The 58,730-nt window shown below is 43.9% G+C and overlaps 2 protein-coding genes across 5 annotated transcripts; both read right to left on the bottom strand.

The window, feature by feature from the left end:
• Positions 1-18,104: 18,104 nt before the first annotated feature.
• Positions 18,105-28,866, bottom strand: LOC116989503 (GTP-binding protein Di-Ras2-like). Its single transcript, XM_033046958.1, has 2 exons — positions 28,772-28,866; positions 18,105-19,645 (listed from the first exon to the last, which is right to left on the bottom strand). The coding sequence occupies exon 2, from the start codon at positions 19,622-19,624 to the stop codon at positions 19,028-19,030; it is 597 nt and encodes a 198-aa protein (XP_032902849.1). The 5' UTR covers positions 19,625-19,645; positions 28,772-28,866; the 3' UTR covers positions 18,105-19,027.
• Positions 28,867-44,380: 15,514 nt separating this feature from the next.
• Positions 44,381-57,318, bottom strand: slc39a3 (solute carrier family 39 member 3). 4 transcript variants are annotated; one of them, XM_033046956.1, is made up of 4 exons: positions 55,955-56,049; positions 55,752-55,858; positions 54,487-54,892; positions 44,381-48,534 (listed from the first exon to the last, which is right to left on the bottom strand). In XM_033046956.1, exons 3-4 carry the CDS (start codon positions 54,691-54,693, stop codon positions 47,797-47,799), a joined length of 945 nt encoding a protein of 314 aa, XP_032902847.1. In that variant the 5' UTR covers positions 54,694-54,892; positions 55,752-55,858; positions 55,955-56,049; the 3' UTR covers positions 44,381-47,796. The 4 variants fall into 4 exon arrangements, with proteins under 4 accessions (XP_032902847.1, XP_032902846.1, XP_032902845.1 ...); XM_033046955.1 differs by lacking the exons at positions 55,752-55,858; positions 55,955-56,049 and adding an exon at positions 57,122-57,318; XM_033046954.1 differs by lacking the exons at positions 55,752-55,858; positions 55,955-56,049 and adding an exon at positions 56,728-56,828.
• Positions 57,319-58,730: the final 1,412 nt, after the last annotated feature.

The raw sequence follows: 58,730 nt of genomic DNA, 5'->3' as shown, positions 1-58,730 counted from the left end.
AGAGGTTAACCATAAAGAAAGTAACAAGAGTTAAAGCTAAAAATCAAAGTCCGTGGAAACTGGGAACTACGAAAATGTTAGATATAAACTTCAGGGAAATGAGAGGGGGAGGGGGAGGAAAAAAAAAAAAGGGGAAAACACAAACACAGGATGGGACAGTGGCGCAGCGGTAGAGCTGCTTCCCCACAGCGCCAAACACCCGGGTTTGATCCTGACCTAGGGTGGTGGCTGAGCAAAGTTTGTATGTTCTCCCTGCGACCACGTGGGTTTTCTCCAGGAGCTCCAGTTCTCCTCCCACATTCAAAAGGAGTCAAGTTTGGAGGCTCGACACGAAATGCTGGAGTAACTCAACGGGGCAGAAGAGAGAAGGAATAGGTGACATTTCGGGTCGAGACCTAGCATCCAGAGATGCTGCCTATCCTGCGGAGTTACTCCAGCATTTTGTGTCTACCTTCGATTGAAACCAGCATCTGCAGTTCTTTCCTACACAAGTTTGGTTAATAGGCTTCTCTAAATTGCCCCTAGAGCCCTTAATTTGGCAACATGATGTCAAGTTAAACTGATCCCAGCTGCCTATACATAATCCCTCTACATCCCTCTATTTCCTGCAATTCCAAGTGCCTATCTAAAAGCTTTTTAAATGCCACCATCACATCTGCCCCCAACCACCACCCCTGGCAATGCGTTCCAGGCCCCCACAGACAAATGAAAACAAGCCCATCAGTGTGAACTTTGGTTACGCTAAATGTGTGAAAATTAAATTGCTAAGCACATCCCTCAACTAACTTTAATGTTACAGTTTTGGATTAACGGTAAGACCCCAGGTAATCTATGTTCTTTAAAATAGGTAGATAAAATCTGCTCTTAAACTTTTTAACCAAAAAAAAATAAGCCCAGTTTATGCCACTAGTGTTCTTTAATGGATTTGGATGTCCAGTTAATTTAAGAAAGTCTATTGTCAATTTCATTCTGAAAATTTTCTCTGCTGATGCATTCTGATTTGCATCTCTGGCAGCCCGCACCGTCCCAAGCTCAAGCCACTTCCAGGATGTACCTTCTGCCGCAACTGCCAGCCCACACAGCTTCCTTGGACGCTTCTAAGCCGCACCTGGCCGACCGACCGCTTACCTGCACTCCGTCCCGTGGGCGGCAACCATTAACTCAGTCGATCCTCACCTCAGCAGGTCGTGCTGTCAAATCACCTGGCTTCCGGGTCCAGTTCTGGACCAAGAGTCATAACTCCGATCCATGTTCTCCAGAGATGCTGCCTAAACCTGCTGAGTTACTCCAGCACTTTGTGTCATTTTCTGTATCAACCAGAAACTGCAGTTGTTTGTTTCTACTACTTGTACAATGATAATACCTTACTCGGTTATAGCAGACTATTGGCAATAACAGACTCCATTCCCCCCCTTTGGTCCTTACTGTAAATGAAGGTTTACTATACTCTGTGTAAAAAAAAACCTGCTCCACACATCTCTTTAAACTTTGCTCCTCTGATCTTAAACTGTGCCCTCTCGTCTTTGACATTTCCACCTTGGGAAAAAGGTTCTGGCAGTCTATCCCATATATGCCTCTTGATTTTATATACATCTATTAGGTCTCCCCTCAGTTTCCAATGCTTCAGTGAAAACAATCCCAATTTATCCAATCTCTCTTTACAGCTAATACCTTCTAATCCAGACAGTATCCTGGTAAAAACCTCTTCTGCAATCTCTCCAAAGCCTCTATAGACTTGCTTCCTGTAATGTGGTGACCAGAAATGCACGCTATACCCCAAATCTGTTTAATGTCTAGGTTGCTTTGTTAATTGCATTGTCTTGACAGAGCCATGTATATAATTAGGGTAATTACAATGCCGTTTAATCATTCAGCCTAAACAATTACTGTTTTCATCTGTCATCTCATTGAGTTTTGCTCCCAACACTTTCTCAGAGCACAAACGCTGATGACAGCAATGTGAGACTTTATGTATTAACTTTGATGACTTTGACAAAAAAACACAGCTCAGGCACCATGGCACAAATTCTATTGTCAAAGACAAACAATGCTGTCAATGATACCTACGTGCAGTTATATCCTTGGGACTAAACGCGTGATACTAAGCCTCAGGAAGGTGACAAGTCGATCCATTTCAAAGTTGACCTCAGGCAGAGGTTCATTACATTTGGAGAGGGATGCTTGTCAATGCTCAGTGAAGGTCAAGACAACATTTGGCTGTGATCGCCACCTCACGTGAAGCGGCCGGGTTAGTTGAGCAAGCCCAAGGATTACATCCCCCCCTGCAAGTAATCTTCCATGTGCAGTCTTTCAGAGAAAAGGGAAGAGCCATAACTCATAAAGTCCTAAACAGTTATTCTAAAAGCAAGGATATTTAACATTTGTAAACATGTAATTACATTTTAAGATCTCATTAAAAGGAAGAGTTACGACATTGCGCTGCATTTTATGGCCAATCGTGTCCTTTCAGTGTTGACCTGAAGAATTAATTGTACGCCAATTTGATAGTAATAGGCTGTAAAATTCAAAAAGCCTGCATCGCTCTTAGTTGTACAAAATAAATCACAAACCCATACAATTAATTACTCAGGAAGTGTAGTCACTGTTGTGTGAATAAACAGAATAAACATGGCTTTCATCGGCAGAAAATTCTTAGTCAAGGCATTGGCAAACTCTTATTGGCAAAACTTGGCAAAGAGGAGAGTTATTGTCCTGATTTCTCATCCAATCCACTACATTGGTTGTGTTTGAGAGGCTTTTGGATAGGCACACGGATGTGCAGAGAATGGAGGTAAATTAAGGTAAATGAGATAAAAAGAGATAAGTTTATCTTGGCATCATGTTTGGCACAGATAGTATGGGCTGTTCCTGTGCTGTACTGTTCCATGTTCTATGTTATTTCCAATTTCTGTCCAGTTGTGTGGGTTCTGGGCTCACTGAGCCCGAGCCTGCATGGTGCCTCGGTGCAGAAGATGGTGGCCTGGGAGAGGCCACTCACCTTGGTTTTTATTTCCTGTGAATGGATTTGGAGAATATTGCAGAGGCAGTGTTGGCAATACTCCTCCTATACTTTGAGCTGGTTATTCATGTTTCTAAGGCATAGGCAGTAGGGCAGGGATAGCCAAGGTTGGAGGTCTTGGTCTTCTAAAACTCCTTTTCTCAGTTGGCCAAGGGGTTTTCTGGAATGGACGGGGAAACTTTACCCTTGATTCATGCTTTTGGTGAGAAGTGGCTTCTGAGATATGGCAAGTGATGAGTGGCGGGGGCTACGAAGCGAATCGCTGGCAACAATGCATCTCTCCCTGATGATCTCAATGCATTGTATGCTCCTTTTTCCTTGTGGTCACAGGGAAAACGTACGATCTCTCTACAGACAGCACCAATAGTCAGGATCGAACCCGGTGTTGTAAGGCAGCAACTCTGCCGCTGTGCCACTGTGCCACCCTAGAAGAAGGGTCGCAACCCAAAACTTCACCAATCTATGTTTTCCAGAGATGCTGCCTGACCAGCTGAGTTACTCCAGCATTTTGTGTACTGTTGTGTATTAACCAGCATCTGCAGTTCCTTGTTTCTACGGCCGGATGATGATAACTGGTCTGACATCCTTTAATTTAAAGATGCAGCATGGAGAGAGTCTTCGTCAGCTACAAGTATTCTGCGGGAAACTAACTAGGGAACTTTCAAACCCAGCTCCTTCAACCAGTCGTTTTTTCTCCAGGGACTTAAGCACCAAGTTCTCCCCATACACTGTACTGTGGGATGGTAGGATCGTTGTCAGTATCGTCTTTCAGATGAGATTGCTCATTGAAGGGTACATCATGGAAACAGGCCCTTCAGCCCACTGAGTCCACGCCGACTAGTTCTATCTTATCCCACTTTCTCATCTGCTCCCTACACATTAGGAGCATTTTATGAAAGCTAATTAACTATGGTTAACTCCGGTCTCCTCCCATGTCTTTGGGATGTGGGAGGAAACCGGAGCATGCAGTGGAATCTCATGCAGTCAACAAGAGCACATTCAAACTCCATGCAGGCAGCACCTGGGGTCAGGATTGATCCAGGATCTTCGGTGCTATAGAAACATAGAAACATAGAAAATAGGTGCAGGAGGAGGCCCTTCGGCCCTTCGAGCCAGCACCACCATTCATTGCGATCATGGCTGATCGTCCCCAATCAATAACCCATGCCTGCCTTTTCCCCATATCCCTTGATTCCACTGGTCCCTAGAGCTCTATCTAACTCTCTCTTAAATCCATCCAGTGATTTGGCCTCCACTGCCCTCTGTGCCAGGGAATTCCACAAATTCACAACTCTCTGCGTGAAAAAGTTTTTTCTCACCTCAGCCTTAAATGGTCTCCCCTTTATTCTAAGAGCATTTCCATATGAGGCAGCAGTTCTACCAACTGTGCCAGTGCGTCACCCAATTTCTGCCAGAAAGCTGCATTCTTCTGGTTTCTTACTCTTTATCCAGATCCAGTCTGGTGGTGAATGTTTCCAGTTCATTCATCCATGGCTCCGAAAAATCCCAATCGATGTTCATGCACTCTTCGTATCTGTTTAACTTGGCATTATGTTCGGCACAGACATTGTGGGCCAAAGGGTCTGTTCCTGTGTTGTACTGTTTTATGTTCTGTGTTTATGCCAAATCATTTAATGGCAGCTTTTAATATGTTGTGAGTTGATTGTCATTTGCATTGGCTGTGTGGGAAAAAATTAAAAAAATTGCTTTAAAGAGGCTCCTGGTGCCAACAACTTGTGGAAACATAAAATTGAATGAAGTCTGGATTCAGTAATTTACAAGGGCGCATGTGATAGTCATACTGCCCGGAAACAGGCCCTTCGGCGCAACTTGCCCATGCCGACCATGATCCACCATTTACACTAGTCCCTGCGTTTGGTCCAAATCCCTTCAAACCTTCCCTGTCCAAGTATCTGTCCAAATGTCTTTTAAATGTTGTTATAATATCTGCCTCAATTACCTGCTCTGGCAGCTCCTTCCATATATCCACCAGCCTCTGTGTGAAAATGTTGTCTCTCAGATTCCTCTTAAATTTTTCCTCTCTCACCTTAGAACATGTCCTCTGATTCCTGACACTCCACCTCTAGGTAAAAGATTCTGTGCAGAGTCTGAGCCTGTCTATTCCTCTCATGATCTTGTAGACCACTATAAGAGCACCACCCCTCATCCTCTTGTGCTCTAAGGAATATAGCCCTAACCTGCCCAACATCTCTTTATAGCTCAGGCCCTCAAGTCCTGGCAACATCCGCTTAAAGGGCCTGTCCCACTGTACGAGGTAATTCAAGAGTTCTCCCGAGTTTTCCCCTGATTCGAACTCGGAGAATGTCCGTAGCGGGTCCGTGGGAGTTTGTGGATGTCTCGTAGCGGCTCGTACGAGTAAAAAGTAACAATCATTTTCATCACGAGTATTTTGTTACTCGTGGACATTTTTCACGGTGTTGAAAAAAACGTCACGAGTTTACCGGATTTCCCGAGTGCCTCCCGTTACTCGTGCGAGCCGCTACGGGACATCCACGAACTCCTACGGACCCGCTACGGGCATTCTCCGCGTTCGAATCGGGGGAAAACTCAGGAGAACTCTTGCATTACCTTCTCCTTCGTCTTTCGTGTGGCGTGCACAGACTACAGTTGTTGGACAACTTGTACTACTTGATCTTCCGTTTGTGCACGTCGAGTTGATTGCATTAGTCGAAAGAGGGCGGACCACATGAAGGTTGCAATCTTCCACCCCTTGAATTACCTCGTACAGTGGGACAGGCCCTTAAATCTCTGCACTCTTTCGACCTTAATGACACCTCTCCCATAGCGGGGTGACCAAAATTGTTAATACAAAAGAGTTCTGAAACACATGACAGTGGGATGTACACTGTATGGAGAGGAGGCATTTGAAACGTACCAATATGACTACTTTAAAATTAATTCAAAATGAACTCACATTAATTATTAATATAGGCACGCGAGCTGTGGCCTTTAATAATGTGAGCCGGGAGGATTGTTATTTCCTTGTGTGAAAATTGAAATGATTGTTTGGTACACAGCTGATAGTCCTCCAACAGTCAGAGGGGGAGTGTGAAACTCACCCTACCACTGTGCTCCTAATGACTTCCGTGATGAGTTTACACTGTAGCAGATGCCATCTCCACCTCTGCAAGAGCTCCTTCATTGGTTAGTTTTTAAGAATCAGCTGCTATTAAAAGAAGTCAAGAAAGCAAGACGTGATTAAAAGTAAGACATTACGTTCAGGATGCCCGAAAGCTCTTTTGAACTAATTGGGTATATTTGAAGGGTTGGCAATGTTGTTTTGCAGATGGGCAATTTGGAGCGCAGGAAGATCCCATGGATAGCTTTGTGAACAAGATAATACGTTCATTTATTTGCCCCAGTGAAATGTGCTGCTGTTCAAGACATCACTCGTGAGAACTCACTGCCTCCCCCCCCCCAGTTGACATTTTGGAATCCTTTGTATCCATTCAGGGTTTAGATAAGACCTCCTCTGGCATATCTCTGCCTCAGGGGGCGGTGGAGGCCGGTGGAGGCCGGTTCTCTGGATGCTTTCAACAGAGAGTTAGATAGAGCTCTTAAAGATATCGGAGTCAAGGGATATGGGAATAAAGCAGGAACGGGGTACTGATTGTGGATGATCTGCCATGATCACATTGAATGGCGGTGCTGGCTCGAAGGGCCAAATGGCCTACTCCCGCACCTATTGTCTATTGTCTATTGTCAAACTCATAAGAACTTGTCCAGTCTATGTAATATCTGACCCACACACATGATGAAACAATACATTGTGTGGATTAGAGGGTATTAACTATAAGGAAAGGTTGGAATGAATCGGATAGTTTTCTATAGAATGCCAGAGGTTGAGGGGACACCGGATAAAAATATACAAACTTATGAGAGGCATAGATAGGGTTGAATGTCAGAATATTTTTTCCTAGGGTATAAATGTCATAGCTTTAAGGCGAGAGGGGCAAAGCTTAAAGGAGAGGTGCTGGGTAAGTTATTTTACACGGAGGGTGGTTGGTGCCGGGGACGTGTTTAAGAGGCTATTAGACAAACACATGGACATGGCGGAAATAGAGGTATATGAATTACGTACAGGCAAGTGAGAATAGTTTATCTTTCTGTATAGCACAGGCATTGTAGGCCGAAGGGCCTGTTCCTGTGCTGTTCCTATCCTCTATGTTCCCAACCCATACAATGATGGAACTATACATACATATGTTCATCGGTACAATGCACGCATTAGATTCCATTCAATATGAACAAGATTATTGACTCAGCAGCCCCGTTTTAAACTATGCTTAAACAGCATCTCAATCACCTCCAGTGATGAACGCACACTGCAGTAAATGTGAACAAAATCTCTCCTCCTACTTCTCTCTGCTGCCTTTTGATTTTGCATTGTTTCCCAACCACACATCTCCAATAGCTGTTATTCCCCTTTCCCTTATTTCAAATATTCTTTCTGACCCCACTTATCATTTTACTTTTATCCTGTTTTACACTTTCTTTCTTTCGCTACGTTTTCTTTTAGTCACATTCTTGTGTCCCTTTGGATTTCCTTGCATTTAGCTCGACCTTGGAATGTCCAAGGAAGGCACAGCACAGTGGCGATGAGGGAACTGAATGGTCACTCATTTGGCCAGGGAGCTGAAAGCAGAACCAGCCTCCCTTCCATTGACTCCATCTACATAGAAACATAGAAACATAGAAAATAGGTGCAGGAGTAGGCCATTCGGCCCTTCGAGCCTGCACCGCCATTCAATATGATCATGGCTGATCATCCAACTCAGTATCCTGTACCTGCCTTCTCTCCATACCCCCTGATCCCTTTAGCCACAAGGGCCACATCTAACTCCCTCTTAAATATAGCCAATGAACTGGCCTCAACTACCTTCTGTGGCAGAGAATATGGTCCTGACCTCTCATCCACCTCATTGGGGACATTTGAACTATCTTTAATTGGCATTTATCGGATTTCACTGTTGTATCCTTGCACTAAATGTACCTTTTATCCTTTATCTGTGCACAGTGTCTTTTCTTTGACTGGATAGCACACAAAGGTTTTCACTGTAGTTTGGTGCAGGTGACAATAATGAACTAAACTAAGAGATTGAACATAGATCCAAGGTTGCAATCCGTGGAATTTACAGATGATTAATTGCAAGTAATTGTGTTAGGAATAAAAAAGCTGGAATCAGTAATATCAATAACATTGAACTAATTAAATACTTGGAGACACAAGAAACTTCAGATGCTGGAATCGAGCAAACTATAAAGTGTTGGAGAAACTCAGCTGACCAGGCTGCATCTGTGGAGGGAATGGATAGACAATGTTTCAAGTCAGGATCCTTCTTCAGATTGATGAATGGAATAGATCCTCCCTACTCTGTTAATCTGAAGAAGGGTCATAAGCTGAAATATTGTGTGTCCATTTCCCTAAACAAATGCTGCCAGACCCGTTGAGTTCTTCAAGCATTTTGTGTTTTGCTTAATTTAAACCTAACTAGTTTAGTTTTGTCTTTCAATGTAGAAAAAACTGTAGCACTTGCTATGTTTAGTTTAGTTTAGAGATACAACGTGGAAACGGGCCCTTCTGCCCACCAAGTCCATGCCGGCCCATTATCACCCGTACACTATTTCTATCCTACGCACTAGGGAGAATTTACAGAAGCCAATTAACCTACAATCCTGCACATCTTTGGAATGTGGGAGGAAACCAGACCTCCTGAAGAAAACCCACATGGATCACAGGGAGAACATGCAAACTCTGTGCAGCTCCTGTGGTCAGGATCGAACCCAGGTCTCTGGTGCTGTAAGGCAGCAACTCTACTGCTACCCTAATGCCAGAACCAGAACCACAGGGATGTGACCGAATCATAATTGCCTACTGACCATTGATAGGGGTGGGCAGCAGTACTGGTGTAGCAATGTCTGCATCCTGCTACAACGGTCCTTTTAATGAAATTCCTTCAAGAACCACTTGAACAGCCATTGAAAAGTTTCGCTTTTTGATTTGTGAACCAAAAGATACGAAGAGAACTTAGCTTTAAAATGAAGGGGCTTTGATCTATCTTTTGACTGTGGGAGGATGACGGTGATTTAGTGAAAGGTTAAGGGGGGGGGGGGGGGGGGGGGCTACTGTTCAATGTGAGAAAGCATGTGATAAATTCAGTCAGCGCCAAGCTGAGAAGACCTCTAGTCCCATTGTGCATTCTAGTCCTGTCCTTCCCAACTCGCTCTCCTGAGGCAAGAGCAGAGAGCTTAAAATACCGAAGGTGCAGATGGTTGCCACGGCAACACACCAGTGACGCACTTACAAAGCTCCCAAACCCCCTGAAGGAGAATTCACAATTTATAGTTGTACACCACTGAGTATCTTTTGATCGCATTCCATTTGTTGGACTCCATCACAGCCACATCAGAATTAGCATACAGAGAGAACCATTCAAGCGAGGGGGAACATTTTTTTCCTACATCTGCACTTCTTAATCATTTCCATTCGATTAAAGCCAAGTAGGTTTTTTTCAGCAACATTTCAAACACGCAACATTGACAAACCATCGCAGAGAGTTAGCAAATACTTTTTTTCTCTCTGTCTAAACAATTTTAGTCTGCATTTTTGGACAAGATTTTTTTTTTTACTCCATTGATTTATTCATGACAGTGAGATCTCCCCAAAAAATGTACTCAGCAGCATAATTAATAGCTCCTTTGATAGTGTTCCTCGGCTTATTACAGATGCAGCAGAGCTGAGAGTTTCAACTCCACTTACTTCTGAATTGACAGAAATAAGAAACAACATGTACCGTGGCTACTCCTCCACATGCTGATAAATATTCAGCACTTTCTTTCCCATTTATAATGTTTAACACTTCCCAAACCGTTCTTGGATACGCTCCATATGCCTCAGTCATTTGTTCCTCCGTTCCTGCTATATTTACCCCAGTGGCTACTTTGTCAAGTAAATTGAAGGTTGGTGGGTCAATCAGTCCATCAGATGTCAACAAAGGAGTGTAGACTCCCCATCCCTCAATGGGCTGGAAATGGCATTAATTTGGTGGGAAATGGCGTTAATATTATCCCAAAGCTGCTGCAAAAATGGAGTCGAATCTTTTCTGATTCCACCCGTCCACCTTCTTCACTGCTTGCACGTTCATGTGGTTCTGCTTAGTTTACTAAGAGTGGTCAACTTTTCCATTTGCTGCTTCGTCTGGCCAGTAGGTGTTAATCACTCCTCAGCAGGCAGGTAGGGCTAGTGTAGAAGGGGCATGTTGGACTGCGTGGGCCGAAGGGCCTGTTTCCATGCTGTGTGACTACCGGGTGGCTCCGCGATGGCAGCCTCGCCAGCAGCCTGTGTGTCATTTTGACTTTTTTTTGTTATTTTTAGTGAGTCTAAAATGTATGTTTTAATGTTTCTCGGTATGTGGGGGGTGGGGGAATTGGGGGAAACCTTTTTCAGTCATTTACCTCGACGGAGATGTCATCTTTCTCCGTCCTCCCCTGCGGCTTAACGACTTGAATTGGTGCGACCTTTCCTGGAGACCAGCCCGGACCTTCAAGCCGCAAGCGCGGCGCGGACTTACCATCGCGGAGCGGGCAATCCTTTGCCGAGGATCGCTGTGGAAGTGCTCCGACCGTGGGGCCTGTGGACTTTAACACCGTAAAGCCGCGGTCTCCGGTAAGACGAGGCCGACTCGGGAGCTCCATCCATCGGGAGTTCCGATCCAGCCCGACTCCAGACTTTCCATCATCCCGACGAGAGGGCTTGAACAGCGGACCGTCGGCAGAGGCAGTGCTGAGGGTTCAAAAGCCCCGACCACCATGGGTGAACAAAGGAGGAAGATGACTGAACTTTACCACCTTCCATCACAATGAGGAATGTTGATTGTGGTGGATGTTTATGTTAAATTTATTGTGTATTGCGTTCTTTTTTACTTGTATGGCTGTGTGGTAACTCAAATATCACTGTCCCTTAACTGGTGCATGTGACAATAAATGTGAACTTGAACTTGAACTTGACGCTATGGCCATGACCTCAAGGTCATTCACCATTTCATGGAGGGGCAACATTTAAACGAGATGTGCGGGGTACGTTTTTACACAAAGGCACGTTCAGTGCCTAGAACGCACTGCCAGAGATTCTGGTGAAGGCAGATGTAATAATGATATTTAAGTGGTATTTAAGAGGCTTTTAAGTAGGTACATGGATATACAGGGGGTGGATGGATATAGACCACATACACTCAGTTAAGTTGAGTTCATCTTGGCATCATGTCAATTACACACATTGTGGCCGAAGAGCCTGTTCCTGTGTTGTACTGATTTTTGTTCTATTTTCCATGTTCCAAGAGGGAATTGGTTTAAGATGAGAGTTTTAAACGGGGTTTGAGGGCATATTTTTTACAGAGAGAATGGCTGATATCTGGAACTTACTGCAAGAGGAGGTTCTGGAGTCAGATACAATCACTAAGTTTAAGGAGAATTTAGACAAGTAATTAGGTAGTCAAGGCATAGGAGGATATGACTATAATGCAGGCAGATTGCATGAGTACAGGTGGGGAACATGTACTGGATGGGCTGATGGGCCTTTTTGTGTGCAGCACAACTTTATGGTGCTATGGCCATCTGGCAATAAAGCAAATTGCATTTGGCCCAGGATTAGATAGTTACCTTAACTTGCTGCTCACAGCATTTGGAGAAATCTTCCTCAGCACCACCTTTCAAATAAACCACTCCACTTCATGTCATTCTGTTGCAAACTCCAGCTCATGCTTTCAGATTCACTTGGCAATTTGTTCAAGGAGGGGAGACTGCCGAAGCTTTTCATTTCATGCTTCACTGGAGGTGGTGAACAAACCAGGACAGCGCGGTGGCTCAGCGGTAGAGTTGCTGCCTTACAGCGCTTGCAGCACCGGATACCCGGGTGCTGTCTGTACGGAGTTTGTACTTTCTCCCCGTGACCGCGTGGGTTTCCTCTGAGATTTTTGGTTTCCTCCCACACTCCAAAGACGTATAGGCCCGTAGGTCAATTGTCTTGGTGTATGTGTAAAATGGTAGGATAGTGTTAATGTGCGTGGATTGCTGGTCGGTGCGGACTCGTTGAGCCGAAAGACCTGTTTCCACATTGTATCTCTAGGCCGATTTTATACCCCTTGGAGCTGGGCCTATGAAGGTTTAGAGAGTTTAGAGATACAGCATGAAACAGACCCGTTGACCCATCGTTTCCACGCCGACCATCAATCACCCATGCACACTAGATCTATGTTAACCCACTTTTGCATCCACTCCTACACACTGGGGGCAATTTACAGAGGCCAATTAACCTACAAACTCGCTTGTCTTTGGTAGGAAGCCCACACAGTCACAGGGTGAACGTGCAAACTCCACACAGACAGCACCCGAGGTCGGACACAAACTGGGGTCTCCGGCATTGTGAGACTGCAGTTCTACGAGCTGCACCACTGTGCTGCACTGTTGGACTACGGCCTAGGCTGATCATCAACTCAGCACAGAAAAGGAATTATGGAAATATGAGACGATCTTGCAGCAGCTAATAAGAACATAGGAGAAGCAAAAAAAAAAGTGTCGGAAGGAACTACAGATGGTGATTTAAACCAAAGATAGACTCAAAATGCTGGAGTGACTCGGCGGGACAGGCAGCATCTTAGAGAGAAGGAATGGGTGACATTTTGGGTCGAGACCCTTCTTCAGAGTGAAAGTCACGGGACCTGTCCCACTGAGTTACTCCAGCATTTCGTATCTATCTTCAGATGCAAAAAACTGTAGCTGCTGAAATCTTGAGCAAAACAAAGTGCTGGAGGAGCTCAGTAGGTCAGGCAGCATCTGTGGAGGGAATGGGCATTCAACGTTTCACGGTCGGAACCCTTTCTTCAGACTGATGGATCACACGGAGTATTCCCCCCTACTCCATCATTGTCAAGAGTGGTCCTGACGAAAACCTTGTCCGCCCACTCCCTCCACAGATGATGCTTGACCCTCTGAATTCCTCCAGCCCATCATGTTTTGGATAAGAGCAGGAGTGGGCCACTCAGTCTCTAAGCCAGACACTGCTGACCTGGCCCAGGCCATATCTTCTTTTACCTGCCACTTCCCCATTGCCCTCAATTCCCTAATCTTTAAAAAACATAATATTGACACTTTAACTCTTTCCTCCGAGCAAAGGACTCCAAAGGCTCACCACCTTCTCCAAGAAGTCCCTGTGCACCTCAGTGTTAAATAACTGTCCATTATCCTTGCAACTATGTCCGCTCGTTCAAGGGTCTTCCACTAATAAAAAATATCTCAGCATTTACCTTCTCTTGCTTCCAAAGGATCTTATGTTTCAATAAGGTCTCCCATCATTCTTCCAATGGATGTAAATTGGACCATAGGGATTCACCATTCCATCTCTCCGGATATGTCTCTAATATCAGATGTTAAATGGGATAACACCCGCTTGCTCTGAGACAGAAAAATCACATCACCCCTCAGCATTGGGGCCAGGGGTAGGAAGTGATGAATTGACAGGGAGGTTATTTTGCAATACTACGCGATTTGTCCTTATCTAAAAAAAATAATTGGAACCGTTCTCTGATTAAATAACCCTACGATACCTGCAGAAATTTTCTGAAAATATTTTACATTTTAAGATGAATTGCGCAAGGTTAGAATTTGCTGTGTTATCTTGCAGTCTTGCAAATCCCTGGAGAGACTGCCCTGCTTACTCGAGCACTTTTTAACAGATGAAAACCTGAACTAACCGAGTGTGATTGCAAGGAGATTATATACTGTAAAACCTATGTATTTATATAACATCCTTTAAAATGACAGTAGGGAACTAAAATAAACCAAGTATCTTCGCTTCATGAAAAATACCCTGATTTAACCAAATTGAGTATGGAAACAGGCCCTTCAGCCCACCAAGTCCATGCCGACCATCAATCACCGGAGATTCTGTTATCCCACTTTTGCATCCACTCTTTATGCAGTATTTACAGAGACCAATTAACCCACAAACCCGCACCTCTTTGGGATGGAGAAAACCAGAGCACCTGGAGGAAACCTACATGGTCACAGGAAGGTACACGAAAATGCTGGAGAAACTCAGTGGGTGCAGCAGCATCTATGGTGTGAAGGAAATAGGCAAAGTTTCGGGCCGAAACCCTTCGTCAGACAGGTCACAGGAAGAATGTGCAAACTCCTCACAGTCAACACCTAAGGTTAGGATTGAACCTCCTATGTTTCTGGTGCTGTGAGGCGTCAGCTCTACCCACTGTACCACTTTGCCACAGCTAATATATTCATATTTTGCACCGTTAGTATATAAGTAATTGCAGATTCCATCCCCAAATTCCTGAACCAAGATACAATGGGCAGAAGCCGCCTTAAACTTCCTTTCCCGCCATCACAAGGTATTTTGAGCCAACAGTACTGCATAGAAAACAGGCCATTCAGCCTGAAATGTGCATGCTGACGCTTATTGCTCCACATGGAACATTTCCGTTTTCCTTCCCAACTCAAAGATGAAGGCTTTGATTCGTCCTTTTCTCACATATTTAACCTTGTTTATCCATTTCAAGGGAATTTTGTGTTGCTGATTTCTCATAGGATGTTCCCTGCGGTTCAGTTTGTACTAGTTTCACCTGGGCCACCATGTTCCAAGTTCAGGACTTCACACAAACACTTAAACTGGCATAGTCAACGTGCCAACTTCTAAGTGACATTAAATTGAGTCATATCTATTTTATTATGTAACCACAAAGATCCTATGACACTGCGCAAATCTCCACAGATGCTGCATGACCCACTGAGTTACTCCAGCCCTTTGTGTTTAGCTCAGGATTCCAGCATTCCATGGTGTTATCCCATTTAACATCTGATTTTAGAGACAAATCCGGAGAGGTGGAATGGTGAAGATCTTATAGAAACATATAAAATTATTAAGGGATTGGACATGCTAGATGCAGGAAACATGTTCCTGATGTTGGGGGAGTCCAGAACCTGGGGCCACAGTTTAACAATAAGGGGTAGGCCATTTAGAACTGAGGCGAGGAAAAACTTTTTCACTGAGAGAGTTGTGAATTTGTGGAATTCTCTGCCTCAGAAGGCAGAGGAGGGCGATTCACTGGATGCTTTCAAAAGAGAGTTAGATTGAGCTCTGAGGACGAGAGGAATCAAGGGTTATGGGGAGAAGGCAGGAACGGGGTACTGATTGTGGATGATCAGCCACGATCACATTGAATGATGGGGCTGGCTCAAAGGTGCCTCCACTGGCACTTATTTTCTATGTTTCTGTTTCTATGAAGAGAAGAGCTATCCTGAGGTCCTGGCCAATATATATCTCTCTGTCACCATTCTATTACCAGGTCATCTGGTCATTATCGCCTTTGCTTTCATTCAAAGATTATAGTGTACAAATAGGCTGGGAGCTCAGGCAATGCATTGCAAGATGGCGTCGGAGTCTGGCAACTCTTTACGTTCTTTTGCCAGAAGGCGGTCTATTGGCATCCGATAGTCTCTCTGAAATCTCGTTTCTACCTGTAAGTAGAGCATAATTTCAGTTTTGCCTTATCTATTGTACTTGAGTTTGACTTGATTGCACCTATGCCTAATCTATCTGATCTGCTTGGATAGCGTGCAAAACAAAGATTCATTAGAACTGGTGAAGTGAGAGAACAAGTATGTTTTAAGCCATATAAAAGAGGAGGGGTGGAGAGAACAATGAGGATGTATTTTGAATCAATCTGACCTAAAGCATCATCTGACCACTCTCTCCCCAGGTGTTGCCTGACCGATCGAGTTACTCCAGCATTTGGTGTTTTGCTTGCGATTCCCGCATCTGCAGCTTCTTGTGTCAGTAGCAGAGATTGACTTGGATGTTGTTACTGGCTAAAGGCTGGGACCGTCTTGGTCTGTGGTCAACTATTTCTATTCAAGTCTTCATGCGTTCCCAAGTCGCCCCTTATAAACGTTTAATAACTGTTCACAGGGGTAGAGTACAGAAATGTGTCATTGTGTCCTGTTTACACAACACAGAAACAGCCGTATTGTTCATCATTTTATTAGAAAATAAACACAATTAGCAAACATATTACATTGAGATATGGCAATAGTCATTTGTTAAAGGAAGACTATCTTCTACAATAAACTAAATTTCATAAAAATATTATCTAGTGTATTCTAGCCTGTTGGACCTATAGATTCAGTTTATGTTCATTCATGCATTGGAGTAGATAGATGGCATGATGCAAACATTTATTCAACCGTGTGAGCATTGATGTTGCCCTTAGACTAATCTCTATTGCACTGCATGTAATGCAGAAAACTGATCAGCCTGCAAGGTTTGGACTGGTTGGCACTCCAACTTGACATACCTACGCTTGTGTTCTCAACTGTGTGAAATCCCATTCCGTACTCTATGAGACCAAACTTTATCGTAACTCAGCTTCCAATGGGGCAAATCATTATATAACAGGAATCCATTCATCTATTTGTGGTAAGTAAATAATGGAAGTCTGTACTTAGAGTTGAGATCCTACCTGATAGAATCCGGTACTGAGATTAGGAAGTGGAAGTTCGCAATATAAGGAATAAATCATTAGACAAAGTGCTGGATTTATGCCCCTGTCCCACTTATGCCCCTGTCCCACTTAGGAAACCTGAACGGAAACGTCTGGAGACTTTGTGCCCCACCCAAGGTTTCTGTGCGGTTCCCGGAGGTTTTTGTCAGTCCCCCTACCTGCTTCCACTACCTGCAACTTCCGGCAACCACCTGCAACCTCCGGGAACCGCATGGAAACCTTGGGTGGGGCGCAAAGTCTGCAGAGGTTTCCGTTCAGGTTTCCTAAGTGGGACAGGGGCATAACTCTGCGAGTCAGGCAGCATCTCTGGAGAACATGGATCGGTGACGTTTCTCGTTGGGACCTTTCTTGAGATTGAGAATTCAGCCTCAAGAAGGGTCGCAACCCAAAACACACTTACCCATGTTCTCCAGAGATGCTGCCTGACCTGCTGAGTTAGCCCAGCACTCTGTTTTGTAAACCAGCATCCACAGTTCCTTGTTAAGGAATAAATCATGGTAGGTTCTAGTAACCCAAATTTGAATTCTCAGTGAGAATTTTGGAAACCTAGGGCACAACTAAACATGAGTTGTTTGCTCAATAAAGGGTGCTGGACCTTTGAGAATCTCAATAAAGTTCATCCATTGAACACAATATTGCCTTCAGTCCTATAGCTTCAAATCACCCTCATAACGTGTAGCTGAGTCCATGGAGTGGGGAGAGGTATCAGAATGTTACTATGTGTTTGTGTCTTGTCCGTGTACGATTCCCAGTGTGAGAACATCCAGTGACCCAAACACCACCATCTAGAAGCCAAATGATCAACTCTTCCATCCAGTGGAAGGAAATTTAGGATGAAACACATTATAATAATCCAGCACAAACACCAAGAAATTCAATTACATCAGCACTGTGCATGTGTATAAGTCAAGTACTTTGTGTAATACAAATATATACAGTGATAGTCATAGTCATCCAAGAACAGTACTGTTTAGGGTACTGGGAATTCAGCAAAAGTCAAACTTTCTATAATGGAGTAGATTATGCAGGGCAGGTAAGCTATCTGTAATTTGGTGATCTTGTTGTTAAATTAGCTCAGAAAAAAAGATGAGGGTTATCTTAAATATAGGACAGTAATTTGCGTCTTATCCAAGATAAATATATGATACATCTTTTTTTAATCTTTATCTCTTGCTCACTGTAACCATTTTATAAGCAAGCAAATAATGGTATCTTTCAAAAAGCTTTATTGTGCTCTGCAGGCTGGGGCAGGTCTGTTCTAACAACTCATAATACCCCTCAGGTACACAAAAATGCTGGAGAAATTCAGCGCGTGCAGCAGCATCTATGGAGCGAAGGAAATAGGCAACGTTTCGGGCCGAAACCCCGAAGGGTTTCGGCCCGAAACGTTGCCTATTTCCTTCGCTCCATAGATGCTGCTGCACCCACTGAGTTTCTCCAGCATTTTTGTGTACCTGGGATTTTCCAGCATTTGCAGTTCCTTCTTAAAAACTCATAATACACCCTCAACTATCAGGGGTGTAATTCTGCACTGTACAAAGTTTTAATGTTGAAACAAAGGAAATCTAAATTCAATCTGGGAGTCCAGTGCAAAATAGTGGTGGCTTAACTTGTTAACACTCTCTTAACTCCCCCACCTCTCTATAGGCACTTATACCATGTTTCGTATCTGTGTGAATATTTGACACACGCTTTGTATGTTGCTTGACTTGCTCCCATTTGTGCTTTTAAAATATCATTGTTTATCCTGGTATCTCCTAGTTACCACAACAATATTTGAAATGAAAAGTAACCAATAACAATTAAACGAGGCGGAATATAGTTAGAAAACTTCTAAAGCTGTGCAGCCCGACTATTCAAGAGTCATTGATTGAATGCTCATTTTGTGGCTATTTATGCCACGGGCCACAAAATCTACAGCGATTATAGAGAATGTGCTTTTGATATAATATAAGTTTAAAAAGTTAATACATTCAGTAAATTACATTATGATACAGGGGTGGATAAGACTAAAAGTAGATGAATTAATCAAACCTACAAGGATTATACAGGAAACCCCCATCTTACCTTTAATGCCATGAAGAATACCTGGGAGAAAGTCAAAGGACTTTAAGGGGGTGATTCCAGTGGCAGCTGGTTAAAGCACATTTTCTGCTTTAGTTATGAATTTTGCCTTGGATCAAATTATATTCTTTGTTGATTATGTTTTTAAGAGGTTTTATTGCCTAAACTCTCTAAATAATTAGCAAGTACAATGGGTGAAGGAAAGTAAATGTGATGTAGGGAGGTTATAATGCTTTAGTCAGCTTACAAAGGACAGGATGTTGAGTGAATATGCAACGGGGGATGGTGCCACATTTACTGACCTAATAGACTAATTGAAATAAGCAAAGCTGTCCGTTTGTCTACAGAATGCAGTCTACATGATGCTGCATTTCCCCTTTAATTTCTCTGTTCTCTTCTGCTGTTTGGACTTCTTCCCGTCAATATTCAGTCTCATGGATCTCCGCTTTTCCAAGTTAAGCAGTTCCTGGAAAAGCTCTTTGACGTTGTGGTTCATCTTGGCCGAGGTCTCCATGAAAGCACACTTCCACTCCGTGGCCAAGGCTTCCCCAACCTTGCTGTCCACTTCCTTGGCCGTCTCGTCGCACTTGTTCCCCACCAACATGACGGGGATGGTCTCGATGTTGCCTTTGATCTGCAGGATCTGCTGATAGATGGGTTTCAGCTCTTCCAGCGATTGGCGGCTGCAGATGGAGTAGACCAGGATGAAAGCGTGACCCCTGGAAATGGAGAGCCGCTGCATTGCTGGGAACTGGTGCGAGCCGGTTGTGTCGGTGATCTGGAGGGTGCAGACACTCTTATCACAGCTGATCACCTGCCTGTAGGTGTCTTCAATGGTTGGAATGTAGGTTTCATGAAAGGTCCCTTTGACAAAACGTAGCACCAGGGAGCTTTTTCCAACACCCCCAGCCCCAAACACCACGACATTGTAATCATTACTCTGCTCGGGCATTTTCTAACGAGATCTTCTTACCTACAGATAAAGAGTGATAAAACAATAATCCAATCAATGACCAATTTCAATTACGGATTTTGATTGATTGAAAAATACAGTTTGGAAAGGGGCCCTTCGACTCACCGAGTCCACGCCCATCATCACTCACCCACTTATACTAGTTCTATACAATCCCACTTTGCCATCCACTTCCCACACACTAGGGGCAATTTTACAGAGGCCAACTGATCTACAAACTCGCATGTCTTTAGTATGTGGGGGGAAAGCGGAGCATCCGGCAGAAACCCAAGTGGTCACAGGGAGAACATGTCGCACCCATGGTCAGGATCAAACCTGGGTCTCTGCAGTAGGTACACAGCAGGTCGAGCACCATCTGAGGAGAAGGAAAGGAATGGTCGGCATTTTGAGTTGAATCCCTGAATCCGGACACATCCTTGGGAACATTAGTACTCACCTCCGGGAATTGAACCCTGTGTTCCAACCAATATGTATTCCTCAAGTAACAGACCGATACCTGATTAGCTGGTACATATCATTTTGATATGTGCATATTGACCCCTGCATTTGTATCAATGGAAAAATGCGTAGGTATCAAAGGTACTCTGTTGACTTTGAAATGTCCTGAGGTCACATTTGCTGTACATTAAGGTAAGCCTTTCTTTTACAAGACACAATGCTTACCAGAAATTACAACTAAAGGAAAATCTAAACGCAAGTAAGAAATGGTTGCATACTTGAAAAATATATTCTTCATGGAAAATGTGCAGATGTAATAAAATGTCAAATGCATTTATAGACTTCGCTGGAGAACCACATATAAACTGACCTGAACTCAATTCAAATCTTTAGGAAACAGATTTGCCCTCTCTCGATATTCGAAACAATTTCCAGCAAATGGGACAGAGCTCTGCCAACCTTTCACAGCCCAGTGTCTGAGTCTCAGAATGGATCACATTCAGGTTATGTGAAAGTGGCCAAAACCCACAATACAACTACCAGTGTTACTTTGGGCAGTCAGTGTTAATTAACAGATTGTCCTGGACTTCCAAGATGATTTATTTTCTGGGAAACTCATAGTACCATGAAGGACAGCTGATTTGTCTTAGTCTCTAACCTAAAGCCAAATTCTATTTCCCATAGGACATTGAACTAGATGTTATATTTAAACTCTCTCCATGTTATAATACTGTCCCTATCAGTCTATATTAAACACTACAGCCTCCAAATAAACTCTGAACCACATAGACGGGGACATTGGTTTTGTCTTTTTGCACTATTATTGTTTGTGAGTTTGTTTTTAAGTATATATATGTGTGTGTATCTCTCTATATATATATATATATATATATATATATATATATAACCAGGGGGCATACTTAGAATAAAGGGAAAGCCATTTAAGACTGAGGTGAGAAAAAACGTTTTCACCCAGAGAGTTGTGAATTTGTGGAATTCCCTGCCACAGAGGGCAGTGGAGGCCAAGTCACCGGATGGATTTAAGAGAGAGTTAGATAGAGCTCTCATGGCTAGTGGAATCAAGGAATATGGGGAGAAGGCAGGCACGGGTTGGACGATCAGCCATGATCACAATGAATGGCGGTGCTGGCTCGAAGGGCCGAATGGCCTCCTCCTGCACCTATTTTCTATGTTTCTATGTTTCTATATACCTGTATATATAACTTTATTTCCTTTTATTATATTGTTTACAGAGTACTGTGTTTAAATATTCTGTTGTGCTGTTGCAAGTAAGAATTTCATTGTTCTATCTGGGACCAATGACAATAACATATGACTACTCTCCTGGGTAGAAGTCCCCTCAGCTTATTTTACATAATAACTAATCTACTCCCTAAATTGCATTCTCAGCATTTGACGTCATCCTGACCTCTCCAAGGTTGCACTCAGGACTTACACTGGCATAATGATTTTATGACAGGATACCTGACTTCCATCTACAAGGCTCCAGTCTGGAATGTGATGGAATTCTCTCCACTTACCTGAATGAGTGCAGCTTCAACTTCCTGTACAAGAAGCTCAGCACCGTACAGGACATAACAGTCTGCTTGATAGGCACCCCTTCCACAACCATTCACCCACTCACACCATCACCTACACACACTAGCAGTAGTTTGTACCATCAAAAGAGTGCACTGCAGTATCTCACCAAGACTCCTTAGACGGCATCTTTCAAACCCATGACCTCTCCCAGCTAGAAGGACAAGGCCAGCGAATGCATGAGAAAACCAGCACGTGAAAATTTCCCTCTGAGCTACACACCTTCCTATCCTGGAAATATCTCTCTGTTCCTTCACCATCGCTGGGTCAAAAATTTGGGACTGTCTCCCTCACTCTCTCCCTAACAGCACTGTGAGTATACCCATGCATCACAGACTGCAATATTTGCATATTCCCTCTTCTCTCCTCTCCTGTCGGGCAGAAGATCTGAAAGCTTGAAACCATGTACCACCACGTTCAGGAACATCTTCCTCCCCGCTGCTGAACAGACTTTTCCAGTAAACTTCTTCCAGACTACTGAACAGACCTCCCATAAACTAAGGGTGTAGCCCCCAATTGCCCAACCTACCGCATTGTGGCCCTTGTACTTTTTATTTTTTATGTGCACTTTCACTGTAGCACTATATTCTGCACTCTCTTGTACCATGCACGATTGTACTCATGTATGGAAGGATTTGACAGGATGGCACACGTAACAAAGATTGTCGCTGTACCTCAGTACACGTGGCCATAAGAAACCAACACCAACACCAGTTCAAGAAGGCAGCTCACTAGCACCTACTTGAGGGCAATTAGGGATGGGCAATTAAATTCTACCTCAGCCTGAAAAGCCCACATCCATTCATGAATATAAATAAACAGAATTGTCAGTGTGCTTCCATATGAAATCTTTAGTGGCTTCAAATCATTTTTTTTAAACTAAGTAAAGTAAATACATTTGGACCTAAATCTTCTTTTACTTAAAGATGAATTTTTTCTTTCCTCATCTCATTCTAATCATGGTTGAAGGAAATCTTGGCACGTTGTAACAAGAAAAAAATCTTGGCTAATTCTTTGAACAAGACCTCAGTTGTGACATGGATGTCAGAACGATACAATACTGTATACTTCTGTATCAGAAATATAATTTAGAATGCAAAGTAAAATAGTTCTGAATCGAGTCAAAACATAAGCTGATGCACTATGACAGCTGGATCTTTAGCTGATGGTTTGTCACTGATGCAACATTCATTGGCAGGAACTGTAAAGCGAGATCATTCAAATGCCAATGATTAGACAGTACTTTCTGTGTGAAATGCTGGCAAGGGATTTTGTATGGTTGCATTCAATAGGCCAATAAAGATGATGAGATTAGGAATGTGCTTTAGCAGTTATAGTCATTCATAGTGAATTGAAGGGGACTGCACAGGAATAGGCCCTTTGGCCCACAATGTCTGTGCCGAACATGATGTCAAGATAAATGAATCTAATAATTTGCCTTCACATGGTCCATACACCTCCATTCCCTGCGTATACATTTGAAGTGCATATACAGTTAGTGTACATTTTAAGCTGAAATTTGAACGTGAAATTATGGTCTTCGAGAAACCCAATTATATAAGAATTTTATCATTAGCGCGAAGGTTCATATTCTAACTGCTGCCTAGGGAAGTTCTTTAAATGACATTTCACCATTACATCCAACAGATTCCTCCATACTGTTAAGAAATTGCATTTCTGTACCGTATTACTGTAACATTTCATGATTCCAGCATTTGCGGAAGGAATGTTATGTGCTTAACAAATCTCAACGATGAAAAGTAACTGAATCAAATGCAGAGAAGCTGAACCATGTAATAAATCACATCCATCACACCCAGCGCTAACAGGTGACAGCGGTTGATATAAGGAGCTCAAACCTGCTGAGTCTTTCTAGCATTTTCGGGTTTTATTTCAGGTTTCCAGCATCTGCAGTTTTTCCCCATTATCTATAGTGATCTGTGTTGACATGGACCAGACAAGAAACGATATTGAAACATGAACTCTCAAAATCATCCAGGTTGATCTGGGTCTGCAAGTTCGGTTGTGTGTTATTAATAGTATATTAAAAAACAAGTATAACCATGCAGTCAAGAGATGGTAACATGAATGATCTGACAGAGCCCGCTATTAGTACCATGTGCGTAGAACATACAGCACATGAAATAGCCCCTCGATCCACAATGTCTGTATCAAACATAATGCCATGATAAACTAATTGCCTGCACATGATCCATATCCGTTCATTCCTAGCATATCCATGTGCCTATATAAAAGCCTCCTAAACACCACAATCATATCTGGCTCCACCACCACCCCTGGCAACAAGTTACAGGCAACTATTACCTTCTGGGTACAAAACTCGCCCCACACATCGCATTCAAACTTTGTCCCTCTCACCTGAAAGCTACACCCTCTCTCATCTTTAACATTTCCACCCTGGGAAAAGGGTTTAAGAAGGAACTGCAGATGCTGGAAAATCGAAGGTACACAAAAATGCTGGAGAAACTCAGCGGGTGCAGCAGCATCTATGGAGCGAAGGAAATAGGCAACGTTTCGTCCCGAAAACCTGGGAAAAGGGTTCTGATTGTCTATCCTATCTATGCCTTTCATAATTTTACATACTTGTATCAGATCTGCTCTCAGCCTCTAGTGCACATACAGGCACATGTGGACATTCATATATACAAAGCTTATTGTTATAGAAAATTACTTACCTCAAGATAATAGGTCTTGGCTCCAACACTACCCAATCTTAAATCGTGAAATGCTTTCAAGAGATTTTATTGTTTAATTGGCCAACTCGCTGTTCATCCATCCAAGCGATATAGACTCAATTTCTATGGTGTACAGTAGAGAGCCCAGGCTCACAAAATTAGAATATTTCTATCATTACAAAATTAGACACTTGCATCTCAATTCAGAAAGGCCTTGTCGCACAAAGACTAGATCAGTGGTTCTTAACCTGGGGGTCATGACCCCCCTATGGGGGTCGTTTGGGGCTTTGCCGGGGGTCATGAAGGGGACACAAATAACATATCAATTTGTTGAGCCCATGTTTAGGAACCTAACAAAGGTACATACCGTACACAGTATTTAGTTCGCGTATGCTCGTACTGGTGCCAAAAAGGTTAAGAACCACTGGACTAGATGGATGTAAATGAGCAAACCTGCTCAGCCAAGGAAGGCGGGTGGCTGATGTTTCCCAAAAGATCTTAAGAGGAGGATACTTTTAAAGCTTTTAAAGATACTTTACTAGGGGTCTGATTGGGTTACACTTGATGTTAGATTGCTTGATGTTCTGACTGAAAACTTAATGTAGAAACTGTCCCCTTCCCAGGGCAGGCAGCGTGCTAATATTTACACTCCAACTGATATTCCTTACCTTGCTGAGCACAACTACATCAAATCTTGGTAAAACTGCGAACATATTCCCATTGTTTAAGTTCAGGCTTATTATTATCACCTGTACTGAGGTACATGGGAAGTTTTGTTTTTGCATGCTATCCAATCAGATCAGATAATACTCTATATAAATACAATCAAGTCAAACTCCAGTTCAATAGGCAGAGCAAAAGGAAAAATACAGAGTGCAGAATATAGTTCTCATCATTGTAGTGCATCAGTTCCATTGACAGAGTCCAATGGGACTGATGGGATCGTGAGTCGGACAGTACCTTAGCTTATGGAAGGTCGTTCAGAATCCTGATAATAGAGGGGACGAAACTGATTAGTTGAATGCCTTCAGAACACCCCACTCCCTCAACCTATCCAACCCACCGCCCCTGTCCAACAATAACAACCTGCACTTATAAAAACCCATTCATAAAGAAATTCATTCCAGGCCACTCACGTGGACAAAACAAAACATGAAGACACAGGCAAATAAATGGAGGTAAAATTAAAATATTCTGAACTAATTATTTTTCTACCCTTTTGGGCATTTAGCGTTTGTGTAGCAATATTTCCAATTGGTGGGCATCGTTTGAATGTTCTTAATTTAGGTTTAACTCCTTTCATCGGCAGTACAAAATTCTTAAGGGGTTGGACTGGCTAGATGCAGGAAGATTGTTCCCGATGTTGGGGAAGTGCAGAACACAGTTTAAGGATAAAGGGGGAAGTATTTTAGGACCGAGATGAGAAAAACATTTTTCACACAGAAAGTGGTGAATCTGTGGAATTCTCTGCCACAGAAGGTAGTTGAGGCCAGTTCATTGGCTATATTTAAGAGGGAGTTAGATGTGGCCCTTGTGGCTAAAGGGATCTGGAGTATGGAGAGAAGGCAGGTACAGGATACTGAGTTGGATGATCAGCCATGATCATATTGAATGGCGGTGCAGGCTCGAAGGGCCGAATGGCCTACTCCTGCACCTATTTTCTATGTGTCTATGTTTGCACCGCGCATGGTGGCAATGGGCTGCCGTGAACAACGCTGCCGTGAAGGAAATAGTTCTGACCGTTCAAAGGTCATTGTCACACAGAGAGTATCACTGTCCCACTCAAGCACTGTCCCTACGTTTATGCACGGCAGTGATGCTGGAATCCACGGCAACGTGCCCACGCTTTTAAGTTGCAAACATTGCCAGGAATTCCCCCCCAGTGTATATATCCCCGCTGGCGCTAATATCGAGGACGTTTTTATTAAAGCTGAGATTTTCGGCGTCTTCCCAACCCAACCCGCAATCGCACAGGAACACAAAGGGCAGTTTGTTTCATCAGCTCAAACTTCTCAAGAAAGCAAATGCGTAAGAAATAAATATCTCGTCGGTCGCTCGTTTTGACTGGTTGGTAGTGCATGTTGATAAATTGTATCCCAATCACCACAGTCGTCTCCTCAAATCCCCGTTTGTATAAAGACCCTGGGCTAGGGGAACGATGCGGAGTACTGATTCATTCGGTAAATCGGTGGAATTTGATTCAAATGCCTTTAAATAAAAAACCTTGGTTCAAATACATTTAAAATGTTGAAAACCCCTGAGTGGATATGGTTATTCATCGGGACAGATTGTCAATTCACATTGGATCACAAACACACAAACAACCCGTGTCCAGGGTCCCTACACTGGAACTAAAACGCGGTGCAATTAATTATTTTTATACGCATTTATTATATTTTATAATACGGTTTAAAAAAATGGATGGTGTCTTGATATGGTTTGTGTCGAACTAAATGATCGCCCCGTTATTGCCATATCAGCGAAACTTTCTTCTTGGAAGGAAACTGACAGGTGAATATGAATTTATTTGCAGCCCCCACGTTTGCGGATAAATTGGTGACTCGCTGCTTCCAGTTTCACACACGGATCCCCTTTGCACGCTTACACCGCCTCACACGTGCACGCCGTCGTTCCTGGCACTTATCCCCGACCCCTTACACGTACAGCTCGAAACTGCACAGGTTAGGGCTGGATCACCGCTGTTTGCACCCTCGCCGTGGTACACATGGTCGATAGCTACCACTTGCTCAAAGAAACACCGACCGGGTCCACTAGCAACACACATGTACTCCGATCTGACAGCGCTTAATATCCCCACTCACGTGCATACACACACACACACTGAATATCCAACCTTCACTTCCCCCCAGTAATGTAATGGCTTTTCTCTCTCTCTCTCTCTCTATCTATCTATCTTTGATCAGATCGGCACTTAGAGCATCGGTCCCAGCAATACGTTCCCCCGTTTTATTCCTACCTTTGCAGGGCGCGATTAGGCTGTGTCTCTCTCGCAGTGTGAACAATTCAGACTCGTGAACACATTGCACACGCGTTTCGGAAATTGCCAGCAGCGCGGGATGCAGGAGCATGTATCTATCTATCTATCTGCCCCGCGCGTCATCGAGATCACATTTACCTTCAAGTGCGTGTTGGAACTGTGCGGAGCGCTGTTTCCCGAGTCCGGCTGTGTCTCCTTTTACATTCTGGCTCACAGTTTCAGCACCACATCACCGCGGACAGCTCCCGGGCTCAGCATATTCCACCAACCCCCGAAGTATTTGCGTTATTTATTTATTTACACAGATACAGAGTCAGTCACACAGTCACACACACGACACACACACGACATACAGAGCCACACACGCACACTTAACCGGAGCGTTGCATTTAGTTAACCTGCCCTCTATCCTTGTATGTAAATAGTAATCGACATTGCAATAGTAACACTGAATCCATACAATGTGCTGAAATTCTCATTGTTGCCTCCTGAAGCAAAGGGACCAAAATCTCTCTCGTGGAATCATTCCCCCTTCGAACCTCCCAAAATCACCATGGATATCATTCCGTTTGACACGGATCCTTGCCTTGCCATCGGTTGCTGAGCTTTATCCTGCGAGAATAAGATATTTGACTGAATTTCTTTCTCTTCCCCCTTCCCATCCCCACCCTCTCTCACCCCGGTCCCTGTTCCGCCTTCACACGGGGGGCTGCGGTAGATAAGGTGCCCATTCCGGAAAATAAAATAAAAGACTGGCAGGGCCCAGAGAGAGAGAGAGAGAGAGAGAGAGAGGGGGTGGGGGGAGCAGCTCGGACAGACCGCATTTCTTTTTTAAATTGATTCAATCTCCACGTCCAAATGCTCGGGAAATGCGCTTTAAAAAAAAATCAGCTTCGACCAGTTAGTGGTACATCTCATTCATCTCCGGCTCCTCGTTTTAAACTCATAACACGCTTCTCATTCAACGTTTCAACTTCCCCAGCCTCTCCTTACCGAATTAATGACTTTTCCACCCCTACAACATCCCTCCAAATGCATTATCATTTAACTCGCGTTACTCCCCAGACGGTATATTTCCCCAACGGAGAAAATCCTGAAGCGCCGAGCTCCGGCCTCACCAACCCTTCACCCCCCCCCCCCCCCCCCCCAATACATTATTAATATCGGTTTAGATTGCGCTTAGATATGATAGCTTGTAATGCTTCCACATCGCGTCAACTCTGTTTCACGTTTCAATCTCTTCTAAAACAAGGGTTCTTCTTAGTTAAAAAAAACATGCATCGCTTAATTTAACACAACCGAGATCCATCTCCTTAAAGTGGCGCTGGAAATGAATCTATCGCCTTTTTTTATGACCCTCCTCTGATTACTTTCGTCAGTTGCAAATAGAATTACCTCTTGTGGATCCAAGAGCGACGCCAGAAGTGGAAGGGACGAGAGCCGAGTCTTGGACGCTTTGTTGAAAAACACTTGCACTGCAAGAGTTCATCAAGCGATTCCGAAATTATATTTAGAACGGCTGCATGGGGTGTAATCTAATGCTGGGTCCAAGTCATTTGACAAACCGCTACAAACATGCATCAGGGGGGTGGCGGGACTTTATTATAATTTCAAAACCAATTGATTCACACATTGTGTTTAAGCCGCTCTAAATGAAGGCAACAAATTGCCTTGAGTAATTGTGGTCGCAGCAAAGACAATGTCTACGACCCAAAGTCTAGAAGTTGGAAACGTGGTAAATGTGGATAGTTCACAAAGATTAATTACTGGACATTACTGGAAATATTGAATGGAATAATTAATAACGTGACCAATAACACTACACATCTAATGTTCCGATTTTAACAAATGTCCTCAAAATTTATTTCTACAAAGTGGAAACAAGGAACTGCAGATACTGGTTTACATGAATAAGACACAGAGTGCTGGAGTAGCTCAGCGGGGGTCAGGTAACATCTTTAGTTTAGCTTATCATTCTTATGTGTACAGTGAACAGCTATTTGTTGCATGCTATCCAGTCCAATCTCTGGAGAACATGGGTAGGTGACTTTTCGGGTCGGGACCCTTCATCGGACTTTACTGCTAGTATTTTAAAGAAACTGCGCGGAAACAGACCCTTCGGCCCATCGAGTCCGCGCCGACTAACCTCCGCACACTATGGACAGTTTTACAAGCATTGACTTAAAAACCTGTACGTATTCCGAGTGTGGTGGGAAATCGGAGCACCCGAAGAAACCCCCAGAAATGGCTCGAATATGCCAGAGATATTCGGCAGGTCAAGCATCAGCTGTACAAAGAGTATCAGTGAACTGAACTATTAACTCACCCGGTACCCCACCTCCTCTCCTCACCTCAGAGGTTCCTCTACTCGTTTCATCTCCTCAGAAGCTGCCTGACGGAGTACTTCCAGCACATTCTGTTTTTATTTCGGATTTTCAGCATCTATAGTTTGGTTTTGTTCTTCAAAGCCACACGGCCTCCTTCCACAGTGTGTGAGACTCCGGAAAACACAGAAGTGGACCATTTTTAACTGCTTGCAAAAGTGGGCTGGCAAGTATGTTCAAAAGGGAACTGCAGATGCTGGAATATCGAAGGTACACAAAATTGCTGGAGGAACTCAGCGGGTGCAGCAGCATCTATGGAGCGAAGGAAATAGGCGACGTTTCGGGCCGAAACCCTTCTTCAGACCGTCGGTCCTTCAAGTAGTCCGTCGGTTCAAGGAATAAGCAAGAAAACACACAGTACTGGAAGAACTCAGTGGGTCAGGCAGTATCTGTGGAAGGTTTCTGCAGAGTCAAGCGTAATCCATGTCTGCCTTACCAGCAGAGTCCAGTTGCAACAAATGTATATATATATTTCCTATTTCCTTCGCTCCACAGATGCTGCTGCACCCACTGAGTTTCTCCAACATTTTTGTGTACCTTCGATTTTCCAGCATCTGCAGTTCCTTCCTAAACTCCATATATATATATATATATATATATATGTATGTATATATATATAATATGCTGTGGGATAGTGCGTTATTGTAATAAGAATACAAAGCAGTAATTTTTCAAGGAATGTGTTAAATATTAATTTTGGCTGCTCGATCAGTATATTTTTAAAATCCAACTTTTCTTTACTTGCTTCAAGGTTATTTTATCACCTCCTTTCCCATCAGTTCTCCACTGCGCTCTAGCAGGTGATGTTGGCAAGGAACAATTTATTGGCCAGTACTCAAAAATACAACGTGAAGTTACTGAAAATGTGAAATAAAGACAGAAAATGTGGGAGAGAATCGGACACAACTGACAGCAGCAGAGGGAGAAACAGATCAAATATCTCAGGTCAGTGATCTTACATTGATTTATCATTCTTAGATGTCTTGAAAATGTGACGGTGGATGCACACATTGGATTGCTGTGCTGTGGGCCCAGTGTGTTTGGTAATTGTATAGCTAAGCATGGTGTCAAGGTTGGAATTGGGACAGGAGGAAGGGGGCTTGGAGGGGGGGGGGGGGGGGGGGGGGGGGGGGGGGGGTTATTTCTTCTTAAATTCAGATGCAAGCACAGGATTCTTGTCTTACATTGCTAAGGCAACTTAGTTTAATTTAGAGATACTCTACAGCATGGAACCAGACCCTTCGGCACGACAACCATCGATCACCCGTTCACACTAGTTGTATGTCATCCCACTTTCTCATCCACTCCCTACAGAAGCCAATCAACCTGTACATGGGGTGGGACATTGCAACCTTCACGTGGTCCGCCCTGTTTCAACCAATGCAATCAACCTGGCGTGCACAATCAAATAAGATCAAATAGAACAAGTTGTCCTACAACTTTAGGCTGTGCATACCATACGCAAGAAGAAGAAGAAACCTATACATTTGCACGCCTTTGGGATCTGAAAGGAAACTGGAGGGAACCCACATGGTCACAGGGAGAATGATGTACAAACGTTACGCAGACAGCACCCATAGTGAGGATCCAGCCTGGGTCTCTGGCGGTGTGAGGCAGTAGTTCTACCTGCTGCGCCACTGTGCCGCCCAATATACACAACATAATGCCACTGCTCAATCGTTCCTTGTAAGTGAGAAATCAATGCAAGTATTACCTTCAAGGAGAGGACTGGCAACTTTTGTGGTTGCTGTTAGGCTGTCTAGACTGGCAGGTGGCAGCTACCCACTTGGTTATCTCTCCACCTTAGTTACCTCAGCAGCAAAGGAGAAGCAGCAAGAAATAACATTCTTCTGGTTGGTTGATAGTGATTTGGCTGCTTTATATGAAGTGTGACATCTGGTGTGTGTGTGTGTGTGCAAGACTTGGAGTGTGACAGAAATGCTCAAAACCTTTGTATAAATAGCTGTACTCCCACTCTCTTCTCATTGGCTTGAATGAAGTCACAGCACCTTTTGAGTATGCAAGACATTGGAGAAATGATCAAGGCGTGATAAAATTGATAAATATTAATCCCTGATTATAATTAGGGGTAAACAGCAGAAATGCTTCTAAGTGGAAAATTAATAGACATAAAAAAGGTCAGAAGGATCATATAAGATCAGGGGTGGGACACGGCTCATGTCGAGCATCTATGTCCATCTGTTTGCCTGAACATCTGCACTTTGCTCTGAGTACTATCTAAACAACATTTACAATTTTAAAATCAATATTGCTGGACCCAGTAGGACACAAAGTGATGGAGTAACTTTGGAGTAGGTCAGGCAGCATCTCTGGAGAACATAGATAGATGATGTTTCGGGTTGAGACACATCTTCAAACTCTGGACTCAGTGACAGGGTAATTAATTCATGCATTCATCATCGTTGAAAACATTAGTGACGCAGTGGTGCTGGCTTCTGACAGGAACGGTGACGGATGCACCACACGTCTCCGTCATCCAGTTCCTGCGGACTTCCCCCGCTGGAAGTCTAGGATTTTGGTGTGTGCGTGTTATCATCATTCCTTACAATGCTGTGTACAACAGTGATCGCAACTTCTACTGAAGTGTGGATGGCTGTTGGCTCGCTAGAAGCTCATCCGCCCCTTTGGCAGATCTTGTTTTTGGTCCTGCTGGGGGCCCACAGCCCCCTCCTCACCTGGCAAACCAGGTGGGGGAGACGGTTTAGTCGCCGACTATCCGACCATGGAGCAGGTAGCACGGGATAACATGGTACCTGTGGTGGGGGGGAACTCCCCCCGACCTGACCTGACCAGTCAGATAAGAAAAGTTTAATTTAACCTTTCTTGATTGTAGTGTAATTATGAAATATCAATAAATCATTAATAAATAGCCGACATTTTCAGTAGAATTTGTATACGACTATAAGAATTAGAGGATAAAATATAACATTTGTGAAATTCCATTCTTTCTGCCAAATAAATGAGATGAGATCACCATTCCTCGCAAATGACAGAATGCCTTAAAAAATACTCAAAGTTTACAAACAGGAATCCAATTGTGTGGTTTTGAGAACATACACCATGAACACTTGAACCTGGTGGAGAGAAACATGAATTTTTAAAAAGGGAGGGAGAGAGAAAACGGGGAATTACAGACCAGTTAGTCTAACGTCGGTAGTGGGGAAACTGCTAGAATCAGTTATTAAAGATGGGATAGCAGCACATTTGGAAAGTGGTGAAATCATTGGACAAAGTCAGCATGGATTTATGAAGGGTAAATCATGTCTGACAAATCTTATAGAATTTTTCGAGGATGTAACTAGTAGAGTGGATAAGGGAGAACCAGTGGATGTGTTATATCTGGACTTTCAGAAGGCTTTCGACAAGGTCCCACATAAGAGATTAGTATACAAACTTAAAGCACACGGTATTGGGGGTTCAGTATTGATGTGGATAGAGAACTGGCTGGCAGACAGGAAGCAAAGAGTAGGAGTAAACAGGTCCTTTTCACAATGGCAGGCAGTGACTAGTGGGGTACCGCAAGGCTCAGTTCTGGGACCCCAGCTATTTACGATATATATTAATGATTTGGACGAGGGAATTGAATGCAACATCTCCAAGTTTGCGGATGACACGAAGCTGGGGGGCAGTGTTAGCTGTGAGGAGGATGCTAGGAAGCTGCAAGGTGACTTGGATAGGCTGGGTGAGTGGGCAAATGCATGACAGATGCAGTATAATGTGGATAAATGTGAGGTTATCCACTTTGGTGGCAAAAATTAGAAAGTAGATTATTATCTGAATGGTGGCCAATTAGGAAAGGGGGAGATGCAACGAGACCTGGGTGTCATGGCACACCAGTCATTAAAAGTAGGCATGCAGGTGCAGTAGGCAGTGAAGAAGGCGAATGGTATGTTAGCATTCATAGCAAAAGGATTTGAGTATAGGAGCAGGGAGGTTCTACTGCAGTTGTACAGGGTCTTGGTGAGACCACACCTGGAGTATTGCGCACAGTTTTGGTCTCCTAATCTGAGGAAAGACATTCTTGCCATAGAGGGAGTACGGAGAAGGTTCACCAGACTGATTCCTGGGATGTCAGGACTTTCATATGAAGAAAGACTGGATAGACTCGGTTTGTACTCGCTAGAATTTAGAAGATTGAGAGGGGATCTTATAGAAACTTACAAAATTCTTAAGGGGTTGGACAGGCTAGATGCAGGAAGATTGTTCCCGATGTTGGGGAAGTCCAGAACAAGGGGTCACAGTTTAAGGATAAGGGGGAAATCTTTTAGGACCGAGATGAGGAAAGCTTTTTTCACACAGAGAGTGGTGAATCTCTGGAATTCTCTGCCGCAGAAGGTAGTTGAGGCCAGTTCATTGGCTATATTTAAGAGGGAGTTAGATGTGGCCCTTGTGACTAAAGGGATCAGGGGGTATGGAGAGAAGGCAGGTACAGGATACTGAGTTGGTTGATCAGCCATGATCATATTGAATGGCGGTGCAGGCTCGAAGGGCCGAATGGCCTACTCCTGCACCTATTTTCTATGTTTCTATGTTTCTATGTAAGGCTGGATCAGGCAATGAGAACCAGTTGAACTGACTTTTGATTATCTCTGTCTATTTTCCCCAAAGAAGGTGAATTGCAGTGATTTAATCCTCATGGATAGTCCCTTGTGCGTGGTGCGATGCCATTTTGGCGGTGACTAGCCAGCATCTTTAGCTTAAATCTCCAGAGTGGGTCTTGAATTCCAATCTAACTGCAAGTCAACGTATGACCCAATGACCCAAAGATGATGAGAATGTTTAATAAATGCTAAACTGTTCTAGACAACTATCCTGTAATGTCATTTCATTAATTGAATATTTATTAGTGCTCAAAGATAAATAGCAGGTTATTGATTCAGTCCTGGGGAAAGGTCAGTAATCTGAAACACTCACTATTTTCCTCTTCACCGATGATCCCAGACGTGCATTTTCTGCTCTTATTACAGATTATACATTTAAAGGGATAGCGTTTGCCTTTGGTGTTGCAAGAATTATCTTTATTGGGGTGGGTCAGAAACAAAAAATAAATAAGGGTGGCACTGTAGCACAGCTGGAAGAGCTGCTGCCACACAGCGCCAGAGACCCGGATTAGATCGGGTGTTGTCTGTGTGGAGTTTGCACGTTCTCCGTGTGACCGCGTAGGTTTCCTCCTGGTGCTCTGGTTTCCTCGTGCAGGCTCGTAGGCTAATTGCCCTGTGTAAATTGTTCCTAGTGTGTTGGGAGTGGATGTGATAGCGGGATAACATAGAATTAGTTTGAACGGTTCGCCCAGGACCTGTTTCCATGCTGTATCTCTCTAAATGGTGGAGAGAGAATGTTAGACTCACGCAGCACAGAAATAGGCCATTTGTACGTATTTGCCCCATTTTTCAGCACCCAACCATTCCATACCATAGCATGTCAAGTGCTCATCTAAATACCTAGTGTAGTGAAAGTCCATCTCCACCTTCCCGTTTCAAACCACCGTCTAGATATAACTATTCTTTCTCAAATTTAGTTTTAGTTTTAGACTGGAAACAGAACGTGGAAACTGAACCTTGGGCTTACCGAGTCCGAACCGACCAGCAATCACCCGTACACTAGTTCTATTCTACATGTCAGGGACAATTTACAGAGGCCAATTAACCTGCAAACCTGAACGTCTTTGGAGGGTGGGAGGAAACTGGAGCTCCCGGAGAAAACCCACGTGGTCCCAGGCAGAACATATAAACTCTGTAGTCAGGATTGAACCCGGATCTCTGATGCTGTAAACATAGAAACATCGAAAAATAGGTGCAGGAGTAGGCCATTCGGCCCTTCGAGCCAGCATCGCCATTCAATATGATCATGGCTGATCATCTAAAATCAGTACAGGTACCCCATTCCTGCTTTTTCCCCATATACTTTGATTCCTATAGCCCTAAGAGCTAAATCTAACTCACTCTTGAAATGGCAGAGAGCTCTACCGTTGTGCCATTGTTCTGCTATCGTATCTTCTACTGTTTACCTTAAACATATGCTCTCTGGTTATAAGCACCTCTGCTGAGGGAAAACGTACATCACTGTCTGTGTTATCAATTGCTCTTGTTCATTTTGTGTATCTCATTCAGGTCTTCCCTCTGCCTTCTCTGCTCGAGTCAAGTCGAGTTTGTCACGGGCACAAGTACAGTGAGGTACAGGTAGAATGAGAACCAAGCTTGAATATGAACAAGGTAAATAATTCCAGTTTCTGCCCATGACTAAAACGTACCATTGCAGGTAATATCTATAATCTCCTCTGCACTTCCTCCAGTCACACTGTTCCTGTTGTCTGGTGACCCAGAAATGCTCACTGTCCTCCAGCTGTAGTCAAATCAGTATTGTTTAAAGATGTTCCATAACCTCTCCCCTCTTATATGTTGTGCTCCAACTAAGGCAAGTAATCTGTATGCCTTATCTCGGCCTTAGTAGGTAAGGTGCCACCACCATTTCTCAGGCAATTTGGTTCTCGATTTAAACACCTTCCTGTGCCTTCCCTATCAACATCTCTGTTAAGAGGAAAATAACATCACTATTTGCCTGATCTGACACCCCTTATCAGCTATCACCTTATGTGCTGCTCAGTGGCGGACTGGCCAGGGTGTCAGCTTGCCCGATGGCAAGTGGGCCCCTGATGAAGTGGGCCCCCTATATCAAGTGGGCCCCCTTTGTCTCCTGACAACCAATATTTTTAGACCCAGTCCGCCACTGGTGCTGCTGCCTTCAGGGAGGCTTGGACATGTGCACCTAGAATTGAAGAAGGGTCTCGACCAGAAACGTCACCCATTCCTTCTCTCCAGAGATACTGCCTGTCCCGCTGAGTTACTCCAGCATTTTGTGTCTGTGTTCAGTCTAAACCAGCAACAGCAGGTCCTTCCTACACTGAACATTCTATTTCTGGTTAAGTGACACTAAACTTGCATTTTTATATCTTCTCTTACTCAAGGAAGAGAAGATGATGTGACTGAAGAATTCTATTGATGAGTGGGCCTAGTGACTTTTTTCTAAGCTTTTAGAATGGACTCAAGACTGCTGGAACCTTATTCCTAACCTGTCCCTACTCGCCGTACATGGTCGGTGAAGGCCTCTGTTAGATAGATTCCAAGAGGATAATCCACTAACAATAAACACCAGTGACACAAAAGCAAAACGTCGCAGATGCTGAAAATCTAAAATAAATGCAGTAAAAGCTGAAAAATCCCCAAAATATTATTTTTTTCACGTCTTTATACTTTCCCATTTACATCACCAATTCACGCTCGCTAACCTGCCTTAGACATAGAGCAGTGAAGCGCAGGAACAGGCCCTTCATCCCACAATGTCCATGTTGAACACGATGCCAATCTCTTACTGCACGCATTCCCTGCATATCCATGTACCTATCCAAAAGCTTTTTAAATGCCACTATTGTATCTGCACCACCACCCCTAGCAGCACGTTCCAGACAACCACCACACCACTATGACAAAAAATATGCCCCGTTAAACTTTGCATCCCCACCTTCAAGCTGATCTCTAGCCTTTAACATTTGCACCATGATAAAAATTAATATCATTATCCACCTTGTAAACTCGTTAAAAATGACATTAATTTCGAATGACATTGAGCCTTAATCCCCAGTCCTTAATTAAACACAGAGCACAAACTACAGTTGAAATTGACACTAATACGATGCTGTCCATGTCATTTGCATAAAGAAGGATGGTGCCAAAATAACAGCTATTCCACTCTACGTGATCTAATGTATCAATATTAGCTCTATCTAGGTCAAAGCATGTAGCTAATTTAATCATCACAACAAAGGCTTTGAACCTGCACATCAAAATATAGGCTCTCTCTTTCTCTGTTTCTCTCTCACCCACATACATAGACAAGCTCTTACTTTTTCTCCCACTCTCCCACACTCTCTCTCTTTCTCTCTGTTTCTCTCCCACTCTCTCCTACACACTCATTCTCACTGTTTCTCACACTCACACACGGTCACTCTCACACAGACATACTCATACAACCTTTCTCTCACGTTCTAATACTCTCCTTACCTCTGCCGTCTGAACCAGTTAAGAATCTATCTACCTTTTTCAGATTTAGTCCTCAAGTCTGAGCTGTAAAATCTGTTGTGAACAAGTCACCTTTCATTATTTTGTATAGAGTCTCACACAGATATTGCAAAGTGAACGCGGAAGGTTAATTTCCATGTTTACAATCATGAGTGTCAAAGGTTGCGAGTGGAAATCTCACACCAGAGACTTGGACCCAAGATCTAGGTTAATACTCAAGTGCAGTACTGAGGGAAACACTGCACGGTTGGAGATATTGTCCTTGGATGTCAGGTTAAATGTGATTTGACCTGCCCTTTACGTGGTTGTAAAACATCTTGGACCTACTTCAAAGTGGATTAATTTCTCGTGTACTGACCAATATTTATAACTCAATCAACATCACAAAACAGGCCATCTAGTTATAGGTGCATTTCTGCTTGTGGAAACTTGCTATGTACACATTAGTTGTTGTGTTTTGCAAATCACAATGGTGACAACACATCAAATATAATTAATCGACTGTAAAAAGGTTTTGGACAATCTGAATTGCCAAAAAAAAACAAGCATTTTCTTTGCTATGAGTTGCAACAGCAACGTTGTACTCATTTGGAGTATTGCATGCAGTTCAGGTCGTCCCATTACAGGAAAGATGTGGAGATTTTGGAGAGGGTGCAGAGGTTTACCAGAATGCTGCATGAATTAGAGGGATTCAGCTACAAGGAGAAGTTGGGTAGACTTGGGATTGTTTTCTCTGGAACGCCAGAGGTTGAGGGGAGACTTGATAGAAGTGTATAAAATTATGGGAGGCATAGTTAGGGTAGAGAGAGTCAGAACCTTTTCCCCCAGGGTGGAAATGTCCAACACTAGAGGGCATAGCTAAAAGGTGAGAGGGTGAAAATTTAATGGAGATGTGCGGGGCAAATTTATTTACACTGAGAGTGGTGAGGGCCTGGTACACATTGCCAGGGGTGGTGGTGGAGGCAGAGACGATAGTGGCATTCGAGGCTTTTAGACAATAGACAATAGGTGCAGGAGTAGGCCATTCGGCCCTTCGAGCCAGCACCGCCATTCAATGTGATCATGGCTGATCATCCCCAATCACAGTACCCCGTTCCTGCCTTCTCCCCATATCCCCTGACTCCGCTATTTTTAAGAGCCCTATCTAGCTCTCTCTTGAAAGCATCCTGAGAACCTGCCTCCACCGCCCTCTGATGCAGAGAATTCCACAGACTCACCACTCTCTGTGAGAAAAAGTGTTTCCTCATCTCCGTTCTAAATGGCTTACTCCTTATTCTTAAACTGTGGCCCCTGGTTCTGGACTCCCCAATATCGGGAACATGTTTCCTGCCTCTAGCGTGTCCAAACCCTTAATAATCTTATATGTTTCAATGAGATGTCACTTTTAGATGCCACTATCGTCTCCAAAAGCCTCTTAAATGGGAATAGAGGGATATTGTCCTGTGCCGAAGATGAGATCAGTTCAGCGAGACATCATGTTTGGCACAAACATTGTGATGCGAAGGGCCTGTTCCTGTGCTGTACTGTTTCATGTTCTATGCTCTAGTTTTGCACAATGGTGATAATTGTTCAAATGCATTTAGCAATTTATCATTTGACATAATCAGGAGTAAACTACCGGTCCCTCAATCCTGGGAATAGTGTCAGCCAGGAGGGAACATTATTTTTAAAAATCTGTTCACTGTAGAAAGTCATTACCTCTATGTTGCTCCAGGTACTCTAGCAACAGTGGTAGCATGGAGGTGGAGTTTCTGCACAAACAACTTGAGATGCGGGTTCACCATCTGGAGATTTGCATTCAAATTTCTCCACAGAAGCTGGGGAATTTAGGCAGTTAATTAAAAGGATAATATCAGCCATGGCCATAAACCCATCGGATTCACTAATGTGCCAAGGGAGGCAAGCCTGCCATCCTTCCCTGGCGTGGCTCACAGCAGTGTAATTAACTTCTAAATGTCCTCTGAGGTGGCCTCGTCAGCCCCTTGGTTACCACAAGGAACTATGTCTAGAAACAACAAGAACAAAATCAGGCAGATCACCCAACATTGAATTAAATAAAGAATCTGCATCTAGCCCGGTCAACTTTGACATTGTCAAGGTCACACCATTAAAAACTTTGGATTGGTATCTAACTTGGTGACCAGAACCACAGACTACTGTACATCTATTATGTCAGTGATGCCAGAACCAGCCATCGGTTTGCCCACCTTCCCTTCAAGGTTTGTGTAGATAGTGTCCCCATGCCTCTCTGATTGGAGTATTGTGAACAGTTATAATAAGGAAGTGAAGTGAAGGCTTTGGAAAAGGTGCATAAGTGGTTTACCTGAGAGTTGCCTGGTTTAGAAGGTATTAGCGATAGGAAAGATTAGACTTGGATTGTATTCTCTGGAACGTTGGAGATTGAGGGTAGACCTGAGTGAGATATATAAAATTATGGGAAGCATAGATTACGGCAGATAGTCTGGGGGATTTTTTTCCCCAGGGTGGAAATGTCAAAAATTAGAGGGTATAGCCTTAAGATGAGAGGGCCAAAGTTTACAGGTGATGTGCAGGGCAAATCTTTCACACAGTTGTGGGGGCCTGGAATGTGACGTCAGGAGGTAGATACGATCGTGGCATTGAAGAGGATAGTATATAGGCACGTGGATATGAAGGAAATTAAGAAACATGACCACATGCAAGCAGAGATGGGTTTAACTTGGCATCATGTTCTTATTGAGACTTAACCTTACCATGTCCAATAAAGCTGTATCATGACTTACTGCTATGAAAGCAAGCATATCATATGCCTTCTTTACCACTCTATCTACTTGTGTTGCCACTTTCAGGGAGTTATGGAATTGGACTCCAAACCAACTTTCTACATCCATGCTGTTAAGGGTCATACGATTAATTGTATATTTTCCCCGTATATTTGACCTCCCAAAGTGCAGCACAGATGAAACTTTTCTCTGCCCATATCTGTACCTGATCTATATCCCATTGTATACTTTGACAACCTTTCTCACAGTCTACAAGCTCAGAAAACCTGGTGTCATCTGCAAACATGTTTATGTCCAAGTGATATACTGTATATATATATATATATATATCACAAATAGCAGAGGTCCCAGAACAGATCTCTGTGGAACTGCACTGGTCATAGACCTCCAGTCTGAATATTGTCCTTCCACCATAATCCTGTGTTCTATCATTAAGGCAGTTCTGAATCCATACGACAATTCACTGTTCATCCCCTGTATCTTAATCTTCTGGATCAGTTTACCATGGGGGACTTCATCAAATGCCTTACTAAAATCCATGTGGACAATATTCACCACTATACCCTCAGCACCTCCTCAAAAAACCTGATCAAGTTAGTAAGACACAACCTGCATCTCCAAAGCCATGCTGTGTCTCTCCCTAATTGACCCATCCTCTTCCAAGTGGAAGTACATCCTATCCCAAAAAATCCTCTAAAAAACAAATGGGAGTAAAATCTATCCTGAATAATCCTCTCCAAGGGTGGAGATCTGAGCGGAGTGGATTTAGCCAGTTAGGCCTCTATGTAACTCCGGGCCCACAACAATAAAGTTGATTCTTAAATCCACTTTGAAATGGCTCAGCAAACTAGGATAACCAGGGATGGACAATAAACACAGGCATTGTCAGTGATGCCATTTCCTGAAGAAGGGACCCGACCTGCAATGTCACCCATCCTTTTTTTTGAACAGAGATACTGCCTGATAGCCACCGAGTTACTCCAGCACTTTGTGTCTATCTCCTGACTCCAAACATTGCCTCTCCATTTTCTCCGTAGATGCTGCCTGACCCACCGAGTTACTCTCGCATTTTGTGCTTGTTGCAGCAGACGCCAAGAGGAGTCTATTAAAGGTCGTTGGTTAATGCTGGAAAATTGGTCATCCTTCTTACGACCTTTGGCAAAAAGGTAGGTGGATTTGTTAGTAGAAATAATTTCATGCTTAATGCAAGGATGCGGGCATTTATCTGTATTACAGTACAGAACATTGTTCCTCCACAGCAGGTTCATTCAGTAGTAATTACATCTTCTGAATTCAACCACCCTCCCCGTGGTCAAGACAGGTGTTGGTTTGACATTTACTTATTGCAGCATCACTAAGCCTGTTAACTCAGCACAATAGGTAAGCTCATATCCCACCATTTCTGTGGCATCACGACGTGTGTGATTAAAAGCAATCCATATTTATGAAGTGCATCATAAAGTATTACGGTGCTATAGGGGGAAAGACAATCACTTCCCTGGAGATTCCTACGTGTGACCTGGCGCAGAATGACTAACTCATCCTCACACAGACACTGCAATTAACATCTGCAGCATCTAATTACAGCTGGCATCCTCACCATTAAATCAGAGACCAAGCGTCACTTCAAAGCAATTCAAACCAGTTCCGCTTGAGTAGAGGGAGGGGGTCTCAGCACTTAATATAGAAAAATGAACTGTAATTATCAATTTACAGTTCTCTCCAATTAATAAGGCATTAAAGTAGTTAAAGCATTTCTTGGTTTCATTGGTTTCGAAAATGACATCAGCTGGTGTAAGTAGCTCCAAATATCCCACCTCATTTGACTTTCACAGTATCTTTAATCGCTTAATTATCAATGTGGTGGCTTTATTCCTCTGAAGAATTGGCGGAATGGTTTCATATTTTGCCCGCATTGCACTCGTGTCTCTTAATAAGAAAGTGATAGGTTTCATGTTTCACTTCAGCGACCCCAACATGAAGTGTGACTGCTTCTCCATGGAGTGAGTGCTGCACTGTTAAAGGTGCCATCTTTTAGGTGAAGTTTTAAGTATGTAAAAACGTCTGTACTGGTTGTAAACAATCTCACAGGACGATATGAAGGGGCAAGGTGTTCAGCAAAATACCCACTCACAATCGCAATAGTACCTGCAGGCAACTTGCAGTTCCCAAACAGTAGCAGTGTGATACTTGTACTGAACTGTATAAATAGATGAATTTCACTGTACCTCGGTACGTGTGGCAAATAAAATACCATTGACAGACATAAAAAGTTGAAGAAGCTGCATTAGGTTCTTGACCGAAAAATCACCTATTCCTTTTCCAGAGATGCTGCCTGACCCGCTGAGTTACTCTAGCTTTGGAGTAACTGGGGACTGAGCGGTGGTGTTCCGCGAAACGATCGCCGAGCCTGCGCTTGGTCTCGCCAAGGTAGACAATAGGTGCAGGAGTAGGCCATTCGCCCCTTCGAGCCAGCACCACCATTCAATGTGATCATGGCTGATCATCCCCAATCATTTGGAATATTGTGTTCAGTTTTGGTCAACCTGCTATAGAAAGGATGTTGTTAAGCTGCAAGGAGTGCAGAGAAGATTTAAGAGTATGTTGTCAGGGCTTGAGGGTAATTTGGACAGATATATGGACAGGTCAGATATAGAGGGATATAAGCCAAACGCAGGCAGGAGGGACGAGTGCAAATGCAGCATCTTGGTTGGCATGGGCAGAGGGTCTGTCTTCAACGCTGTACAACTCTATTCATGCAAGCTGACATACCTGGGCATCTTCAGCATTGTGTGTTTTTTATTGACAATGGCCTCTACTTTACTTTTCAGTGTACGGCCTTGTCTGTTGATATTTAGCCCGTGTGCCAACTCTGTTCTTCTAAATTTATTCACATTAACTACTCTCCCACAGGTTCCTCCACCCAATGAAGGTGTGGGTAAGAAACCCATGAATTGTTTGGAAAACCACAAATGAACTGTCAGGCCATACCACTTGTAAAAATGTTCAGTTTCCATTTCACTAGAAGTTCAGTAGCATCGTAAATGCATAAAATTTACTGTACAATATGAATTTATTTCAAAAGTGACCAATAGATAATGGGAAGATTTCCAGTGAGACACAAGGCTGGTAGATGCAGGTTGATCACTGCAATGGTATAAGATGAAGAGCTCAATGACATTCAACATTATAATTTGACGTGGATTTTCATTGGCATCAAAGTGAGACCAGTGATAATATTTACTGGATAAAATTGCACTCTCAGTGCAGTACCTCTCTTCTGCTTGAGATGGCAGAGAAGAGGACAGTGCAAGTATCAGGCAGTGTTCACCACTAGAGGATAGTTAGGTGCAAGCTTAGTGTGTGACATCATGAGAGTGCAGCACCCAAAGTGGGAGCGGCTGTGAAAGCAGGAGAAAAAGAAAAAAAAACTCCATATCAAATATAATTACTATAGAAATCACTAATATTAAAAAAGGTCGAAGTTCACAAAATTAAAAATCAAGATATCAAGGGTTTCAAATTTCTCTGGACACTGATGGATGTCTTGATTCGTGTGTCTGGGCTAAATGTTTCCTTTCACAAACTAGTATATCTGCATATTTTTACAGTCATGGAGAATGTAGTTTAGAGCCATCTGGTTTTCCCATACCTGCTTTCCTCCAAAGGAGGATACAGAGAATAAAAATAGCCCAAGTATAAAAACAAAGATAAACAGATGAAAAATGACATAATTGTAACATATCATTGACAGATTAGGAGTGTTGGGAGAAAGAGCAACGCACTTTAATCCATTAAGAGTTAAGCAAACAGTACATTCACATCAAAACAGTCCTCTTGGCATTAAGACAACAAACGGAGGTATCTTACATTACAAATATGCTGAAGATACAAAGTGCATTTTTCCTCTGTAGTTATCTGCAGCCTCCTTACCGAGTCCCTGCTCAATCTGTTACTGAAAGCAGGTGGAATTGACTTCACACTTTAGCGTTGGCCTTTACACCCGTCTGACGCTCCATGATTAGTGTTTGCAATTTTAACTTTGTACTGACATATTATTGAGATTCCTAGACTGGCAGAAAACTCATAAGATCCTGCTCTGAAGGTGCTGATTCCTGCTGGTTGTTGCTCTGAAGATGTCAGCTGCTTTTCAGTACATTATCATTATGACTATTTATATAAGCCTCTAAGCAGCAAGAACTTGTCGCAGTCAGTCCCATGGCTATCCACGCTCAATGGCTCAAAGGTGTAGAGTCAGCAACAAGGATCACTGGATCAGCAGATGGATATACATTTGTTTTTTTTTCCTACTTTGCTCAGGGAAAAATCTTTTACTGTTGAATGTGTGCAAGTGAATATTGGTTGCCTGTTCCATTAAACAAATGTGCAGTGGTATAGAACCATCTATCAATTCTCTTCCACATGCTAGCACTAGCAACCAAGAGAGGGTTCTACCCTAAATACACACCTCATAGATAAAGAAAAACACTGGGCCATGCTAAACCATACTGGTCTGGCACTTGTATCCTTAAATTGTGAAAAAGCATACTATATGTGGCCTAGTCAGTGCTTCTCCACGGTTAGAGGGTTTCTCTACAAGACAGAACACAGTGCTGTATAAAAAGCATAAGTCTGAGAATCAGCATTAGATGCTATTAAATAAACACAAGTTTCACTTGCTCCACTATGGAACAAAGAAATAACTAAATAGCAGAGTTATTCATTGGGCATGAAGATGCTGCCAAACCTCCACTTGATGGCAAATCTATCAAAATCAAACCATTTACAGTAAGTGTTCCCCAATGATCATGTATGAAAGTCTTGCATTGATACACACTTCATTTTGTCTTTCAAATGAAATGGTTCACAAAGAGGTTTCCTGGAATTGCAGTGTCTTTCAAGTATATTTTAATATTGTTGGTAGAATAGGTCAACGTAGTAATTAAAAAACAATCAGTTTCTCTCACTGAATTGACTCAAAGCACTGACTCAATGGTGATCCACAATCCCTCCAGATATAATTTCAGTCAGCACATGCCATTTAAACAGAGCTGGTTTCCATAATGTTTAGCTCTGGTGCAAAATAAAGTTGTGCAAAAAAACTACAGAGCAGTAAGGGCCACTTGTTTGCAGTAATTTCATTCCAGACACCTCTGTTAAAGAGCTTCATATTTACATTCTCGTGACCCAGCTACTTTAAAAGCATTCAAATCCTCCCTTATCAAATAGGCTACTGGCGCACTAACTATATCTATACCCACAAGCCATGGATCTGGTACAAGCTGTGCAACTCAGCAGTCTATATGTCAGCAACAGTCAGTGTGTTCAAGAAAACAGAGGAATTAAAATACATCAATGTTTTTCCAAGCTGAGGATATTAGAGGAAATGGACTTGTTTCTAAATCACTTACTGAGATTTCTCAGAAAAGTTTCACATAGCAGCAAGCTGTATCCGTGAAGCATTGCACAGGCAACAGTGTTTTACCCCAGAGAGCAATTATACTCCACAGAGCTTCTGCCAATCCCTTCCACAGGAAACAGTGCTCTCCCGTACAATTGCAAACAATGAATGGAACTCCTGCCGCATCTGCGGGAATTATGTCCTGGATGGCTACCTTTTTGGAAAGCAACCATCGCAAGGAAACTTATTTGAAAGTTACAAGAAAACACTATTTACATTTTCTCTTCTAAAGCATCAATCATTAGTGTGCGTACTTTCACTGACTCCGATGCCCTCCCGAGTGACTGCATTTTGAAGATTCATCTCTACAGTGCTAATTGATGTACTCACTCGAAGGTGTTGTTTGCATCATGAGAGGAAAGCTTAAATCTGGTCTCACCTGCCGTGTGAATGTACAAAAGAGGCCACTGAACAGAACTGACTGCGGCCTTTATCATTGCTGTGGGAAAATTAGTAGTAAATATACAGCAGAATATGGAGGGCTTAATAATAAGCAGAAATGCTTGGCAAGGTTAATGATCACATGACAAAGGGTGAGCTAAATTACAAGAAGTACTCTGACCTAGGGCGTGCAAGTTACTTCATTCCTTTCACACCGCTAGTGTTAGTGCTCCTACTTGTCAGCCTCCCACAGCAAAACCAATAAGAAATTGTCTGCTTATAACAAATAACACATTTCAAAATTGGCCAGCAGAAAGCTGCAAGTCATCCTTTCCCTGTCTTCCACAAGCCATCCTTCCAATTTTATGCCATGCCACCATTTTGCAGCTCTCATGGAATGTTGAAAGGCAAAGAAGAGAAGGGGAATCAGTCTGATCCCATTTTCTATTAGGGACGCAGGGGTCAGTAGTTAGAATCCTGGCAGACGTTCTTCTCCCTCGTCCAAGGACGCGGAGGCAAAAGGTCGCAGCTACAGACCCGTCCGAGTTGAATCTGCTAACACAGCTCACCACAAACTGGAGGCAGGATACGAGACTAACCTGCTGTGTGATTAGTTGGGCAAGGTGGAAAATGAATCACTCCTGTGGGTTATCTTGCTTTCAATACTGGCACACAGCCATAGTATTCAGCAGTACACTATTAGAAATGTCTCATTGGATATTTTATTTTATTATTTAAAAAACACCCTGGAGTAGTTAAATATTTACAAATAGATTTTGTGGAGAAATGCTATTGATTTCATAAATAAATCAACATGTAAACTTTTTTTAAAAACCTATTAATAACTTAAATCTCACAGTAAACATGCACCGTTATATTCAGCAGGCTGTCACTTGGGTTTTAGTAGTGTGATGATGTGCGTGTGAAATCCCTGACTGAACTGTGAACATTCCCAGCAGTGATAGCACCTGTCCAGAGGAACTACTTTGAGCAGTATAACTTTAGGCTGATCTACAGATGGAAGCAATTTGACATTAATGAAGACCACCACAGGAAAAGTACTAGCACATTATTATAGTGCAATAGCTTAAATATTTCTTTTACAATGCTTTCTGCTGATCTGCAATCAATACATTGAGCCCAGTGACAAACTTACACAGTACGCTTGTAGTAAACACCAATCCAGTTAGATACTCACACCAGCAACAGTATCATTACCCATAGATGGAACTATAGGTTAGAAGATAACACAATAGCAAGTTGAGGAAATAACTAACCACTTGCCTAACCTGGGCACATGCCTTAATGAAACTGCAAACTGAACCAAGACAGATCGTCACCACTTTAGAAAGACAAGCCCAGCCAGCAGTCCATAGCCCATGACCAGAGAAAGGACTTTCAGAAGGCGGTCGTGCTTGTCTTCAAATTCTTTAACCAGAATTTCGAAGAAAGTGACAAACAGAAATGTTCCCGCGGCAAAGCCCTGCAGCAAAAATGACGCGATCTGGCTGCCGAGGCTGTTGGCACTCTGGATGCCCATCCCAATGCCTATCCCGGTGGGTATCATTGCACTAACCATTAGGGCTAGCTTCAGTGCGTCTTTCATCGGCAGGGCTCCTTTCGCCATGCTGACTCCCAGTGCCACAGCAACCAGCGTCTCGTGCACAGCCACTCCGATGAACAGATTGATCACCTTTGCTGCTTTCTCCTGCAGCCCCAGAGCCAAACCTTCAAACACAGAGTGTGCAGACAGGGCAAATACCAGGCAGATCAAGCGCAAGGGGCTAGAGTGGGGCACCTCAGATACATTCAAAGAATGACAGTGCGAATGTGATCTGTGACTATAGTTGGGTTGACCTCGTCCTGATGAAATAAACGGGCTCTCGTACTCTGAATCACTGCCGCCTTCCGATCCAGCATTGAACATCTCCAAGTCAATAAATGATGGCTTTTCCTTTCGAAATGTCAGAATCAATTGCTCAATAAATATAGTCAAGAAGAAACCCACCATCATTGTTGTCTCACTTAGTGGGTAATCAGTAGATATTTTTCCAACTAAAAGAACCTCTTGAACCTGCAATAGGAAATGAAAATAATTTTATTTAAAAAAACTGCAGAAATAAAGACAGAAAAAGCTGAAACACTGGAGAAAATCTTCACTTTCTACAAATGCTGCCAGACTTGCTGAGTGTTTCCAGCATTTTGCTTTCATTGTAAAAAAAATGAGATTGGTACAAACTTTTAAACACCGCAACAAACAAAATGATTTCCAATAATAAAAATAGAAAATAGAGGATATGCTCAGCCAGTTAAGAATAGGGGAAGATGATGTTTCACATCACCGGCTTTTAAACCAGAACTGGAATAAGAACTGCAGATGTGGCAGGCTTAGAGGAAAGTGGAATGAGAGGAATAGGGATGAAGGGTCTTAATAAAGGGGCCGGTCCAAAGGCAGGAGAATGAGAGAATGGATGATGGCTCGAGGCAAAACCAATGGAAACGTGTAAAGATGAGTCAAATGCAAAAGAATTACTACACACTTGCTGCCCTACAAACAGCTGTGGTGTGATGCTGAACAGTAGTTGGTGCAATTTAACTTTAATTTATCTTTTAGCAGCATGGCCAACATTTATTGCCTGCCCTCTAAATGACCGCTGAACTGTGGCTAGCTTGGCAATTTTAGAGTGCAGTTAAAAGTCAATCACATTGGTGGGTCTGGAGTCACATGAACATTGCAGGAGATCGAGCCGTTTCTCAGCAAGGACATTAGTTAATGTCAAAATGGACATTAGAGTTGCAGCATTTTGTGCCATTTTGTTAATCAATGCCAATCTACTAGTTTCCGTTATTCATTCTAGCTTTGTAAATTTTAAATGTACTAATCTACTTGAATTTAAATTCCCCACCAACACGGTAATTGGAACCCATACCTTTGGATAAGAGCCCAGCAATTGAACTACTATAATAAAATTTGCTTATCTGCAGAAATGAAATATTCTGGTCTGCGTGGATTACTGTACTCTCTGTACTCCAGTTGTCCAGGTATGGACCTATAGCAAGGAGGTCCCAGAAGGTTATTATCGAAGATGGACACAAAATGCAGACTAAGCGGAGGATGGCTAAACCTACTTGATCCTCCGCACAGTCCGCCTAAACCTACCTGATCTCCCGGTTGCTAAACACTTTAACTCCCCCTCCCATTCCCACACTGACCTTTCTGTCCTGGGCCTCCTCCATTGTCAGAGTGAGGCCCAGTGCAAATTGAAAAAACAGCACCTCATATTTCGTTTGGGCAGCTTACACCCCAGTGGTATGAATATTGACTTCTCTAACCTCAAGTAGCCCTTGATTTCCCTCTCTCCATCCCCTCACCTTCCCAGTTGTCCAACTACATTTTATCTCTGTACCCCCCACTCCCGACATCAGTCTGAAGAAGGGTCTCGACGATGTTAGGCCGCTGAGCGACCGGAGATACGATCCTGAAAACAATCGAATCTCCGGCAAGGTAAGAGATTGAAAAAAGGTTTCCCCCGATCCCCCTCGCCCACATAAAACAAACTGGAGAACATTAACACATTAAAATAAGTTTTAAACACGCTAAAAATAACAAAAAAAGATGAAAAGGACAGACAGACTGTAGGTGAGGCTGCCATCAAAGCGCCACCTGGTGGAGATTTGCACCTCTTCAGATTGCTCTGCCTAGTTCATGCTATGCCTTGGATCATGATGCAAGCTTTTAAACCAACACTTATGGAAGTTTTATCTCTACTTGGAAAGAAATTGTAGGAGGGACGGGCAAGCAAATTGCATTTAAATGTTCTTGTCAGTTCTACACATGCATAGATATGGCCTACTCTTCCATCGAATCACATGGAATATTCAGTATAAACAAGTTACGTCTGCTCACAAATACTTCTTTTCATTATCCACGCCTCACTTGTTATTTTGCTTAAATTAATTCCGGTGATTCAAGTGCCACATTCTTTGAGTAAAACTGCTGCAAATACACTAGTCAGGCACCCTTCGGAAGATAGAAACAAAGAACTGCAGGTGCTGGTTAATACACAAAGAGACACAGATTGCTGGAGTAACTCAGAAGGTCAGGCAGCATCTCTAGAGAACACGGATAAGTGACGCTTTGGGTCAGGACCCTACAATCAGTCTGGAGAAGTGTCTCGGCCCACAACGTCACCTGTGCATGTTCTGCTGCCTGACCTGCTGAGTTACTCGCGCACTTTGTGACCCTTGATCTAAAATATGAATGCCTCTCTCTTCCCACCTGCCCACCAGCGAGATATTGCCTGACCCACTGAGCATTGTCTTTGGTTTATTTTTTAATTCATATTCCTTTAGGTGCAACATGAGCTGAGCCACCAATGTCAAGTTTGCGCAAAGAAATCAGGATCCCCTTCACCAAGGGGAAAAGGGAAAAAAATAATTATTTGTTATGAAAAATATTTTACAATATCAATGCATAGAATTTTATCTTAGGTTTACCCTGTGAATTAGGAGCAAACAAAATATGCAAAGAGGAAAAATGTTCCTAGTGTTTTATGCTCCAAGTATGAACATCCCAAACTGAAGCCACCCTTCACAAAGGAAATATAGAAAAAAACAAGGTTGAAAAGAGCCTTTCAGCAAATCTTGCCATCTAGAGTTCAGACACACAATAGATAGGTCAGTACAAACTTCAGTACAAATAGGTCAGTACAGTACAAACTCAATTAACTTTTCTGCCAATAGCCTTGACAACTTCCTGTGACAATACAAACAACTTTAAACTTAACCAAAAAATAAATAACTGCCCGTTGTCAGTGGATTCGTGACATGATAGGAATGACGTACGCACACCTCCAGATTCGGGGATTGTTTCTTCTCAGGTGTTATCAGGCAACTGATCCATCCCACCAACAACTAGAGAGCAGGCCTGAGCTGCTATCTACCTCATTGGAGACTGCCTTTGGTCGGACTTTACCTTGCACAAAATGTTATTCACGTTGTTTCCTTTATCATGTATCTGTACACTGTGGATGGCTCGACTGTAATCTTGTAATGTCTTTCTGCTGACTGGTTAGCACACAACAAAAGCTTTTCACTGTACTTTGGTACATGTGACAATAAACTAATCTCAAAATCTGTCACAATAACTTGCATTCTGGCCGTTCCATTTAACATGGTATAATCTGTTGCTCTTTGAAAATTTCCCGATCCTCTGGCTTCCCGCTCATCTTTGCTATGTTATACATCTATTTTATTTTTATACAGTCCTTGACTCCCCTTGTCAGCCACAGTCGCCTCTTACTCCCCTTAGAATCTTTCTTCCTCTTTGGAATGAACTGATCCTGCACCTCAGTATTATTCCCTGAAATGCCTGCCATTGTTGTTCCACTGTCATCCCTGCTAGGGTCCCATTCCAGTCAACTTTGGCCAGCTCCTCCCTCATGCCTCCATAGTCCCCTTTGCTCAACTGTAACACTGACACGTCTGATTTTCCCTTCTCCCTCTCAAATTGTTGCTCCTTTACTTTGAGTTCCCTTACCAAATCCAATTCATTACACCACACTAATTCCAGAGTATCTCCCTGGTAGGTTCCAGTACAAGCTGCTCTAAGAATCCATCTCGGAGGCACGCCACATACTCCCTTTCTTGGGGTCCAGTACCAACCTGATTTTCCCAGTCTACCTGCATGTTGAAATCTCCCATAACCAACGTAGCATTATCTTTGCGACATGCCAATTTGAACTCTTGATTCAACTTGCACCCTATATCCAGGCTACTGTTTGGGGGCCTGTAGATAACAGCCATTAGGGTCTTTTTCTCCTTACAATTCCTCAGTTTTATCCATACTGACTACATCTCCTGATTCTATGTCACCCACAACCTGCCTGCCAGAATGTTCAAACCTGCCCCCTCCAGTTAAGGTGTAACCCGTCACTTTTGTACAGGTCACCCCTACCCCAGAAGAGATCCCAGTAATCTATAAATCTAAATCCTTGCTCTTTGCACCAGCCCCCCAGCCACACATTCAGATCCCCTATCTCCCTGTTCCTGCCTTCACCAGCACGAGGTACAGGAAGCAATCCAGAGATAACCACACTAGAAGCCCTGGTTTTCAGTCTTCTTCCTAACTCTCTAAACTCACGTGGAAGAACCTCATTCCTCTTCTTCCCGACGTCGTTTGTGCCCACGTGCATAACTACTTCCGGCTGTTCACCTTCCCCCTCGAAGATGTTCTGAAGTTGGTCCATGACATCTTGAACTCTGGCACCAAGGAGGCAACATACCATCCTCAATACTCGCCTGCCGCCACAGAATCTCCTGTCTGCACCTCGGACAATGGTGTCACCCACCACTATGGCTCTGCCAGACGTCGGTCTCGCCGGTCAAGTCTCATCGCTTGGATTGGAGCCATCGACCTGTCCGCCGCTCGGACTGGAAGCGTCGTCTGCCCCGACCACCACTCCTGCACTCCACGTTTACTCCCCTTTCTCATGGTCACCCACCTTTGCTCTTCCTGTATCCTTGGCATGACAACCTTACTGTAGGTACACAAAAATGCTGGAGAAACTCAGCGGGTGCAGCAGCATCTATGGAGCGAAGGAAATAGGCGACGTTTCGGGCCGAAACCCTTCTTCAGACCTTACTGTAGGTCCTGTCCAGGAAACTCTCCTTTTCCCAGATGGCACCTGAGGTCATCCAGTTGCTTCTCCAGTTCCCCAACACATTCATTCAGTAGCTGAACATGGACACAATTTCTGCTCGTGTAGTTTCCAGAAGCTCCAGCGGTGTCCCAGACTAACCACATCCTGCAGGAAAAACACTGCACCAACTTGCCTGCCATTTCTTCAGTGGACAAAAATCACAAATTTCGATCAAGTGTAGCCTCCTTGCCTCAGCCTCCTCGCCAAAGACAATCAAGCCAAAGACAGTCTGGTAAGTTTGATTCTACGTAGAAACAAGGAACTGCAGACTGGTTTACAAAAGAAGATAGACACAAAATGCTGGAGTAACTCAGCGGGACAGGCAGCATCTCTGGAGAGAAGGAATGGGTGACGTTTTGGGTCGAGAACCCTTCTTCGGACTGATGTCAGGGCAGGGGAGGTAGATACATAGATAATGAAGTGCGAAGGTGTGAAAACAGGGCAAAGTGAATGGAGATCAAGGAAAATGTAGAATAGATCATTGTTAGCTGGGAGAAGGTAACAATAAAGCAAACAGAGATAAAATGTAGTTGGAGACAGTAAGACTGGCCAGAGAACCGGGAAGGGGAGGGATGGAGAGAGAGGGAAAGCAAGGGTTACTTGAAGTTAGAGAAGTCAATGATCATACCGCTGGGGTGTAGGCTGCCCAAGCGAAATATGAGGTGCTGTTCCTCCAATTTGCACTGGGCCTCACTTAGACAATGGAGGAGGTCCAGGGCAGAAGGTCAGCATGGGAATGGGAGGGGGAGTTAAAATGTCCAGCAACAAAAGACACAGAGTACTGCAGTAGCTCAGTGACTGAAGAAGGGTCCTGACCCGAAATGTTGCCTATCCATGTTTTCCTGAGCTACCTTAGATTTTAAAGATAGCGCAGAAACAGGCCCTTCGGCCTACCGAGTCCGTGCCAACCAGCAATCATCCCATGCACTAATGCTATCCTACACACTAGGGATAATTTTACAACATACCAATGCCAATTAACCTACAACCTGTATGTATTTGGTGTAGGGGGAAAACGGAACACCCGGAGAAAGCCCACGCAGTCACAGGGAGAACGTATAAACACCGTACAGACAGCACCCGTAGTCAGGGTCAAACCCGATTCTCTGGTGCTGTAAGGCAGCAACTCTACCGCTGCACCACCGTGCTGCCTCACCCGCTGAGCTATTCCAGCACTGTGTCACCCCAAGTTTTATTCTAAACCTGATAAGTTTGATCTTCACCTGAGTTGCAACCTTTACTTTTTTTTTTTTACTTTGCCCTTTCCTTGAATCCCATTGCCTAAGGCATTGCTCTATCATTGACAAAAAGGTAAACGGTCTCACCTTTTCCCTTACAACTGGCAACAAAGCATTAAAGCAGGTAGCCAGAAATATCCCACCGCCAAATGAACTGCAGATTGACAGCAACTTCTTCGACTTCTGCAATTTCTCCTGGTCGGCTTGGATGATCCGAACAGGCAACAGGGAACCCAGCATCATCAGGGTAAAAACCACAACCATGCAGAGAAGCTTAATTATCAAAATATTCATCTTCGAGCACCAGCAGCGAGGTCTTAGCTGACAGGGAGTGGGCGCGACAGTGAAGATAGTTGTTTTTGTACTTTAAATTTTTTTTTAAATTATGCTGTCATCTGTTGTCTTCTGCCATCATTACTTTCATCAAGAGGGTGGAGCAATTCCTTTAAAGGTCCTCTTCGATGCTTTGACAGCGTTTCCAATTGCATCTCAACTAGATAAAAACAAAATTATGACAAAAGATATATTTTCTCCTCTTCTATACAATTTATGCTGGTACCGTAAACTAGTGCGGGTAAAATAACAAGAAGCTTTGGTTTAAAATATCAGTAGCTAGCATTACATTCCTTGTTTAGGTTATAATGGGCGGAGGGCAGTATGACTGGAAAAACATGAAATGTAATTACTATATGGATTGGCAAGGCTGCAAAAGGGAAAAATTTAAAAGACGTCAGAAAAATGAGGAAGTAGTAAGTAATATTCTCAAACTGTATTTTAGTTATCACCCATCAAATCAACACACAGGATAAAATCCAACAAGGAAAGGTACTCTTCACAAGATATTGCCTCATTCCATTCTTGCTGGATGAAGGCTTCTCAGGGAAAGCTGTAACAATCCAGGGCCTGGATGCAGTCAAAATGTGTAAGAAGGAACTGCAGACACTGGTTTACACCAAAGATACACAAAATGCTGAAGTAACTCAGTGGGTCAGACAGCATCTCTGAAAAAAAAGGAATAAGTGATGTTTCTGGTTCCTATTCCTTTCCTCCAGAGGAGCTGCCTGACATGCTGAGTTACTCCAGCATTTTGTGTCTATCATAGTTACAGTAAGTTGGCTACATTAGACAAATCACAATGCTCACATGCCCAACACACTGCTGAAAGAGTCATTGTATTCTGAACTCCACCATGGAGGAATATTACCAGGTAGGCAAAAGAAAAGATTCATGGATACGAAAACAACATCGGTGTGACATAGACATCTCGGCCCCATGACCACTCAAAGGACAGACTCGGGATGGTATTAATAACCATGAGCCCATGCACTGTGTTAGCAGCAGGATGAGCTCACCAGCTCATCGCCTCCATCTGCCACCCCACTAGGCACCTCCTTCCCAATCTGTGGAGTCGTCTGCAGTTCCCATTTTGGCCATGAAAGCCCTTTCAGAACACAGAAAACTAGAGTGAAAGTAAGTCATCCTCAATTGCCTAAGAAACAGATAATAACAATAATGTCTAATGAGAGGAATAAATGGAGTAAATGCAGTCTTTTACCCAGAGTAGTGAAATCATGAACAAGAGGATGTATATTTAAGGCGAGGAGGGAAGGATTTAATAGGAACCTGAGGGGTAGTTTTTTTCCACACAAAGTGTGGTGGGTATCTAGAACGGGCAGGCCCCTCTTCCCAGCTCCCTCCCACCCCACAGACCCCTCTCTCCAGCTCTCTCCCCCCCCCCCCCCCCCACCCACCCCATAGACCCCTCTCTCCAGCTCTCCCCCCCCCCCCCCCCCACAGACTCCTCTCCCCAGCTCCCTCCCCACTGAACCCCCTATCTCCAGTTCCCTCCCCGCTGAACACGACGACCCCCCCCTCCTACTCCAGCTCCCCCTAGACAGAGCCTTAGTTCCCTCCCCAGTCAGTTTCCTCCCCACTGAACACGACCCCCCCAGCTCCCCTCCTCCCTAGACAGACCCCTAGCCCCAGTTCCCTCCCCACTGAACACGACCTCCCCCCCCAGCTCCTCCCTAGACAGACCCCTAGCCCCAGTTGCCTCCCTACGGAACACGACCCCCCCCAGCTCCTCCCTAGACAGACCCCTAGCCCCAGTTCCCTCCCCACTGAACACGACCCCCCAGCTCCCCTCCCCCTAGACAGACCCCCTAGCCCCAGTTCCCTCCCCAGTCACGTCAGTTTCCTCCCCCGCCTACTGACCCCTGTCTCCCCACCAAAGATCATGGAGCTCCGTGACACACGACACCTCCGTGCATTGGATTACACAGGAGTGGAGTATGTTGCTCCGCTCTATGATCTTTGCCTCACACTGACCTGCCTCAGCCTCAGCCTCTCTTCTCCTCCTCCTCCTCCGCCGCCGCCGCCAGACCGGATGAGCGCTCAGCTACTGATTGGACGCTCTCCGTAACCGCCCCACCCCCCTCACGACGTAGCAGCCGATTGGTCTGACCGACCGCCCGCCCCCACCCTCGCGTTCCTCCCTCCTGCCGCTCTCCCCCTACCCGGCTCGCGCCCCCTCCCCCTCCCCCTCCCGCTCGCGCCCCCCCCCCCTCCACTCGCGCCCCCTCCCCCTCGCGCCCCCTCCCCCTCCCACTCTCCCCCTACCCGGCTCCCGCCCCCCCCCCCTCCCGCTCGCGCCCCCTCCCCCTCCCGCTCGCGCCCCCGCCCCCTCCCGCTCGCGCCCTTCCCGGCCAACGGGCAACCTCACCTCAGGCGGCCGCACAGTCCCGCACGGCTCCGAGTGCCGACCTCAACACGAAGCGCGGAAGGTCCGAGTCACGAAATAATTCGTAGTAAGACTTCATCCCCGACTTTCATCTGCGTTGCTAAGCAGCTGGCGGCGGTCTTTAGATTCCGGCGGTGGAACAGAGGGAACAGAAAATGGTTCCGGGCCATCTTGTAACAGACCACCATGCACATGATAAACCAGGCTCGGGCCGACAGGGAATATTATTGAAGGAGTTCTACCTACTTGGATATTGGGTGGGGTGGGGGGGCATACAGTGCCCTCCATAATGTTTGGGACAAAGACCCATCATTTATTTATTTGCCTCTTTACTCCACAATTTGAGATTTTTAATAGGAAAAAAAATAACGTGGTTAAAGTGCACATTGTCAGATTTTAATAAAGGCAATTTTTAGACATATTGGTTTCACCATGTAGAAATGACAGCTGTGTTTATAGGGAAGTTGCAGAGCCGTTGAGGTCACGACCCGTACTGTTGCCACGCAACGCCTTCTGGAGTACACGATGTGGGCCCGTCTTCTGTCCCAGCATCCGCACGGGTGGTCGGGGTGCCGGTGCAGAATGGTGAGTGACTTTGGGTGGGCGGATGGACCAGACTGTCCCCAACTCTGCTGCAGCTGACGGGGACGTTACCGGGTTTTCGTCCCCGTGTGTCCGCTGCCCGGAGCCGCAGCCCCGCTCCACCCAGCCCCATGTGTGGGCGCTGCTGACTCACAGCCCGTGACAGTGCGGCCCACAGGGGGAGACGGGGCGGCCGTGGCCGGACAGTGCTGACCCCGGGGATAGTGGGGCTGTCCCGAGCGATGCGCTCCTACGGCCGCTTACACCTTGGTGCTTGGTACTAGAGCATTTGGTTCAGAGCGCTCCGTCACCCTCCACAATTATTTACAGCGCAAAAATTGGCCATTTCAGCATTTTTAACAGGTAAGAAACTACGCGTTTCGTGAATTACTAGTGTATGCGGGAAGCTGCCATGTCCTCCAGAATGATTGAGCTGCTCCGCGTGTCACGCCCTTTGACCCAATGACCTTACGTGCAACCGCCCTATACATAGTTCATTTCAGGGCACCATAATGTTTGAGACCCAGCAATGCCATGTAAATTAAAGTAGTCATGTTTAGTATTTTGTTGCACATCCTTTGCTTGAAGTCTGTGATTCATGGACATCACCAGTTCCTGGGTTTCTTCTCTGATTATGCTCTGCCAGGCCTGTATTGCAGCAATCTTTATCTTATGCTTGGTTTGGGGTCTAGTCCCCTTCAGTTTTCTCTTCAGCATATAAAAGGCATGCTCACTTGGGTTCAGATTGGGTGATTGACTTGGCCACTCAAGAAATTACCATTTTGTAGCTTTGCAAAACTCCTTTGTTACGTTAGCAGTATGTTTGGGATCAATGTCTTGCTATAGAATGAACCGCCTGCCAATGAGTTTTGAGGCATTTGTTTGAACTTGAGCAGATAGGATGTGTCTATACACTTCAGAATTCATTATGCTACTACCATCAGCAGTTGTATCATCAATGAAGATAAGTGAGCCAGTACCTTCAGCAGCCCTACATGCCCAGGTCATA

The sequence above is a fragment of the Amblyraja radiata genome, chromosome 29 (genome assembly GCF_010909765.2).
Source record: "Amblyraja radiata isolate CabotCenter1 chromosome 29, sAmbRad1.1.pri, whole genome shotgun sequence".
In the NCBI taxonomy this organism is placed as follows: domain Eukaryota; kingdom Metazoa; phylum Chordata; class Chondrichthyes; order Rajiformes; family Rajidae; genus Amblyraja; species Amblyraja radiata.
The sequence above is the reverse complement of the archived record's forward strand: the minus strand, read 5'-3'. Positions and strand labels throughout refer to the sequence as shown.

Bases quoted from the DNA above. Each gene is read 5' to 3' on its own strand.
- LOC116989503 (XM_033046958.1), bottom strand. From the start codon at position 19,624: ATGCCCGAGCAGAGTAATGATTACAATGTCGTGGTGTTTGGGGCTGGG.
- slc39a3 (XM_033046955.1), bottom strand. From the start codon at position 54,693: ATGAATATTTTGATAATTAAGCTTCTCTGCATGGTTGTGGTTTTTACC. The intron at 48,535-54,486 runs GTGAGACCGTTT...TTCCTATTGCAG, and splicing joins TGCCAGTTGTAAGGGAAAAG to GTTCAAGAGGTTCTTTTAGT.